We start from the raw sequence: 72,089 nt of genomic DNA on the forward strand, positions 1-72,089 counted from the left end.
GGGAGCCTGGAGTGTCCCTTTATTAATATAAACCCACCCAGTATAACTAACTGTAACCTAACCTACACAGTGCACCTAACGTGTGTGTGGGAGCCTGGAGTGTCCCTTTAATAATATAAACCCACCCAGTATAACTAACTGTAACCTAACCTACACAGTGCACCTAACGTGTGTGTGGGAGCCTGGAGTGTCCCTTTAATAATATAAACCCACCCAGTATAACTAACTGTAACCTAACCTACACAGTGCATCTAACGTGTGTGGGAGCCTGGAGTGTCCCTTTAATAATATAAACCCACCCAGTATAACTGTAACCTAACCTACACAGTGCATCTAACGTGTGTGGGGGAGCCTGGAGTGTCCCTTTAATAATATAAACCCACCCAGTATAACTGTAACCTAACCTACACAGTGCATCTAACGTGTGTGGGGGAGCCTGGAGTGTCCCTTTAATAATATAAACCCACCCAGTATAACTAACTGTAACCTAACCTACACAGTGCACCTAACGTGTGTGTGGGAGCCTGGAGTGTCCCTTTAATAATATAAACCCACCCAGTATAACTAACTGTAACCTAACCTACACAGTGCACCTAACGTGTGTGTGGGAGCCTGGAGTGTCCCTTTAATAATATAAACCCACCCAGTATAACTAACTGTAACCTAACCTACACAGTGCATCTAACGTGTGTGGGAGCCTGGAGTGTCCCTTTAATAATATAAACCCACCCAGTATAACTGTAACCTAACCTACACAGTGCATCTAACGTGTGTGGGGGAGCCTGGAGTGTCCCTTTAATAATATAAACCCACCCAGTATAACTGTAACCTAACCTACACAGTGCATCTAACGTGTGTGGGGGAGCCTGGAGTGTCCCTTTAATAATATAAACCCACCCAGTATAACTAACTGTAACCTAACCTACACAGTGCACCTAACGTGTGTGGGAGCCTGGAGTGTCCCTTTAATAATATAAACCCACCCAGTATAACTAACTGTAACCTAACCTACACAGTGCACCTAACGTGTGTGGGAGCCTGGAGTGTCCCTTTAATAATATAAACCCACCCAGTATAACTGTAACCTAACCTACACAGTGCATCTAACGTGTGTGGGGGAGCCTGGAGTGTCCCTTTAATAATATAAACCCACCCAGTATAACTGTAACCTAACCTACACAGTGCATCTAACGTGTGTGGGGGAGCCTGGAGTGTCCCTTTAATAATATAAACCCACCCAGTATAACTAACTGTAACCTAACCTACACAGTGCACCTAACGTGTGTGGGGGAGCCTGGAGTGTCCCTTTAATAATATAAACCCACCCAGTATAACTAACTGTAACCTAACCTACACATTGCACCTAATGTGTGTGGGAGCCTGGAGTGTCCCTTTAATAATATAAACCCACCCAGTATAACTAACTGTAACCTAACCTACATAGTGCACCTAACGTGTGTGGGAGCCTGGAGTGTCCCTTTAATAATATAAACCCACCCAGTATAACTAACTGTAACCTAACCTACACAATGCATCTAATGTGTGTGGGAGCCTGGAGTGTCCCTTTAATAATATAAACCCAGCCAGTATAACTAACTGTAACCTAACCTACACAGTGCATCTAACGTGTGTGGGAGCCTGGAGTGTCCCTTTAATAATATAAACCCACCCAGTATAACTGTAACCTAACCTACACAGTGCACCCAACGTGTGTGGGAGCATGGAGTGTCCCTTTAATAATATAAACCCACCCAGTATAACTAACTGTAACCTAACCTACACAGTGCATCTAACGTGTGTGGGAGCCTGGAGTGTCCCTTTAATAATATAAACCCACCCAGTATAACTAACTGTAACCTAACCTACACAGTGCACCTAACGTGTGTGTGGGAGCCTGGAGTGTCCCTTTAATAATATAAACCCACCCGGGTATAACTAACTGTAACCTAACCTACACAGTGCACCTAACGTGTGTGTGGGAGCCTGGAGTGTCCCTTTAATAATATAAACCCACCCAGTATAACTAACTGTAACCTAACCTACACAGTGCACCTAACGTGTGTGTGGGAGCCTGGAGTGTCCCTTTAATAATATAAACCCACCCAGTATAACTAACTGTAACCTAACCTACACAGTGCACCTAACGTGTGTGTGGGAGCCTGGAGTGTCCCTTTAATAATATAAACCCACCCAGTATAACTAACTGTAACCTAACCTACACAGTGCATCTAACGTGTGTGGGAGCCTGGAGTGTCCCTTTAATAATATAAACCCACCCAGTATAACTGTAACCTAACCTACACAGTGCATCTAACGTGTGTGGGGGAGCCTGGAGTGTCCCTTTAATAATATAAACCCACCCAGTATAACTGTAACCTAACCTACACAGTGCATCTAACGTGTGTGGGGGAGCCTGGAGTGTCCCTTTAATAATATAAACCCACCCAGTATAACTAACTGTAACCTAACCTACACAGTGCACCTAACGTGTGTGGGAGCCTGGAGTGTCCCTTTAATAATATAAACCCACCCAGTATAACTGTAACCTAACCTACACAGTGCATCTAACGTGTGTGGGGGAGCCTGGAGTGTCCCTTTAATAATATAAACCCACCCAGTATAACTGTAACCTAACCTACACAGTGCATCTAACGTGTGTGGGGGAGCCTGGAGTGTCCCTTTAATAATATAAACCCACCCAGTATAACTAACTGTAACCTAACCTACACAGTGCACCCAACGTGTGTGGGGGAGCCTGGAGTGTCCCTTTAATAATATAAACCCACCCAGTATAACTAACTGTAACCTAACCTACACATTGCACCTAATGTGTGTGGGAGCCTGGAGTGTCCCTTTAATAATATAAACCCACCCAGTATAACTAACTGTAACCTAACCTACATAGTGCACCTAACGTGTGTGGGAGCCTGGAGTGTCCCTTTAATAATATAAACCCACCCAGTATAACTAACTGTAACCTAACCTACACAATGCATCTAATGTGTGTGGGAGCCTGGAGTGTCCCTTTAATAATATAAACCCAGCCAGTATAACTAACTGTAACCTAACCTACACAGTGCATCTAACGTGTGTGGGAGCCTGGAGTGTCCCTTTAATAATATAAACCCACCCAGTATAACTGTAACCTAACCTACACAGTGCACCCAACGTGTGTGGGAGCATGGAGTGTCCCTTTAATAATATAAACCCACCCAGTATAACTAACTGTAACCTAACCTACACAGTGCATCTAACGTGTGTGGGAGCCTGGAGTGTCCCTTTATTAATATAAACCCACCCAGTATAACTAACTGTAACCTAACCTACACAGTGCATCTAACGTGTGTGGGAGCCTGGAGTGTCCCTTTAATAATATAAACCCACCCAGTATAACTAACTGTAACCTAACCTACACAGTGCACCTAACGTGTGTGGGAGCCTGGAGTGTCCCTTTAATAATATAAACCCACCCAGTATAACTAACTGTAACCTAACCTACACAGTGCATCTAACGTGTGTGGGAGCCTGGAGTGTCCCTTTATTAATATAAACCCACCCAGTATTACTAACTGTAACCTAACCTACACAGTGCACCTAACGTGTGTGGGAGCCTGGAGTGTCCCTTTAATAATATAAACCCACCCAGTATAACTAACTGTAACTTAACCTACACAGTGCATCTAACGTGTGTGGGAGCCGGGAGTGTCCCTTTAATAATATAAACCCACCCAGTATAACTAACTGTAACCTAACCTACACAGTGCACCTAACGTGTGTGGGAGCCTGGAGTGTCCCTTTAACAATATAAACCCACCCAGTATAACTAACTGTAACCTAACCTAACCTATACAGTGCATCTAATGTGTGTGGGAGCCTGGAGTGTCCCTTTAATAATATAAACCCACCCAGTATAACTAACTGTAACCTAACCTACACAGTGCATTTAACGTGTGTGGGAGCCTGGAGTGTCCATTTAATAATATAAACCCACCCAGTATAACTGTAACCTAACCTACACAGTGCACCTAACGTGTGTGGGAGCCTGGAGTGTCCCTTTAATAATATAAACCCACCCAGTATAACTAACTGTAACCTAACCTACACAGTGCATCTAACGTGTGTGGGAGCCTGGAGGGTTCCTTTAATAATATAAACCCACCCAGTATAACTGTAACCTAACCTACACAGTGCATCTAACGTGTGTGGGAGCCTGGAGTGTCCCTTTAATAATATAAACCCACCCGGGTATAACTAACTGTAACCTAACCTACACAGTGCACCTAACGTGTGTGGGCGCCTGGAGGGTCCCTTTAATAATGTAAACCCACCCAGTATAACTGTAAACCCACCCAGTATAACTGTAACCTAACCTACACATTTATCGTGTGTGGGAGCCTGGAGTGTCCCTTTAACAATATAAACCCACCCAGTATAACTGTAACCTAACCTACACAGTGCATCTAACGTGTGTGGGAGCCTGGAGTGTCCCTTTGATAACATAAACCCACCCAGTATAACTGTAACCTAACCTACACAGTGCATCCAACGTGTGTGGGAGCCTGGAGTATCCCTTTAATAATATAAACCCACCCAGTATAACTAACTGTAACCTAACCTACACAGTGCATCTAACTTGTGTGGGAGCCTGGATTGTCCCTTTAATAATATAAACCCACCCAGTATAACTGTAACCTAACCTACACAGTGCACCTAACGTGTGTGGGAGCCTGGAGTGTCCCTTTAATAATATAAACCCACCCAGTATAACTAACTGTAACCTAACCTACACAGTGCATCTAACTTGTGTGGGAGCCTGGATTGTCCCTTTAATAATATAAACCCACCCAGTATAACTGTAACCTAACCTACACAGTGCATCTAACGTGTGTGGGAACCTGGAGTGTCCCTTTAATAATATAAACCCACCCAGTATAACTGTAACCTAACCTACACAGTGCACCTAACGTGTGTGGGAGCCTGGAGTGTCCCTTTAATAATATAAACCCACCCAGTATAACTAACTGTAACCTAACCTACACAGTGCATCTAACGTGTGTGGGAGCCTGGAGTGTCCCTTTAACAATATAAACCCACCCAGTATAACTAACTGTAACCTAACCTACACAGTGCACCTAACGTGTGTGGGAGCCTGGAGTGTCCCTTTAATAATATAAACCCACCCAGTATAACTAACTGTAACCTAACCTACACAGTGCATCTAACGTGTGTGGGAGCCTGGAGTGTGCCTTTAACAATATAAACCCACCCAGTATAACTAACTGTAACCTAACCTACACAGTGCATCTAACATGTGTGGGAGCCTGGAGTGTCCCTTTAATAATATAAACCCACCCAGTATAACTAACTGTAACCTAACCTACACAGTGCACCTAACGTGTGTGGGAGCCTGGGAGCCTGGGAGCCTGGAGTGTCCCTTTAATAATATAAACCCACCCAGTATAACTCTAACCTAACCTACACAGTGCATCTAATGTGTGTGGGAGCCTGGAGTGTCCCTTTATTAATATAAACCCACCCAGTATAACTAACTGTAACCTAACCTACACAGTGCATCTAACGTGTGTGGGAGCCTGGAGTGTCCCTTTAATAATACAAACCCACCCAGTATAACTAACTGTAACCTAACCTACACAGTGCACCTAACATGTGTGGGAGCCTGGAGTGTCCCTTGAATTATGCCATTAAAATTCCCCTTTGAAACTTACTTACAAACTTTGCTTCACATACAAACAATTAAATAATCATACTAGGTGCCACGTAGTTTAGTATTAAATCACAGAGACATGTATATCAGTAAATGTTTAATGACCTGGAGTGGTTAATCGTGGAGGAAATCTCCTCTCCCCAGAGTCCTTTTTAGCAGGTGCAGTAAGAACCTTGAATGGCATCGTTCCAGTTCCCAGACAGGCCATTTTTAAGATCCTTCAGTTGGTAGACAATCCCAGCAGAGAAGGAACGGGTATTACCCCTTTTGCCCCCTCTACTCCACACTTTCAGGGTACAGCGGTTTCCAACAACCACCGATGAAGCCTTTTTCCGCCAGCCAGTTGGCATGTAAGGGAAGTCATCACCATTCTTGACGTCGAGAAAATTACCACCGCACGACTGATCAAAGTACATGTTGCTGTGTTCAAACATGCGGGCACAGAGTTTCTCCCCGCTGTCATTCACCAGGTCAGCTGCTGAGGGGCACTGAGCCATTACGCCCCAAAACAGGAGAGGCAGGAGGAGGAGAGAGTTGAGGGTCATCATGGCTGCCAAGCAAACAGCTTATGTTACATACACGTAACAGAACCCTGTATGTTATATATGCAACAGCTTCATGTTCAAAATGTTTGGCGACCTTGAGAGATTATTCACAGGTCCAGGTTAGAGATCAGGTCCGTTTACAGGGCACAGATTATTCCTGAGAGAATGAACAAATGGCATGTATAAGGCAAAGCAGGTGAGAGGATTCTTACAAAGTAACTTATAAGAGGAGGGAGTAACCTATCCTCACTTTGGTTAATAATTCTGGATGTGATTGTTCTGCATTTGATGAAAGAATGTTTTCGTCTAAGCACCATAACCACTACAAGCTTATCATAGTGACCTACACACCGAGAGCAATCTGTGGGCAGCATGTAGCTCTGTGTAAGATCAGAAAGTAAGATCAGTGACAGTAACAAGGGAACATTGTTGTGTTTGTAAATACCTTCAGAATTCTAGTTTATTGAGCACGTGTAACTGTATCAATGTATTAGACAGATTTAATGTCAGCAAATGTATTACCGGAGCAAGGTGCCAAACTCTGGCTCCTGCTGCATACTTACCGCTTAAGAATTTGTTTCACTCAAATGCTGTTTCTTGTGACGTAAGATTTCCGTGCTGGTCATCATCAGATCCTTCTGGCAGATGTCGCAGTGGAAGTTTCGGTGTAGAGCAGTCACAGCCGCCATTTCGTTGTTCTGCTCCTCATTTTCTGTGGGTGAAAAAAAGCAAATGTTTCATGGATATCGTGATCTCTGAACTCCCTACTTCCTAAGCCATCATATTAGCTAGCACTGAGTTCTGGATTTAGGAATGTCAAACGTTAAATGATCCTCTGCAAAGTAAGGGTATACACACGTTTTTACAATGATTTTCTATTTTGCAAGTTTGTATACAGAATTCATTAGAATTATTGGAACTTTACATGACACGTACAGAGAGCTGTAATACTGACTTTCCAGAGGTTCACTAGGGTGGACACATTTAGAAACGTTGATGTTTGTGTCTGTTAACGTACAGAGTTTGTTTTTCTCTAAGATTTCTACTACCAGACATGGTGCGCATGCACAGGGCACACCATAACTCAATATGAACGAGCAGCAGAAGGAAGCCAGACGCAGATTACTGAGAATGTCATCTTAATGGCTAGTGTGAGAAAATAAAAAAATCAATCAGGTGCGACACACATACCCGCTACGCTCTCCTCTTCAATGCAGGAGTTTTGGTGACTCATTCGCTCTACGGGCGTGAACGGCATGTAGAGGCCGCAGTTGGGACACGTCCAGAACGAACGCAGACAGTCGCTGTAAAAGTCAGTGTCGTTCTGTATAAAAAAAAGAAAAAGTTCTAGAATGACATATAGAGAAAGAAGGCCATCAAATCACACTGTACTGTTGGTGTGAAATTACCCATCAGCCCATGCTGCATGTGCCGGTAGGTGTGAAATTACCCATCAGGCCACCGGCAGGTGATATTACCCATCAGCCCACGCTGCATGTGCCGGTAGGTGTGAAATTACCCATCAGGCCACCGGCAGGTGATATTACCCAACAGGCCACGCTGCATGTACCGGTAGGTGTGATATTACCCATCAGCCCACGCTGCATGTACCGGTAGGTGTGATATTACCCATCAGCCCACGCTGCATGTACCGGTAGATGTGATATTACCCATCAGCCCACGCTGCATGTACCGGTAGATGTGATATTACCCATCAGCCCACGCTGCATGTACCAGTAGGTGTGATATTACCCATCAGCCCACGCTGCATGTACCGGTAGGTGTGATATTACCCATCAGCCCACGCTGCATGTACCGGTAGGTGTGATATTACCCATCAGCCCACGCTGCATGTACCAGTAGGTGTGATATTACCCATCAGCCCACGCTGCATGTACCGGTAGGTGTGATATTACCCATCAGCCCACGCTGCATGTACCGGTAGGTGTGATATTACCCATCAGCCCACGCTGCATGTACCGGTAGGTGTGATATTACCCATCAGCCCACGCTGCATGTACCGGTAGGTGTGATATTACCCATCAGCCCACGCTGCATGTACCGGTAGGTGTGATATTACCCATCAGGCCACGCTGCATGTACTGGTAGGTGAGATATTACCCAACAGCGCACACTGCATGTACCGGTAGGTGTGATATTACACATCAGCCCACGCTGCATGTACCGGTAGATGTGATATTACCCATCAGCCCACGCTGCATGTACCGGTAGATGTGATATTACCCATCAGCCCACGCTGCATGTACCAGTAGGTGTGATATTACCCATCAGCCCACGCTGCATGTACCGGTAGGTGTGATATTACCCATCAGCCCACGCTGCATGTACCGGTAGGTGTGATATTACCCATCAGCCCACGCTGCATGTACCAGTAGGTGTGATATTACCCATCAGCCCACGCTGCATGTACCGGTAGGTGTGATATTACCCATCAGCCCACGCTGCATGTACCGGTAGGTGTGATATTACCCATCAGCCCACGCTGCATGTACCGGTAGGTGTGATATTACCCATCAGCCCACGCTGCATGTACCGGTAGGTGTGATATTACCCATCAGCCCACGCTGCATGTACCGGTAGGTGTGATATTACCCATCAGGCCACGCTGCATGTACTGGTAGGTGAGATATTACCCAACAGCGCACACTGCATGTACCGGTAGGTGTGATATTACCCATCAGGCCACGCTGCATGTACCGGTAGGTGTGATATTACCCATCAGCCCACACTGCATGTACCGGTAGGTGTGATATTACCCATCAGCCCACACTGCATGTACCGGTAGGTGTGATATTACCCATCAGGCCACGCTGCATGTACCGGTAGGTGTGATATTACCCATCAGGCCACGCTGCATGTACCGGTAGGTGTGATATTACCCATCAGCCCACACTGCATGTACCGGTAGGTGTGATATTACCCATCAGCCCACGCTGCATGTACCGGTAGGTGTGATATTACCCATCAGCCCACGCTGCATGTACCGGTAGGTGTGATTTTACCCATCAGGCCACGCTGCATGTACCGGTAGGTGTGATATTACCCATCAGCCCACGCTGCATGTACCGGTAGGTGTGATATTACCCATCAGGCCACGCTGCATGTACCGGTAGATGTGATATTACCCATCAGCCCACGCTGCATGTACCGGTAGGTGTGATATTACACATCAGCCCACGCTGCATGTACCGGTAGGTGTGATATTACCCATCAGGCCACGCTGCATGTACCGGTAGGTGTGATATTACCCATCAGGCCACGCTGCATGTACCGGTAGGTGTGATCAGGGCCGGATTAACATAGGGGCTGATGGAGCTGCAGCTCCAGGTCCAGGCCCAGGCCCATGGAATATGCCCATTTCAAAAAAAAAAAAAATTTTTTTTTTTTTTTTTTTTTTTACACACTACTCTTAGGTTTTCCACCTGACTGGTATTTTATTTGAGGCTGCCTGGCCATGACGGTATTGCAGTAATACCGGCAATACAAATGCAAATATTTTTCGCAGTATAAATGAAGATTACTCTGCAATATCAGCACCGGCCAGTAGGGGTCACTGTGTATGGAGAGAGGCAGGGATTGGAAGTTACAGCATCTCCCTGCCTCTCTCTACTCACTGATCCACTGATGAGCAGCTACACAGCACAGAGAGTCCAGAACGCAGAGACAGACTACAGCTCAGGTATGTGAAGGAAGGGGGGAGAGGCAGCAGGGAGACATGGGGACACTGAGAAAAAGGCAGGCTGGTGTAGTGGTAAGGAAGAGGTTTAGCAGCATGTAAACCAGTGTTCGAAACCCAGCAGAGTCAGTTCCTCACATTACTCCCACCTCTACAGGCGCAGCCTCTGGATGCCCTATTTCCTGGTTTAGCAGGGTACTGTGCATGGAAAGACTGAAGAAGATCAGGAGCATGAATATTGTCCACTGGTTCCCATGATCTATCCTCTTCACCATAGCCTTTCCAAAGAACCAAATATTGAAGCTTGTTGCGGAATATCCTGGAGTCAAGAATTTTTTAGGGAGAGGTATTAGCAGTAGAAAGAGGGAAGTGCTCATGCCATTGTACAGAACACTGGTGAGACCTCACTTGGAGTACTGTACACAGTACTGGAGACCGTATCTTCAGAAGGATATTGATACCTTAGAGAGAGTTCAGAGAAGGGCTACTAAACTGGTTCATGGATTGCAGGATGAAACTTACCAGGAAAGGTTAAAGGATCTTAACATGTATAGCTTGGAGGAAAGACGAGACAGGGGGGATATGATAGAAACATTTAAATACATAAAGGGAATCAACACAGTAAAGGAGGAGACTATATTTAAAAGAAGAAAAACTACCACAACAAGAGGACATAGTCTTAAATTAGAGGGACAAAGGTTTAAAAATAATATCAGGAAGTATTACTTTACTGAGAGGGTAGTGGATGCATGGAATAGCCTTCCAGCTAAAGTGGTAGAGGTTAACACAGTAAAGGAGTTTAAGCATGCGTGGGATAGGCATAAGGCTATCCTAACTATAAGATAAGGCCAGGGACTAATGAAAGTATTTAGAAAACTGGGCAGACTAGATGGGCCGAATGGTTCTTATCTGCCGTCACATTCTATGTTTCTATGTTTCTATGAGACACTAGGGGACACTGGGAGATGTGTGGACACTGAGACACTTGGGGACAATGGGAAACATGGGGACACTGAGAGACATGGATACGCTGAGACACTTGGGGAGGCTGTGAGACATAGGGAGACACATTGGGACATGGAGACACTAGGGACACAGTGTCTTGATGTCTCCCAGAGTCTCCATGTCTCCCAGCCAGTGTCCCTAGTGTCCCCTAGTCTCCCAGTGTTTGTATCCCCATGTCTCTCAGTGTCCCCATATCTCCCAGTGTCCCCATATCTTCCAGTGTCCACATGTCTCCCAGCCAGTGTCCCTAGTGTCCCCATGTCTCTGTGTCCCTAGTGTCCCCATGTCTCCCAGTGTCCCCAAATGTCTGTGTCCCCATGTCTATGTCCATATTTCCCCCGATGTTTCCCAGTGTCTGTGTCCCCACATCTCCCAGTGTCCCCTAGTCTCCCAGTGTCTGTGTTCCCATGTCTTTCGGTGTCCCTAGTGTCTTAGTTTCCCCAAATGTCTGTGTCCCCATGTCTCCCAGTGTCTGTGTCCCCATGTCTCAGTATCCCTAGTGTCTGTGACCCCATTTCTCCCAGTGTTCCTAAATGTCTGTGTCCCCATGTCTCCCAGTGTCTCCATGTCTGTATCCACAAGTGCCCCATGTCTCCCAGTGTCCCTAAGTGTCTCAGGGCCCCCATGTCTCCCAGTGTCCCCAAGTGTCTCAGTGTCCCTTGGTCTCTCAGTGTCCCCATGTCTCTGAGTGTCCCCTAGTATCCTAGTGACACTGGACACACTGAGACATGGGGACACTGGGAGAAATAGGGACACAGAGAATGGGAGACTAGGGGGCTGGGCGACATGACGACACTGACACTGTGATACATAGGGACACTGATGCCAGGCTGGCCTTCCAATTCTATGGACAGACATGCCCCCTTTTTGGGCATTTTCGCCCCTTTTGGCAGTTCTGGTCACGTGATTTGCGTCAGTGGCCCACCCTTTTACCCCTCCCATTGACTTCCTGCTTCACTGGACACTGCTGTTAGGCAGTATGAATTTACTTGAAAGATGAAAGCATAAATTAGATAGAGATTAGCATAGAGTATGTGTTTTCTTATAGCTGCATCCTTTGAGTTTCCCTCCAACACCAACTCCATCAGATACATGACGCTTGAGAGGTATGACTGTTTTAGTGTTTTTGGTCGATAAGATTCTGTAATTAGGCCCCATCATAATTGTCAGCACCAGGCCCACTGGGATCTTAATCTGGCCATGGGTGTGATATTACCTATCAGCCCTTGCTGCATGCACTGGTAGGTGTGATATTACCCATCAGCCCACACTGCATGCACTGGTAGGTGTGAAATTACCCATCAGCCTGTGCAGTGTGCAATAATAACTGCCCTATTAACAATCAGTGATGCTACCTGAGATGTCACAGGAACCCTGGTTTCCCGTGCACTTACCAATAAACAGTTATAGGTCAGGAAGCTGGTGGCTCGATAGCCTCCTTTCACAGGGTCTAACTTCATATCCACATTACCAAACACCCCAGGCAAGGCGGGAGTGGAAACTACAGTCTGGGGTCCAACGTACAGGTTCTGTGTCTCCAATGCGGCCAGTCTTCTCATACTGTAAGCTACCTGCAGGGGGATTAAATCATCACATCACGTCAACGCACCTACCACATACCACATACCGAGACTAATATTTTCCATTTGGCAATTTACAGCATCAAAGGTTGCAGCTAATGCCCCATGGACGATATAGCCAGTCCAATAAATTTAATGTGGGCCTCCTTCAAGTCCTTGTCATGCCGTACAAGAAACAAAACAACCTCAAGGAGGTTAAAATGTTACAATCTGTTTGTGACATTAAGAATTAAAACATTTATGGACAGATCTGGAACTTTCTGTGTATGATGATTTTTTGTATCCAGATAGCAGTAATGCGGAATTACATAATTACAGTGATTTTTAGCCACATGATAACTTTCACCCTCAAACAAACCCTGATTGAGACGGAGACAGCAGGATGTTACAGATAGAAAATTGTGTGAGATCATTCCAGTGTCCAACACACCTCTGATCTCATGTAATCCACTAAATCGTAGCCCAAGCGATCAATCTCTTTCTTCTTCCTCCGATCATCTCCTCTCTGCAAATCCTCTACACTGGATGTCTTTTCTAGTCTCGATTTCAGCAGCTTCTCCCAGGCCAACCTGAGACGCACAGCTTCGGAGATTAGACGCAATGCCGCCTCAGGATCCATCATGTCTATCTCCATCCAACTATCGCACACAATGCGGCAGCAGTCAGCGCTCGTATCCAAAGATCGAGACAAGAGCAAGAAACCCTGGGACAAAGTAAAAAGTCGTTACCACCAAGATTTGAGTCTGCCGCAATTCAACAAAAGGTATACAGTTTACATTCTGTGAAGTTAAAGAAATGGGTGGATTTGGGATAATTCACTAGATCAGGTACTGTGTAAAAATAACACAAACAGGAAATCTCAGGGTAAAATAGACAGACTGGGGGGAGGGGGAGGGGGTTGATCCTGACCCCATTTTCTACATTTAATGGTTTAAAGAGAACTGGCTTGTGCGTAAAATGTTTAACTTCCTCGAAATCAGAGGTCTTCAATATAAAAACAAATAATAAGAAAGATAGAAAGTATTGGTCCTATTTAGCCGTGACCTGCAGAGAGTCCCAATAAGGAAGAATTTCCCAAGTAAGTGGTTTAATCTCATAAGAGCAGACATTAGGCTGCTAGAGTAGGACCTGCCAAGAATGGGTTACATTGACGTTGTGGCAGGCTTATGCAATGTTTGATCACTTACTGTAACTAAACCCCCCTTTTTCTAAAAAAAACAATTGCATTCTGTGAGCCTTGATGTTGGTGTTTGGCGAGTTTGCTGGATCTTGTATGTTTTAATATAATAATATATATCTAGATGAAGAGTATGCATATGACTACCATAAAGAGCATTTTGTGCAGTTGATGGGTGATGAACAATCACTTATTTCTAATTAGTGGCACACAGATACAAAACCTACATATCTAGCAATTTAAAGAAGTACTGACCTGCAGAGCTGGCAATCGCATGCAGTTTACTAGGTAAGGCTTATTAGTCTCCAGAAGGGACACAAACCCCACAATCTGATGCTTGGTGCTCTGTCCTTTCCTCCTGGAGTCTAAAGGATCTGAAATTGCAAACAGTACTAACCAATGTTAACAAGCGGTTACCAGAAAACTCAGAATACATATACAACGTTCATTTTCTCATCTCCGTATGTCCCCACCCCATGTCTGATCACATCTTCCATGGTCTCACCACGTCTCCCATGGTCTCACCACGTGTTCTCGTACTGTTCCAAACACTGTTTTTATTTTTTTCCCATCACTAATGTCATCATAACCATTAAATGACCTATTCCATTTATCCACCAGAACTATTGATCGAAGGTCACACTTTTTGCCTCTCAATAAACAATGTAAAGAAATGCCGAGATAAAATAAAAGTAAGTGGAGAAGCCAAACTCACTCAGTTTTTTGCCTTCTTTGTCTACAGAATTCTCTTCTGTAAAATACAAAAAAGAAAAATGTTTAAAGGAGCGTTCCAATCAGCAAGTCATGCCATGTTCTGGGCAGAATGGGTTATATTACCTGCTACGGCCATTTCTTCTTGGACGCTGTCAACATGAAGAATTTCAGGATTACTGGAGAAGACACTGGTGGGGTGGACAACTATTCCTTGTTTACTCTTTGTGTGGAAAACCTAATGGAAAAGTAAGGGATAGAATCATGAAGAGAACTGTAAACTAATTCTGTGATTTTTAAAAATAATGGAAGGAGATAAGAAAAAGTAATTTTACATTTTTATACAAATCCTGAAAATGTGCATAGTGTCCTAATGACAGCGACATGTTTAATGGGTTAAAGGGACAGTCCCATGTAGGAGCAAAGTGACCTAATGACAGTGACATGTTTAATGGGTTAAAGGGACAGTCCCATGTAGGAGCAAAGTGACCTAATGACAGCGACATGTTTAATGGGTTAAAGGGACAGTCCCATGTAGGAGCAAAGTGACCTAATGACAGTGACATGTTTAATGGGTTAAAGGGACAGTCCCATGTAGGAACAAAGTGACCTAATGACAGTGACATGTTTAATGGGTTAAAGGGACAGTCCCATGTAGGAACAAAGTGACCTAATGACAGGGACATGTTTAATGGGTTAAAGGGACAGTCCCATGTAGGAGCAAAGTGACCTAATGGCAGTGACATGTTTAATGGGTTAAAGGGACAGTCCCATGTAGGAGCAAAGTGACCTAATGACAGCGACATGTTTAATGGGTTAAAGGGAACAAAGTGACCTAATGATAGTGACGTTATTTTTTCAGAGCTCTCTGCAGGTATTGTAAGGTATGAATTCTAACCTGGTCGGAGTCTTTGCGGCAGCTGTTGAAACTGTCGGGCACTGCCAGTTGGGGGTACAGTCCATGACACACGATAAGCTTGAGCAGGGACAGCTGGGAACCTGAAAGCTCCTGGCCGGTACTAGACGCACAAAGTTCCTCCACATTGTGCCGCAGCTTAAACTTTACATCCTGCAAGGAAGCATTAGATATATAACGGAAGTTAGGCCCGCAGAGTAACCCCATGGTCTAATAAACATCAGCGTGCCGTCCTGGGAGTGGGGGTTCTAGCCTTCGGCTGACATATCACGACGTGCCTGAGAGATCGTGAATGGCATCACATGATTCAAGACAATTACCTGAATGTCCACGCTTTCTGTGCCATCAGCATGGGACCGCTCCTCTCCATCACTGGAAGATCCCCCATCCTGGTCCTGCAGTTTGAGCACTTTGCGTTTTTGTTTCTCCGAGCGATCGTGTTGCCTTTTCAGTTGGTGCAGCTCCTTGCGTTCTCTGTGCTGTCGCTGTCGGCTATGGCGATCCCTGGTGGGAACGCCGCTTTCTTCCAGCATCCAGTGGTCTTTCAGCAGCGCCTACAAAGATCCAATGAGGCACAAAAGACACGTCATACTGGACAATGCCACCTCATGGCAAACACAAAGCTGGGCAGGTACAGCTGGGTGTTTTAACAGAATCCTTCTACAGTTTCTATGCAATTGGCAGTGAAAATATTAGCGATACCAGCCCTTTCATAATCCTGATCAAATTTAAAGATGCTTTGTTTAAAGTAAATCAGAAGTGGTAAATTTCTTAAATTATTAGAGATCACAGATTTGTGGTTCTTAATGCACATGAGACTTCTTCCCACCTTTAAACAGTGTTACACTCAGTAAAACAATTAAATTAGAATCACAACCCTAAACAGGAAGAGTTTAATAATCTAATTGGGGTTTTGCTGAAACACTAGCCAAAAGTATTTACAGTTCAACATACGCAATATCAATTTCCACCATGTTCGTATGGCAAGGACAGGCTGGGAGTGTTAGCTAACACTTCGTACTACCACCAAAACAACTGCAAAGGGCTGTAATGGGGGTGGTACTTTTTAATCTATTTTAACAGAAATAGAGGTTTGTGCTTTATATGGAGTGAAAGTAAAATCAATTACCATTAAACACTTTGGTAGAAAACACTTTAAAGGAACACTGTGGGGTCAGGAAAACAAACATGTATTCCTGACCCTATAGTGTTAAAAACACCACCATCTAGCCCCTTTGTCCCCCTAAATATAGTAAAAACATACCTTTATTCCAGTCTGTTGATGCTGGCCTGCCTGCTTGGGTGGCATCATCAGAAGTGGTGGCCTGATCCAGTCACAATGCTTTCACATAGGATTGGCTGAGACATTCAAGGAGGCAGATCAGGGGCAGAGCCAGCATGATTCAAACACAGCCCTGGCCAATCAGCATCTCCTCATAGAGATGAATTGAATCAATGAATCTCTATGAGGAAAGTTCAGTGTCTGCATGCAGAGGGAGGAGACACTGAATGTTTGGATGCATTTTAGGCAGCCATGACCCAGGAAGGATCTCTAACAGCCATCTGAGGAGTGGCCAGTGAAGTTATCACTAGGCTGTAATGTAAACACTGCATTCTCTCTGAAAAAACAGTGTTTACAGCAAAAAGCCTGAAGGGAATGATTCTACTCACCAGAACAAATTTAACCCCTTAAGGACCAAACTTCTGGAATAAAAGGGAATCATGACATGTCACACATATCATGTGTCCTTAAGGGGTTAATAAGCTGTAGTTGCTCTGGTGACTATAGCATCTCTTTAATATATGACAAAACCAGGGGAATTTTTACATGACAAATGCACTTAAAACCTAGAAAAAATGGTGAAATATGATATACAGAAAGATGTTCATTCTGTGGATCCTTATGGAATTATTTTGGGGACCATAGAAACTGCAAAACACTGCTCAAATACCAACCTTAAACTGACGCCGCAGGTTGGCCATCTCGTACAAACGTTGCTCTTCCAGTCCCCGCCGACGACACCATTTCCTGGAGTTACTGCTTCGACTGGATTTTACCTAAATACACATAACACATAAACATGTTGGTCTATCCTGGAAGCAAAGTGGACTAATGACAGTGACATGTTTAATGGTCAGTCCCTCCCAGGGTCACAGTGTACTAATGACAGTGACATGTTTAATGGTCGGTCCCTCCCAGGGTCACAGTGTACTAATGACAGTGACATGTTTAATGGTCAGTTCCTCCCAGGGTCACAGTGTACTAATGACAGTGACATGTTTAATGGTCAGTTCCTCCCAGGGTCACAGTGTACTAATGACAGTGACATGTTTAATGGTCAGTCCCTCCCAGGGTCACAGTGTACTAATGACAGTGACATGTTTAATGGTTGGTCCCTCCCAGGGTCACAGTGTACTAATGACAGTGACATGTTTAATGGTCAGTCCCTCCCTGGGTCACAGTGTACTAATGACAGTGACATGTTTAATGGTCAGTCCCTCCCAGGGTCACAGCGTACTAATGACAGTGACATGTTTAATGGTCAGTCCCTCCCAGGGTCACAGTGTACTAATGACAGTGACATGTTTAATGGTCAGTCCCTCCCAGGGTCACAGTGTACTAATGACAGTGATATGTTTAATGGTCAGTCCCTCCCAGGGTCCCAGTGTACTAAGGACAGTGACATGTTTAATGGTCGGTCACTCCCAGGGTCACAGTGTACTAATGACAGTGACATGTTTAATGGTCAGTCCCTCCCAGGGTCACATTGTACTAATGACAGTGACATGTTTAATGGGCAGTCCCTCCCAGGGTCACAGTGTACTAATGACAGTGACATGTTTAATGGTCGGTCCCTCCCAGGGTCACAGTATACTAATGACAGTGACATGTTTAATGGTCAGTCCCTCCCAGGGTCACAGTGTACTAATGACAGTGACATGTTTAATGGTCAGTCCCTCCCAGGGTCACAGTGTACTAATGACTGTTACATGTTTAATGGCCGGTCCCTCCCAGGGTCACAGTGTACTAATGACAGTGACATGTTTAATGGTCACTCCCTCCCAGGGTCACAGCGTACTAATGACAGTGACATGTTTAATGGTCAGTCCCTCCCAGGGTCACAGTATACTAATGACAGTGACATGTTTAAGGGTCAGTCCCTCCCAGGGTCACAGTGTACTAATGACAGTGACATGTTTAATGGTTAGTCCCTCCCAGGGTCACAGTGTGCTAATTAATAAGTCTGCTCTAGGATCGAGGTTTAAAGGTATCAGGTTCCAAGCTCAGTCAAAACAATAAACCTTAGATTCTAACCTGAATCCACTCATTGAAGACATTAAGCAGAGTGAAGGGGTCTCCTTGGTCACTCTCCAGGGGTTTTCGGGCAGTGGCGCACTCTGGATTGTTTGTGGCGGAGCGGAGGAAGGGAGACTGCACACTAAGAGCTGAGGCAATAGTCAGCACTGGCTCCAAAAGGCTGAAAAGTGTCCCCAATATAAGCATCTTTCCTACAACACAGAAATTAGAATAATGGGTCACTTATTACTGAATAAGACATCAAAATCACAAATATCTTATGCTAATATTTTTCATATGATACTGAATATTCTTTTAATTTTATGTTAAAGGTCTAGCAAATTAAGTCAATTTCTGCCCTGGCACAGACAGGGCACACAATGCAAATGAAGAGGAGAAATAGAAACATTGTTTCATTTCTCCTACTCTGTGTATGCTCTCTCTACACAATGATTGACAAGGAGCCAAGATGGAGGCTTCCAGATGGAGGATAAAGGGGTATGGATTTCCTTTTACAACTCACAATATGTTAAATAAATATAGTGAAAAACCAAGAGAATATTAAAAATCCACTATCAAATGGGAAGTAATTATTTAATCAATGCACACCTGAGAAAGGATTTGGTGTTTTGGTTCTAACTCACTTGTTATAAATATAACAATAAATAAATAAATAGTCTAACGAAGTATGTCTGTCATATCAAAACACTTCGTTATATTGGTCAAGCAAAATAAGGACCTAAAATAATCTAGTCTATCTCTGGCTGAAATGGTTCCACACACAGACCACAGCAGAACCCATTCAAGAAGAGATGTGAGGAATGAGTTAAAATGAAAATGATGCCAGGTATGTATTGCTCCTAAACATGTTCCTTGCAGGTATTTTATTTTAGGGCAATTGAGATGCTCACCGATCACAACATCAACAGGGAGTTTGGCCAGCAGCTTCCCGATGGGCGTCAGCTCCTCGTTGGCATCTAGAGCTCCTTGATCTCGCAAATACAAAATGGCGGTTTCTATGCTTGACATGGGGGGTTGTTCAATAAATGGAAAGGAGCGGGGATCCCCAAGGTCCATACTCTTCATCTGATAAAACAATGGATCACCTTTTATTGATACTGGTATGAATGGAACCGGCTAGCCAAAATGGCAGCTCTCGAGTGTCAAAGCTTTAAATGAGGGTTGAGAGCTACCATTCATTAAAGAGACAAAGCCACAGCTGGACAGTCGTTTACGAAAAACAACATTATATTCATTTCAGAAGGTAATAAAAGATAAACTATAGGTTGACTCAATTAGAAGGGTAAGCGGCCTGTACACTAATCGATAATACAAACATTAACGGTTACCCATCCCTAATGCAGCGTAATACCTGGAGAACCAAAGCATCCAAGGCCACTCTCTGAATTTCTGGAACAGGATACGGGGCAAAAGCATCATAATCGGACTCGGCGTAGAGCCTGTAACACACGCCAGGGCCTGTCCGGCCAGCACGGCCCTTCCTTTGTTCTGCACTCGCCCGGCTGATCCAGAATTCTTGCAGACGCTGCATTTTCGCTTTCGGATCAAAACTCATTTCCTTAACTTTGCCTATAATCAGACTTTGGAGGTTATTACATTTTGGAGGGCGGAATTAAACACACAGAACGGTGAGCACGTTCAATGTGATCCCAGAGAAACGCAGAGCGAAAACATTTAAAGAGACATGATAGGCACCCAGACCATTTCGTCTCCGTGAAGCGTTCTGGGTGCAGTGCCACTGTGGTTTTAACCCACAGTTTACCTCTAATACAACCTCTTTTACCTCTAGTGTCTTTTTTTAATTATTTTATATATGGGGCCCTAAATAGGGAGGAGAACACTAAAGCCTTAGGAACACTTGTTTAAATTCCCAGGACAAACCATATTCCTGCATCACATTCCAAGTTTCACAAAGACTCTAGAAACCGTGGTTTCCAATCACAGGATTGGCAGTTTTATTAATGACACATCTCAGGAAAAGTGATTACTTTTCAGTCACAAGCACCTTCATCAGACTAATTGCCACTCAGAAAGCAGCAATATAAATACCTCTTAAATCTTGGGAAAATCAAAAGGGTGTATTCACTAAACAGTGAAAGGTTGAACTGAAAAACCAACTACAAAATTTAGGCTAAAATAATTAAGCTGAATCTGTGGCTGAGCTAGAAATATTTAGCAAATCAGCATAGTTTGTCTAATTTTGCATTTCAGTGTTGAGATCGCTATAATTCAGCATTTAGAGGAGGAGTTGGGCCACTCCTGGTATGCGCAGAATACTGTGCAAAAAAATACCCAAAATAAAAAAATAATCTTAAAGGATTATCCAAACATAGGCTTCGATTTAATATTTTTGATAACGATGTCAAAAGAGTTAATATTTTAGATAATCTTTTAAACAGATGTAACATTTTGATATATTGTTATATTGTGTAACATACAACAGGGCTTGACAAATTTGCTTTGAATCTAGGATACAGCTAAAAAAAAGTTAGAAGCCTAATTTTTTGAAACTTACATAGCTTTATATTCAACGACAAAAATACAATTCTTAAAGGGACACGATAGTCACCAGGAGCACTACAGCTTAATGTAGTGGTTCTGGTGTCTATAGCCTGTCCCTGCAGGCTTTTCAATGTAAACACTGCCTTTTTAGAGAACAGGCACTGTTTACATTGATATCTAGTAACATTTTCGCTGTTCTTAATATTCCTTTTTTTCCAGATTATTATGTTAGATTGTGCTAAATATAAAAATTTAGTTCACATTTCAGAAAATATAGGCGGAACATTTTGCAGTACTCACCTGAGTCAAGTACAAATCTCACCCCATCTATCGTGACAGAGGTTTCAGCGATATTGGTGGAAATTATACATTTTCTGACACCAGGTGGCGCTAAGTCAAACACCTACAACGACATACAGAACATATATATTTTATTACTTTATTAAAACATTTTATATCAATGGTTCTTAATATTTATTTTTTCTGAGAGTTATTCGCTTGGCTTTATATCGGTGGCTCATTGTTTAATAGTTAGTTAGTTAGTTATAGTTAGTAGTTATTAGTCCCGCGATCTGTAATATAACATAACAACATACATTCTAAAAAACACCTTTATTAAAATTAAACTCTACTTCCCATGCATTGGAGAAGGCAGCACCCGTACAGTATGTAATAAATAGTGCAGCCCGTACAGTATGTAATAAATAGTGCCGCCCGCACAGTATGTAATAAATAGTGCAGCCCGTACAGTATGTAATAAACAGTGCAGTCCGTATAGTATGCAATAGTGCAGCCCGTACAGTATGCAATAAATAGTGCAGTCCGTATAGTATGCAATAAATAGTGCAGCCCGTAAGGTATGCAATAAATAGTGCAGCCCGTAAGGTATGCAATAAATAGTGCCGCCCGTACAGTATGCAATAAATAGTGCATCCCATACAGTATGCAATAAACAGTGCAGTCCGCACAGTATGCAATAAATAGTGCAGCCCGTACAGTATGCAATAAATAGTGCAGCCCGTACAGTATGCAATAGTGCCGCCCGTACAGTATGCAATAAATAGTGCCGCCCGTACTGTATGCAATAAATAGTGCCGCCCGTACTGTATGCAATAAATAGTGCCGCCCGTACAGTATGCAATAAATAGTGCCGCCCGTACAGTATGCAATAAATAGTGCCGCCCGTACAGTATGCAATAAATAGTGCAGTCCGTACAGTATGCAATAAATAGTGCCACCCATACAGTATGCAATAAACAGTGCAGTCCGTACAGTATGCAATAAATAGTGCAGCCCATACAGTATGCAATAAACAGTGCAGTCCGTACAGTATGCAATAAACAGTGCAGTCCGTACAGTATGCAATAAATAGTGCAGCCCATACAGTATGCAATAAATAGTGCAGCCCATACAGTATGCAATAAATAGTGCAGTCCGTACAGTATGCAATAAATAGTGCCACCCATACAGTATGCAATAAATAGTGCCACCCATACAGTATGCAATAAATAGTGCCGCCCACACAGTATGCAATAAATAGTGCCGCCCGCACAGTATGCAATAAATAGTGCCGCCCGCACAGTATGCAATAAATAGTGCAGCCCACACAGTATGCAATAAATAGTGCAGCCCATACAGTATGCAATAAATAGTGCCGCCCGTACAGTATGCAATAAATAGTGCAGCCCGTACAGTATGCAATAAATAGTGCAGCCCATACAGTATGCAATAAATAGTGCAGCCCATACAGTATGCAATAAATAGCGCAGTCCGTACAGTATGCAATAAATAGTGCCGCCCATACAGTATGCAATAAATAGTGCCGCCCGCACAGTATGCAATAAATAGTGCCGCCCGTACAGTATGCAATAGTGCCGCCCGCACAGTATGCAAAAAATAGTGCAGCCCATACAGTATGCAATAAATAGTGCAGCACGTACAGTATTTAATAGTGCAGTCCGTAGAGTATGCAATAAATAGTGCAGCACGTACAGTATTTAATAGTGCCGCCCATACAGTATGCAATAAATAGTGCCGCCCGTACAGTATGCAATAAATAGTGCCACCCATACAGTATGCAATAAATAGTGCCACCCGCACAGTATGCAATAAATAGTGCAGCCCATACAGTATGCAATAAATAGTGCAGTCGGTACAGTATGCAATAAATAGTGCAGCCCATACAGTATGCAATAAATAGTGCCGCCCATACAGTATGCAATAAATAGTGCCGCCCATACAGTATGCAATAAATAGTGCCGCCCATACAGTATGCAATAAATAGTGCCGCCCGCACAGTATGCAATAAATAGTGCAGCCCATACAGTATGCAATAAATAGTGCAGCACGTACAGTATGCAATAAATAGTGCCGCCCATACAGTATGCAATAAATAGTGCAGCCCATACAGTATGCAATAAATAGTGCAGCACTACAGTATGCAATAAATAGTGCAGCACGTACAGTATGCAATAAATAGTGCAGTACGTACAGTATGCAATAAATAGTGCCGCCCATACAGTATGCAATAAATAGTGCCACCCATACAGTATGCAATAAATAGTGCCACCCATACAGTATGCAATAAATAGTGCCACCCGCACAGTATGCAATAAATAGTGCAGTCGGTACAGTATGCAATAAATAGTGCAGCCCATACAGTATGCAATAAATAGTGCCGCCCGTACAGTATGCAATAAATAGTGCCGCCCGTACAGTATGCAATAAATAGTGCCACCCATACAGTATGCAATAAATAGTGCCACCCGCACAGTATGCAATAAATAGTGCAGTCGGTACAGTATGCAATAAATAGTGCAGCCCATACAGTATGCAATAAATAGTGCCGCCCATACAGTATGCAATAAATAGTGCCGCCCATACAGTATGCAATAAATAGTGCAGTCCGTACAGTATGCAATAAATAGTGCCGCCCGTACAGTATGCAATAGTGCCGCCCGTACAGTATGCAATAAATAGTGCAGCCTGTACAGTATGCAATAAATAGTAACGCCCGTACAGTATACAATAAATAGTGCAGCCCGTACAGTATGCAATAAATAGTAACGCCCGTACAGTATGCAATAAATAGTGCCGCCCATACAGTATGCAATAAATAGTGCAGTCCGTACAGTATGCAATAAATAGTGCCGCCCATACAGTATGCAATAAATAGTGCCGCCCGCACAGTATGCAATAAATAGTGCAGCCCATACAGTATGCAATAAATAGTGCCGCCCGTACAGTATGTAATAGTGCAGTCCGTAGAGTATGCAATAAATAGTGCAGTCCGTACAGTATGCAATAAATAGTGCCGCCCATACAGTATGCAATAAATAGTGCCGCCCGTACAGTATGCAATAAATAGTGCCGCCCGTACAGTATGCAATAAATAGTGGAGCCCATACAGTATGCAATAAATAGTGCAGCCCGTACAGTATGCAATAAATAGTGCAGCCCGTACAGTATGCAATAAATAGTAACGCCCGTACAGTATGCAATAAATAGTGCCGCCCATACAGTATGCAATAAATAGTGCCGCCCATACAGTATGCAATAAATAGTGCCGCCCGTACAGTATGCAATAAATAGTGCAGCCCATACAGTATGCAATAAATAGTGCAGCCCATACAGTATGCAATAAATAGTGCAGCCCGTACAGTATGTAATAAATAGTGCAGCCCATACAGTATGCAATAAATAGTGCAGCCCATACAGTATGCAATAAATAGTGCAGCACGTACAGTATGTAATAGTGCAGTCCGTAGAGTATGCAATAAATAGTGCAGCCCATACAGTATGCAATAAATAGTGCAGCCCATACAGTATGCAATAAATAGTGCAGCCCATACAGTATGCAATAAATAGTGCCACCCATACAGTATGCAATAAATAGTGCCGCCCGTACAGTATGCAATAGTGCAGCCCATACAGTATGCAATAAATAGTGCAGCCCATACAGTATGCAATAAATAGTGCAGCCCATACAGTATGCAATAAATAGTGCCGCCCATATAGTATGCAATAAATAGTGCAGCCCATACAGTATGCAATAAATAGTGCAGCCCATACAGTATGCAATAAATAGTGCAGCCCGTACAGTATGCAATAAATAGTGCCGCCCGTACAGTATGCAATAAATAGTGCCGCCCGTACAGTATGCAATAAATAGTGCAGCCCATACAGTATGCAATAAATAGTGCAGCCCATACAGTATGCAATAAATAGTGCCGCCCGTACAGTATGCAATAAATAGTGCAGCCCATACAGTATGCAATAAATAGTGCCGCCCGTACAGTATGTAATAGTGCAGTCCGTAGAGTATGCAATAAATAGTGCAGTCCGTACAGTATGCAATAAATAGTGCCGCCCATACAGTATGCAATAAATAGTGCCGCCCGTACAGTATGCAATAAATAGTGCCGCCCGTACAGTATGCAATAAATAGTGGAGCCCATATAGTATGCAATAAATAGTGCAGCCCATACAGTATGCAATAAATAGTGCAGCCCGTACAGTATGCAATAAATAGTGCAGCCCGTACAGTATGCAATAAATAGTAACGCCCGTACAGTATGCAATAAATAGTGCCGCCCATACAGTATGTAATAAATAGTGCAGCCCATACAGTATGCAATAAATAGTGCAGCCCATACAGTATGCAATAAATAGTGCAGCACGTACAGTATGTAATAGTGCAGTCCGTAGAGTATGCAATAAATAGTGCAGCCCATACAGTATGCAATAAATAGTGCAGCCCATACAGTATGCAATAAATAGTGCCACCCATACAGTATGCAATAAATAGTGCCGCCCATACAGTATGCAATAGTGCAGCCCATACAGTATGCAATAAATAGTGCAGCCCATACAGTATGCAATAGTGCAGCCCATACAGTATGCAATAATTAGTGCCGCCCATATAGTATGCAATAAATAGTGCAGCCCATACAGTATGCAATAAATAGTGCAGCCCGTACAGTATGCAATAAATAGTGCCGCCCGTACAGTATGCAATAAATAGTGCCGCCCGTACAGTATGCAATAAATAGTGCCGCCCGTACAGTATGCAATAAATAGTGCAGCCCATACAGTATGCAATAAATAGTGCAGCCCATACAGTATGCAATAAATAGTGCCGCCCGTACAGTATGCAATAAATAGTGCAGCCCATACAGTATGCAAAAAATAGCGCAGTCCATACAGTATGCAATAAATAGTGCAGCACGTACAGTATGTAATAGTGCAGTCCGTAGAGTATGCAATAAATAGTGCAGTCCGTACAGTATGCAATAAATAGTGCCGCCCATACAGTATGCAATAAATAGTGCCGCCCATACAGTATGCAATTAATAGTGCCGCCCATACAGTATGCAATTAATAGTGCCGCCCATACAGTATGCAATTAATAGTGCCGCCCATACAGTATGCAATAAATAGTGCAGCCCATATAGTATGCAATAAATAGTGCAGCCCATACAGTATGCAATAAATAGTGCAGCCCATACAGTATGCAATAAATTGTGCAGCCCATACAGTATGCAATAAATTGTGCAGCCCATACAGTATGCAATAAATAGTGCCGCCCGCACAGTATGCAATAAATAGTGCAGCACGTACAGTATGTAATAGTGCAGTCCGTAGAGTATGCAATAAATAGTGCAGTCCGTAGAGTATGCAATAAATAGTGCCACCCATACAGTATGCAATAAATAGTGCAGCCCATACAGTATGCAATAAATAGTGCCACCCATACAGTATGCAATAAATAGTGCCACCCATACAGTATGCAATAAATAGTGCCACCCATACAGTATGCAATAAATAGTGCCGCCCGTACAGTATGCAATAAATAGTGCAGCCCATACAGTATGCAATAAATAGTGCAGCCCATACAGTATGCAATAAATAGTGCAGCCCATACAGTATGCAATAGTGCAGCCCATACAGTATGCAATAAATAGTGCAGCCCATACAGTATGCAATAAATAGTGCAGTCCGTACAGTATGCAATAAATAGTGCCGCCCGCACAGTATGCAATAAATAGTGCCGCCCGTACAGTATGCAATAAATAGTGCAGCCCGTACAGTATGCAATAAATAGTAACGCCTGTACAGTATGCAATAAATAGTGCCGCCCATACAGTATGCAATAAATAGTGCAGTCCGTACAGTATGCAATAAATAGTGCCGCCCATACAGTATGCAATAAATAGTGCAGTCCGTACAGTATGCAATAAATAGTGCAGTCCGTACAGTATGCAATAAATAGTGCCGCCCATACAGTATGCAATAAATAGTGCCGCCCATACAGTATGCAATAAATAGTGCAGTCCGTACAGTATGCAATAAATAGTGCCGCCCATACAGTATGCAATAAATAGTGCAGCCCGTACAGTATGCAATAAATAGTGCCGCCCGTACAGTATGTAATAGTGCAGTCCGTAGAGTATGCAATAAATAGTGCAGTCCGTACAGTATGCAATAAATAGTGCCGCCCATACAGTATGCAATAAATAGTGCCGCCCGTACAGTATGCAATAAATAGTGCCGCCCGTACAGTATGCAATAAATAGTGCCGCCCGTACAGTATGCAATAAATAGTGCAGCCCATACAGTATGCAATAAATAGTGCAGCCCGTACAGTATGCAATAAATAGTGCAGCCCGTACAGTATGCAATAAATAGTGCAGCCCATACAGTATGCAATAAATAGTGCAGCCCGTACAGTATGCAATAAATAGTGCCGCCCATACAGTATGCAATAAATAGTGCCGCCCGTACAGTATGCAATAAATAGTGCAGCCCGTACAGTATGTAATAAATAGTGCAGCCCATACAGTATGCAATAAATAGTGCCGCCCGCACAGTATGCAATAAATAGTGCAGCCCATACAGTATGCAATAAATAGTGCAGTCCGTAGAGTATGCAATAAATAGTGCAGCCCATACAGTATGCAATAAATAGTGCAGCCCATACAGTATGCAATAAATAGTGCAGCCCATACAGTATGCAATAAATAGTGCCACCCATACAGTATGCAATAAATAGTGCCGCCCGTACAGTATGCAATAGTGCAGCCCATACAGTATGCAATAAATAGTGCAGCCCATATAGTATGCAATAAATAGTGCAGCCCATACAGTATGCAATAAATAGTGCAGCCCATACAGTATGCAATAAATAGTGCAGCCCATACAGTATGCAATAAATAGTGCCGCCCATATAGTATGCAATAAATAGTGCAGCCCATACAGTATGCAATAAATAGTGCAGCCCGTACAGTATGCAATAGTGCAGCCCATACAGTATGCAATAAATAGTGCAGCCCATATAGTATGCAATAAATAGTGCAGCCCATACAGTATGCAATAAATAGTGCAGCCCATACAGTATGCAATAAATAGTGCCGCCCGTACAGTATGCAATAAATAGTGCCGCCCGTACAGTATGCAATAAATAGTGCCGCCCGTACAGTATGCAATAAATAGTGCAGCCCATACAGTATGCAATAAATAGTGCAGCCCATACAGTATGCAATAAATAGTGCAGCCCATACAGTATGCAATAAATAGTGCAGCACGTACAGTATGTAATAGTGCAGTCCGTAGAGTATGCAATAAATAGTGCAGCCCATACAGTATGCAATAAATAGTGCCACCCATACAGTATGCAATAAATAGTGCAGCCCATACAGTATGCAATAGTGCCACCCATACAGTATGCAATAAATAGTGCAGCCCATACAGTATGCAATAGTGCCACCCATACAGTATGCAATAAATAGTGCCACCCATACAGTATGCAATAAATAGTGCCGCCCGTACAGTATGCAATAAATAGTGCAGCCCATACAGTATGCAATAAATAGTGCAGCCCATACAGTATGCAATAAATAGTGCCGCCCGTACAGTATGCAATAAATAGTGCAGCCCATACAGTATGCAATAAATAGTGCAGCCCGTACAGTATGCAATAAATAGTGCAGCCCGTACAGTATGCAATAAATAGTGCCGCCCGTACAGTATGCAATAAATAGTGCCGCCCGTACAGTATGCAATAAATAGTGCCGCCCGTACAGTATGCAATAAATAGTGCAGCCCGTACAGTATGCAATAAATAGTGCAGCCCATACAGTATGCAATAAATAGTGCAGCCCATACAGTATGCAATAAATAGTGCCGCCCATACAGTATGCAATAAACAGTGCAGCCCGTACAGTATGCAATAAATAGTGCAGCCCATACAGTATGCAATAAATAGTGCCGCCCGTACAGTATGCAATAAATAGTGCAGCCCGTACAGTATGCAATAAATAGTGCAGCCCATACAGTATGCAATAAATAGTGCCGCCCATACAGTATGCAATAAATAGTGCCGCCCATACAGTATGCAATAAATAGTGCAGCCCATACAGTATGCAATAAATAGTGCCGCCCGTACAGTATGCAATAAATAGTGCAGCCCATACAGTATGCAATAAATAGTGCCGCCCGCACAGTATGCAATAAATAGTGCAGCCCATACAGTATGCAATAAATAGTGCAGCCCATACAGTATGCAATAAATAGTGCCGCCCGTACAGTATGCAATAAATAGTGCAGCCCATACAGTATGCAATAAATAGTGCCGCCCGCACAGTATGCAATAAATAGTGCAGCCCATACAGTATGCAATAAATAGTGCAGCCCGCACAGTATGCAATAAATAGTGCAGCCCATACAGTATGCAATAAATAGTGCAGCCCGTACAGTATGCAATAAATAGTGCAGTCCGTACAGTATGCAATAAATAGTGCAGCCCGTACAGTATGCAATAAATAGTGCAGCCCATACAGTATGCAATAAATAGTGCAGCCCGTACAGTATGCAATAAATAGTGCAGCCCGTACAGTATGCAATAAATAGTGCAGCCCATACAGTATGCAATAAATAGTGCAGCCCATACAGTATGCAATAAATAGTGCCGCCCATACAGTATGCAATAAATAGTGCAGCCCATACAGTATGCAATAAATAGTGCAGCCCATACAGTATGCAATAAATAGTGCAGCCCATACAGTATGCAATAAATAGTGCAGCCTTTGCTGTAAATAAGATTAACGTTTATTGCCATTGAAACCTGCATATGGAAAGCACTAACATGTTTAACGTATGACGGACACCAGTAACATTGCAGGGACCATATTGCATTTCACAGGGACAGTGACCTGAAAGGCGCTGGACTGGGAGAGCTCAGACAGAGTGCCATATTCTCAGCCAGGCTACAAGGCTCTTCACAGCAACACAAGACAGACACTTAATAATGAGACCCAGCGCTGACATTATTGAGATCCCTCCATGTGAAATCCTGGGGAGGAGAAATACAGTACTTGCAAAAAGTCCTATAACGCTGCCTAAACTTTCTATTTCATCAGGGTCTCACTCTGGGACATTAAAAATAAACATTTGTGGAACCCTTTGAGAGAGAAAAACCAAACACAGGGTAGGCCTGGAGAGGTGTGACAGTCACACACAGTAACTCGGACATCTTAATGCAGACGTCTTAATTAAAGGCAAATGATAGGAGCCAAGAAGTGACAGAGTATAGACAAACATAGAACGAAAATGACAATTTAACAGCAGACACCTTGTCTTGTTCAACGAGGGAAAGAGTGCTGTGAAGTGGGAGAACAATCCAGCGCTGAGTGTGAGTAGCGTAGACCTGCACAGCTTCTAACACGCTGCTAATCTCAGTCACCCCACTCAGAAAGATCAAAAGGTCTCCTCGCTCGTCAACTGGATACTTGTGATCGATGGCCTGCAACACTCGCAAAAACGGCCTTGGATCCAGCTTCTCGGTTTTCGATGCTGCCTCTTCCTGAGGGACTGGCTGGTAGATCACCTGGAACAGAGATACACATTAAGCAAGAAATACAGCAGCTTCCTTTAGAATGACGCATTCAATTCAGTAGTTACCTGTATAGGAAAAAGTCTCCCTGGAACTTGCAGGACGGGAGCCTGGTCAAAGTAACCAGAGAAGAGCTTAATGTTGATGGTAGCTGACATTAGGATGACCTTCAGATCAGGTCGCAGTGGCAGAATCCGGCGCAAGACGCCCAACAGAAAGTCACTGTGAAGATGTCGCTCGTGAACTTCATCTACAATAAGGACCTGGTAAGCCGGCACCTCTGAGTCCTTCTGAATCTGGCGAAGGAGGAGGCCCTCAGTCAAGAAAACAATCTTCGTAGCAGGAGACCGGCTACTTTCAAAACGGATTTGGTAGCCAACCTACAAAGTAAAGCACATACTTATCATCACAAAATATTTTAGTAAGGACACTTAATGTTCCATTACATCACTTTATTCCTACATGGCAATGTCCCTATAACCTATTAAACATGTCTCATTATAGGTCACATTTAGTGATGTCCCGAACGGTTCCTGGCGAACATCGCATGTTCGCGGTCGCCATGGACGGCGAACATTTGCGATGTTCGGTCCGCCCCCTATTCGTCATCATTGAGTAAACTTTGACCCTGTACCTCACAGTCAGCAGACACATTCCAGACAATCAGCAGCAGACCCCCCCCCCTCCCAGACCCTCCCACCTCCTAGACAGCATACAATTTAGATTAATTCTGAAGCTGCATTCTTTTTTTTTTTATTATTATACATTATCCTCCATAGCCAGTAACCTGTTTATTATACATTTTCCCCCAAAGCCAGTAACCTGTGTTTATTATACATTATCCTCCCATAGCCAGTAACCTGTATTTATTATACATTATCCCTCCCATAGCCAGTAACCTGTGTTTATTATACATTATCCTCCCATAGCCAGTAACCTGTGTTTATTATACATTATCCTCCCCATAGCCAGTAACCTGTGTTTATTATACATTATCCTCCCCATAGCCAGTAACCTGTGTTTATTATACATTATCCCCCATAGCCAGTAACCTGTGTTTATTATACATTATCCTCCCATAGCCAGTAACCTGTGTTTATTATACATTATCCCCCCCATAGCCAGTAACCTGTGTTTATTATACATTATCCTCCATAGCCAGTAACCTGTGTTTATTATACATTATCCTCCATAGCCAGTAACCTGTGTTTATTATACATTATCCTCCCATAGCCAGTAACCTGTGTTTATTATACATTATCCTCCCATAGCCAGTAACCTGTGTTTATTATACATTATCCTCCCCATAGCCAGTAACCTGTGTTTATTATACATTATCCTCCATAGCCAGTAACCTGTGTTTATTATACATTATCCTCCATAGCCAGTAACCTGTGTTTATTATACATTATCCTCCATAGCCAGTAACCTGTGTTTATTATACATTATCCTCCCATAGCCAGTAACCTGTGTTTATTATACATTATCCTCCCATAGCCAGTAACCTGTGTTTATTATACATTATCCTCCCCATAGCCAGTAACCTGTGTTTATTATACATTATCCTCCCCATAGCCAGTAACCTGTGTTTATTATACATTATCACTCCATAGCCAGTAACCTGTGTTTATTATACATTATCCTCCCCATAGCCAGTAACCTGTGTTTATTATACATTATCACTCCATAGCCAGTAACCTGTGTTTATTATACATTATCCTCCCCATAGCCAGTAACCTGTGTTTATTATACATTATCCTCCCATAGCCAGTAACCTGTGCTTATTATACATTATCCTCCCATAGCCAGTAACCTGTGTTTATTATACATTATCCTCCCCATAGCCAGTAACCTGTGTTTATTATACATTATCCCTCCCATAGCCAGTAACCTGTGTTTATTATACATTATCCCTCCCATAGCCAGTAACCTGTGTTTATTATACATTATCCCCCCATGGCCAGTAACCTGTGTTTATTATACATTATCCCTCCCATAACCAGTAACCTGTGTTTATTATACATTATCCCTCCCATAACCAGTAACCTGTGTTTATTATACATTATCCCCCCATAGCCAGTAACCTGTGTTTATTATACATTATCCTCCCATACCCAGTAACCTGTGTTTATTATACATTATCCCCCCATAGCCAGTAACCTGTGTTTATTATACATTATCCCTCCCATAGCCAGTAACCTGTGTTTATTATACATTATCCCTCCCATAGCCAGTAACCTGTGTTTATTATACATTATCCCTCCCATAGCCAGTAACCTGTGTTTATTATACATTATCCCCCCACAACCAGTAACCTGTGTTTATTATACATTATCCCCCCATGGCCAGTAACCTGTGTTTATTATACATTATCCCCCCATAGCCAGTAACCTGTGTTTATTATACATTATCCCCCCCCCCCATAGCCAGTAACCTGTGTTTATTATACATTATCCTCCCATAGCCAGTAACCTGTGTTTATTATACATTATCCCCCCATAGCCAGTAACCTGTGTTTATTATACATTATCCTCCCATAGCCAGTAACCTGTGCTTATTATACATTATCCCCCCCATAGCCAGTAACCTGTTTTTATTATACATTATCCCCCCCATAGCCAGTAACCTGTGTTTATTATACATTATCCCCCCATAGCCAGTAACCTGTGTTTATTATACATTATCCCCCCCCCCCATAACCAGTAACCTGTGTTTATTATACATTATCCTCCCATAGCCAGTAACCTGTGTTCATTATACATTATCCTCCCATAGCCAGCAACCTGTGTTTATTATACATTAGCCTCCCATAGCCAGTAACCTGTGTTTATTATACATTATCCTCCCCATAGCCAGTAACCTGTTTTTATTATACATTATCCCCCATAGCCAGTAACCTGTGTTTATTATACATTATCCCCCCCATAGCCAGTAACCTGTGTTTATTATACATTATCCCCCCCCCCCCACAACCAGTAACCTGTGTTTATTATACATTATCCTCCCATAGCCAGTAACCTGTGTTTATTATACATTATCCTCCCATAGCCAGTAACCTGTGTTCATTATACATTAGCCTCCCATAGCCAGCAACCTGTGTTTATTATACATTAGCCTCCCATAGCCAGTAACCTGTGTTTATTATACATTATCCTCCCCATAGCCAGTAACCTGTGTTTATTATACATTATCCCCCATAGCCAGTAACCTGTGTTTATTATACATTATCCCCCATAGCCAGTAACCTGTGTTTATTATACATTATCCCCCCATAGCCAGTAACCTGTGTTTATTATACATTATCCCTCCCATAGCCAGTAACCTGTGTTTATTATACATTATCCTCCCATAGCCAGTAACCTGTGTTTATTATACATTATCCTCCCATAGCCAGTAACCTGTGCTTATTATACATTATCCCCCCCCATAGCCAGTAACCTGTGTTTATTATACATTATCCTCCCATAGCCAGTAACCTGTGTTTATTATACATTATCCTCCCCCCCCCCCCCCCCCCCATAGCCAGTAACCTGTGTTTATTATACATTATCCCCCCATAGCCGGTAACCTGTGTTTATTTTACATTATCCCCCCCATAGCCAGTAACCTGTGCTTATTATACATTATCCTCCCATAGCCAGTAACCTGTGTTTATTATACATTATCCTCCCATAGCCAGTAACCTGTTTATTATACATTATCCCCCCCATAGCCAGTAACCTGTGTTTATTATACATTATCCCCCCCATAGCCAGTAACCTGTGTTTATTATACATTATCCTCCCCCCCCCATAGCCAGTAACCTGTGTTTATTATACATTATCCTCCCATAGCCAGTAACCTATGTTTATTATACATTATCCCCCCCATAGCCAGTAACCTATGTTTATTATACATTATCCCCCCCATAGCCAGTAACCTGTGCTTATTATACATTATCCTCCCATAGCCAGTAACCTGTGTTTATTATACATTATCCTCCCATAGCCAGTAACCTGTATTTATTATACATTATCCTCCCATAGCCAGTAACCTGTATTTATTATACATTATCCTCCCATAGCCAGTAACCTGTGTTTATTATACATTATCCCCCCCATAGCCAGTAACCTGTGTTTATTATACATTATCCCCCCCATAGCCAGTAACCTGTGTTTATTATACATTATCCCCCCATAGCCAGTAACCTGTGCTTATTATACATTATCCCCCCCATAGCCAGTAACCTGTGTTTATTATACATTATCCTCCCATAGCCAGTAACCTGTGTTTATTATACATTATCCTCCCATAGCCAGTAACCTGTGTTTATTATACATTATCCTCCAATAGCCAGTAACCTGTGTTTATTATACATTATCCCCCATAGCCAGTAACCTGTGTTTATTATACATTATCCTCCCATAGCCAGTAACCTGTGTTTATTATACATTATCCTCCCATAGCCAATAACCTGTATTTATTATACATTATCCCTCCCATAGCCAGTAACCTGTGCTTATTATACATTATCCCTCCCATAGCCAGTAACCTGTGTTTTTTATACATTATCCCTCCCATAGCCAGTAACCTGTGTTTATTATACATTATCCCTCCCATAGCCAGTAACCTGTGCTTATTATACATTATCCCTCCCATAGCCAGTAACCTGTGTTTATTATACATTATCCCTCCCATAGCCAGTAACCTGTGTTTATTATACATTATCCTCCCATAGCCAGTAACCTGTGTTTATTATACATTATCCCCCATAGCCAGTAACCTGTGTTTATTATACATTATCCCCCATAGCCAGTAACCTGTGTTTATTATACATTATCCCCCATAGCCAGTAACCTGTGTTTATTATACATTATCCCCCATAGTCATTTATCGTTGGACCTAGGCAGCATGATGTCTTAGGCCGGCCCAGAGAGTGAGTGAGTGAATAATATAATATATATGTTCAGAAACATATTAGTAATATATGTAAATCGGGTTCATGCAAAGAGCGTGAAAAGGTATTAAAGAAAAACACACTTATTGCATCAGATTTACAAAGCCAAACTTTTAAAAGCTTTCCTCATTTCTTTCTCGGGATGAGGAATATATCGGTTGTAGACTGAGGATTTCCATCTGCCCAATCTTTTAATAATATGCACTGGAGTGTCAGTGTTGAAGGAGACCGAAGCTGCCCCTATTCTAAACGAAAGACCCGAGACATGGATACAACCCAATCTTAGGAGTAGTGTTCTGATGTACAAGATGAATTTAGCCGTAGTCAGAGGGATTCAGTGAGAGTAGTGGTGAAATGCGTGTGGCATGACTGAGTGTGGGTAAGTAAGAGTCAAGTATTTTAACTGGGCACTAGTTCTAGGTGGGATAAAGTGGTATAGCGGATGGATGAGTAGGTTGGTTCGTTTTAGAGGTTTGTAGAGAAAGTATATAGTGATCATGATTTTTAGCGATATCCACTATTTTTAAGGTGGTCCCAGTGCCACCACTCATATCTGGTGTCACAATAGCTTGCATTTAACAAAAATTTTTTGACTGTAATATAATAGCAGTCAGTTTCCTTCACACGTGTGCGTTTCAGGGCCTGTCAGGGCACAGTGTCACACCAGTGCAACTCATATCTGGTGTAACAGTAGTGTACATTTAAAAAAAGAAATACAGGGGGCTTGTTGTCACCTTTCGGGGACCCTTGGTGTTGTACGTGGCTGGGTGGAGGAAGAGACCTTCAATGACATCAGTGAGGACAAGGAACGGGACATGGCTAGCTTGGTATCCAACCTTGTGCAAATGGGGAGTTTGCGGTTGTGCAAATGGACGGTTTGCGGTTGTTTGCGGTGCGTTAAACGGGGAGTTTGGTCTGTCACTGTGAAGCGGGCGTAACCCTAACACTACCTGATTGATACAACATCATACCTGATGTTTTAAAGCACGTTATTCCAAACAATTTAGGATTAAAACCAGACTCTGCATCAACTATGTAATTTTCCATGGGAGTTTTGCCATGGATCCCCCTCCGGCATGCCACAGTCCAGGTGTTAGTCCCCTTGAAACAACTTTTCCATCACTATTGTGGCCAGAAAGAGTCCCTGTGGGTTTTAAAATTCGCCTGCCTATTGAAGTCTATGGCGGTTCGCCAGTTCGCGAAAATTTGCGGAAGTTCGCGTTCGCCATTCGCGAACTGAAAATTTCATGTTCGCGACATCACTAGTCACATTATTTAAGATTATAACGTCCATTTAAAACAATTCACTCACCTTTGAACCATATTGATTGAGGCTTTCAAAACCAACTCTCTTAGCTAACGAAATACAAGCTATCCTACGGGGTTGAGTGCAAGCTATGTGCCCAAATCCAGCTGCTAACAGGTACTGTGGTACCTGAGTGGACTTTCCACATCCGGTGTCTCCTGCCACCACCACCACTTGGTGATCCCTCACCATATGAATAATCTTCTCCCTGTACTGGAAGATTGGCAAGTTTGACCTTTCTTTCCGAAGCTTGGCCAGCTTCCCAAAGCTCTGTTTCTGAGTAAAGTCCAGATAATGAAGGATTGATTTCTTAAACTCGGCCAGTTTCTCTGTAGGCAGATCTGCACAATCTCTTGACCTATGTCCTTTCTCTCTATGGTGTCCATGAACCGCTCTCTCCACATCCCTGCTGAGGACGATGGACACATTAATACGATACCTTGGGTCATATTCTTTGGGAAGGTCAATAACCTTCGACTTCTTTTCATCCTCGAATTCTCGGTCTTTATTTATTTTGCTTTTTTTCAATTGATTCTGGAACCTTTGGAATCGGTCAAAAAATAACCAGAATTCTTTGCTTTCTTGTGAGCCGGCCTTGATGTATCCACACTCACCAAAAAATAGGTCTTCAAGGTGTCTACGGGTATGAGGGCAGCTCCAATCCCACTCACGACTACCTCTTTCTCGTTCCATTTTATGTCTCAGCTTCTCAGGAAAAAAAGTCTAACCCATTCTATAAAAATATAAACAGGAAAAAAACATGAAAAATAAAATGGCAACAGCACTCCCCATCAAATAACGCAATATTCATACACAGGTACAACAATCCCCACCTAACACCCAGACACCAAACACATTCCTCCAGCTTCCTCCTAATACACAGACATCAAACACATTCCTCCAGCTTCCTCCTAATACACAGACATCATGACATCTACCTCTCACGTCCTCCTAATACACAGACATCAGGACACCTACCTCTCACCTCCTCCTAATACACAGACATCAGGACACCTACCTCTCACCTCCTCCTAATACACAGACATCAGGACACCTACCTCTCACCTCCTCCTAATACACAGACATCAGGACATCTACCTCCCGCCTCCTCCTAATACACAGACATCAGGACACGTAACTCTCACCTCCTCCTAATACACAGACATCAGGACACCTACCTCTCACTTCCTCCTAATACACAGACATCAGGACACCTACCTCTCACCTCCTCCTAATACACAGCCATCAGGACACCTACCTCTCACCTCCTCCTAATACACAGACATCAGGACACCTACCTCTCACCTCCTCCTAATACACAGACATCAGGACACCTACCTCTCACCTCCTCCTAATACACAGACATCAGGACATCTACCTCCCGCCTCCTCCTAATACACAGACATCAGGACACGTAACTCTCACCTCCTCCTAATACACAGACATCAGGACACCTACCTCTCACTTCCTCCTAATACACAGACATCAGGACACCTACCTCTCACCTCCTCCTAATACACAGCCATCAGGACACCTACCTCTCACCTCCTCCTAATACACAGCCATCAGGACACCTACCTCTCACCTCCTCCTAATACACAGACATCAGGACACCTACCTCTCACCTCCTCCTAATACACAGACAGCAGGACACCTACCTCTCACGTCCTCCTAATACACAGACATCAGGACACCTACCTCTCACGTCCTCCTAATACACAGACATCAGAACACCTACCTCCCACCTCCTCCTAATACACAAACATCAGGACACCTACCTCTCACCTCCTCCTAATACACAGACATCAGGACACCTACCTCTCACCCCCTCCTAATACACAGACATCAGGACACCTACCTCTCACCTCCTCCTAATACACAAACATCAGGACACCTACCTCTCACCCCCTCCTAATACACAAACATCAGGACACCTACCTCACACCCCCTCCTAATACACAGACATCAGGACACCTACCTCCCGCCTCCTCCTAATACACAGACATCAGAACACCTACCTCCCGCCTCCTCCTAATACACAAACATCAGGACACCTACCTCTCACCTCCTCCTAATACACAGACATCAGGACACCTACCTCTCACCCCCTCCTAATACACAGACATCAGGACACCTACCTCTCACCCCCTCCTAATACACAGACATCAGGACACCTACCTCTCACCCCCTCCTAATACACAGACATTAGGACACCTACCTCTCACCCCCTCCTAATACACAGACATCAGGACACCTACCTCTCCCCTCCTAATACACAGACATCAGGACACCTACCTCTCACCCCCTCCTAATCCACAGACATCAGGACACCTACCTCTCACCTCCTAATACACAGACATCAGGACACCTACCTCTTGCCTCCTCCTAATACACAGACATCAGGACACCTACCTCACCTCCTCCTAATACACAGACATCAGGACACCTACCTCACCTCCTCCTAATACACAGACATCAGGACACCTACCTCTCACCTCTCACCTCCTCCTAATACACAGACATCAGGACACCTACCTCACCTCCTCCTAATACACAGACATCAGGACACCTACCTCCTGCCTCCTCCTAATGCACAGACTATATCCCATGTAGATCTCATATTACACACAGAGGTAGACAATTATAAGATATATATCAGAATTCACTAACCTCACTCTGTCACCATATGGATAATGTGATCTAATTGTTATCTGCTCCTAATACACATGGTACATTGTTCAGGAAACACTTCCTGGTTTGCGTTCCACGTGTTCTCCAAATCGAGGCTTGGAATGCAGGCAGTCACTTCCTGTATGCAGCCCATGTGTTACATTGTGTTACATTGTGTTACATTGTGTTACATTGTGTTACATTGTGTTACATTGTGTCCATGTGATTGTGCTGTACCTGTTGCTCCTCCTTGGTTCTAGTGAGAGCTGCAGAAGCACACATTATATTCTGTTTGTTTTATCCTGTGTATAAACTAACAGAATGTGATCAGGTCATTTAGAGTGCATGCTGGAACCACATTGTCAATAAATTGGAAAGAAGGACAATTGACTATTTTGGGCCAAACTGGTACAGTCTTTAGCTCGGGTATTTTTGCCTAAAATTTGCTTTGCAGTTTTTTAATGTATTTATTTTTTAAATCAGACATTGGTTTCTATTCCTTATGGTATTAGAGGTAATCATCCGTTTGGAATCCGCTCCAATTCCCAATTTAATGATCGATTCTATAGAATTGCCATAATAATAATAATCAGATTGGTCACAGCAAGGACGCCAGATTGACCGTGTTTTATAGCCGCATTCTGCGTCCACATCGATGGGCGGTAAAAGTCCAAATATGCTGTAGTTGTAGGCAGAATTTCAGAGAAACTCCCAAACTCGTTTCCATTATTCCTCTCACAAAGCAAGATACCAGCTTAGCATCGCTTTAATCACAGCAACTACAGTACATGTAGCGCAAAATATGGCTAATAATATAATAATATCATCATTCTCTTCACAGCACTGAAATAGTCACATCCTCACCTTAAATTATGTCTTCCACAGTATTGATGAAAAACATCATATCTCCCAAGTGTCCCTATTTTCTATCCTAATGTCCCTCTTGGTGTGTCTGACTGTATCACAGAACTCCACAGCAATAATACTCCCAGTAATGTGTCTGAGTGTATAACAGAGCTCCACAGCAATACTACTCCCAGTAATGTGTCTCAGTGTATAACAGCTCCACAGCAATAATACTCCCAGTAATGTGTCTGAGTGTATAACAGAACCCCACAGCAATAATACTCCCAGTAATGTGTCTCAGTGTATAACAGCTCCACAGCAATAATACTCCCAGTAATGTGTCTGAGTGTATAACAGAGCCCCACAGCAATAATACTCACAGTAATGTGTCTGAGTGTATAACAGAGCTCCACAGCAATAATACTCCCAGTAATGTGTCTGAGTGTATAACAGAGCCCCACAGCAATAATACTCTCAGTAATGTGTCTGAGTGTATAACAGAGCTCCACAGCAATAATACTCACAGTAATGTGTCTGAGTGTATAACAGAGCTCCGCAGCAATAATACTCCCAGTAATGTGTCTGTGTATAACAGAGCTCCACATCAATAATACTCCCAGTAATGTGTCTGAGTGTATAACAGAGCTTCACAGCAATAATACTCCCAGTAATGTGTCTGAGTGTATAACAGAGCTCCACAGCCATAATATTCCCAGTAATGTGTCTGAGTGTATAACAGAGCTCCATAGGCCCCCCTCATGCTGCAGCCGCCCGAGCGCTCTGCAGAGAGCCTCAGGCGGCTGCAGCTTTGCCCGGGCTGGTGCGTCCATGAGGGCGCACTGCCCGGGCGCAGCCAGAGGAGAGGGTCTGACAGGAGGGAAGCGCTCATCGCTCCCTCCTGTCACTCCCTCACTGAAGCGTGGCCGAGCCCTGTATGGTCCGCGGGTACAGGGAGCTTTTGTCTCCTGTACCCGGCCGGACTAACAGGAAGTGCACTTCCTGTTAGTCCAGCCGGGTACAGGAAACAAAAGCTCCCTGTACCCGCGGACCATATAGGGCTCGGCCACGCTACAACAGAGGTAGGGGAGTGTGGGGGAGAAAGAAGCAGGGAGGGAGGGGGAAGAAAGAAACAGGGAGGGAGGGAGGGGGAAGAAAGAAACTGACAGGGGGGTTGAAAGAAACTAACAGGGAGGTGTGAGAAAGAAACTAACAGGGAGGTGGGGGGAAAGTAACTAACAGGGAGGTGGGGGGAAAGAAACTAACAGGGAGGTGGGAGAAAGAAACTAACAGGGAGGTGGGGGGTAAGAAACTAATAGGGAGGTGGGGGAAAGAAACTAACAGGGAGAGGGGGAAGAAACTAACAGGGAGGGGGGAAAGAAACTAACAGGGAGGGGGGGAAGAAACTAACAGGAAGGGGGGGATAAACTAACAGGGAGGGGGGGAAGAAACTAACGGGGGGAAGAAACTAACGGGGGTGAAGAAACTAACAGGGGGGAAGAAACTAACAGGGAGGGGGGAAAGAAACTAACAGGGAGGTGGGGGAAAGAAACTAACAGGGAGGTGGGGGAAAGAAACTAACAGGGAGGGGGGAAAGAAACTAACAGGAAGGGGGGATAAACTAACAGGGAGGGGGGGAAGAAACTAACGGGGGGAAGAAACTAACGGGGGTGAAGAAACTAACAGGGGGGAAGAAACTAACAGGGAGGGGGGAAAGAAACTAACAGGGAGGTGGGGGAAAGAAACTAACAGGGAGGTGGGGGAAAGAAACTAACAGGGAGGGGGGAAAGAAACTAACAGGGAGGGGGGGGAAGAAACTAACAGGAAGGGGGGAGAAACTAACAGGGAGGGGGGGAAGAAACTAACGGGGGAAGAAACTAACGGGGGTGAAGAAACTAACAGGGGGAAGAAACTAACAGGGAGGGGGGAAAGAAACTAACAGGGAGGTGGGGGAAAGAAACTAACAGGGAGGTGGGGGAAAGAAACTAACAGGGAGGTGGGGGGAAGAAACTAACGGGGGGGACTAACAGGGAGGGGGGGAGAAAGAAATTGACAGGGAGGGGTGAAGACATTGACAGGGAGGGGAATTGACGGGGAGAGAGAAATTGACAGGGAGGGAGGGGGGAGTGACAGGGGAGGGAGGGGGAATGAGAGTAACAAGGGAGGTGGGGAGAAGAGAGTGACAAGGGAGGCGGGAGAGATTGACATCCATCACACACACACACACAATCACACACAATGCACCCCTTACACACAAAGACAATGAACCCCTTGCACACAGAAAAACACACAATGCATTACACACACAATGCATTGCACACACACACGCAATGCAACCCTTACACACAATGCATCCCTTACACACACAGAAACACACAACGCATTCCTTACACACACTCAATGCACCCCTTACACACACTCAAAGCACCCCTTACAGACTCACACACTTCATCCTTTACATACACAGAAACACACCTTGCAGCCCTTACACAAACAAAAACAAATTCACACAATGCATTCCTTACACACAAATCAGGACATCCCCTACACACTCCACCCCCTGTGAACAAACTCATTGGTGGAACATAAAGGTGGACCCTGGGACCCAGACCTTGAGCTGTGTAAAGGGCCCCCCAAAAAATGGAGCTGCTTCCCGTTCTCCCAGAACATTGATTTTTGTGACTACAGTTACAAACAGCCTCCAGAGAGCCTGTTCTACACCAGACCAGTGGAGCCAGACTGCAGCTAGAGCCCATCATCATCCTCATCTGCTTGTAATTAGGTAATCTAGTATATTATTCGTGGCACTAACTCTAATTTACCTCACATTAAAGAAACACTATAGTCCCCAGAACCACTGCAGCTTAATAAAGTGGTTCTGGTGTCTATAGCCTGTCCCTGCAGGCCTTTTAATGTAAACACGGCGGCACTGCAGCACTAGCGTTAGTTAACATGGCAGGTCATATGGGTGGGGCATTGTGAGGTCACGGGGGGGGGGCGGCAAACTTTACTTTTGCCTGGGGCGGCAAAAATCCTTGCACCGGCCCTGCCCCAGCCCATGGTCTGGTAAGATTGGCCTTTTCGTTCCTTGCCTGCGATGTTTGTGGCTGGTTCTACTGCGTGTTGTAACAAGACCCACAGCAAGCAATGCAGACATCTATTCTGAGAGGTATATTCACTAATCAGCAAATTATAATGAACAGAGAGATGAATGGAAAACTGTCACACAAAAATGTATCACACTCTGCTGTATTCAGAGTTTGGCCAATTTCGCCTAAATCTTGCAATTCTGTTTAGAAGTCTGATTGTCTGAGGTTGTCCACCAACGCTCCTGGTTACTGGCCAGAGCTGGTCAAACTCAGGAGAAGGACCTTAGCAATATATTCCTATGTTAGATTTGTATTTGTTTTCACTGTGATGAAACGTGCGTGTCAGAGGAAATAGAGTGATGCTGAGTACCCGCACAGAGCCTCTGAATGTCTGTAAAAGGTAATATTTTGCAACATCCTAATTTTGGGCTTCCAACACAACAGTGGGGCATCCAGCATCATTTGTAGCATTTCGTAACTTTCAGGAGTTTCTCATTTGCTGTCACGCAACCAATGTCCAGGAAACTATTTCAGAAGACTGGACACGTTCTTTCAGAGAGGCAGTTTGGTAACCCTGGGTGATGTATGGGTAACACTGATTGGTTTTATTCGGCCCAGAGCCGGGCTGTCCATCTCATATAGCTTGGTTGCTTCATCTAAGTGTTGCTTCTAAGTGTGTGTGGTTGGAGATATTCTGGAGAGTTTTACAGAAGCTTCAACTGTCTAAGAGTTTTCTTTTTTACTGTTACAGGTAAGATTCATCTGTAGGAAAAGGTTACTGATTGCACAAGGTTTGATTTCCTGTTGGTAATTATAAGGCATTTCATTTGATTAGCTAGGTGCTTGCTATTGATTGCTAGTTGTGACGAAGTGCCCTTCGCCACTTGGGCCTGGAGAGGACTGCTTGCCAGCCTCTTGCCATGTGATTATGGTCCCTGGGAGATTGGGCCCTTTAAAAAAACGTATTCGGCCCTAACAGAGTGCATGTCACTCATTCTGGCCCTTTAAACACAGTGGGGCCATTCGGTACTTGCCCTGTGTGAGCGGTGATACCCCCAGATAGCTATGCCATGGAGCCTATTCATATAATGAAAGACTATGGGAAAGACTTTAGCTCCATGGCAATTGAACTGTGTGAATAGGATCTGCGCGCTATTCGGTAGTTTTGTGCGTTCAGATCCCAGCTATCTGGGGATATGTTACATGTCTGTGTGTTATGTATAAAAAGTAACTTTATGTATTTTAAAGTGTTTTACTGTCTTTGTGTAACCATGTGCTCAATGGAGTCTGCCTCTATCCCTGGATAATTGGATTACTTCCCCCCATTGTCTCCAGGATAGAGGCCTCTGTAAAACCTGTGTGAGCCAGATTTTGCCATGCTGCCAGCCAGGGCCCAAAAGATACTTTTACTAACTTTTGAACCCCTGGTCTGATTCATGCCAATTTTTAATATGTTGTTCCCCTGAATGGATTGATTGTGGATATGTATTTTTATGTGAATGTGATGTATGGTTTTAAAGTTACAGAGTATGTGTGGAAACTGTATTTTTACTGTATGTAATAATTATGTTAACTGTTTATCTGAGGGGAGGGGATGTGTGGGTTGTACTGTTACTTGATTGGTTATTTTATGCCTCCCCCTGGGTGTGTCCTGTATGTGCACAACCGTAATAAAAACCAGGCTGGGTGTGCCAGCACCTCAGACCACTGCTTGACCCTCAACACGGAGCCTTGTCTCGTTCTTGGGGGGTTCACTGTATGCTGTTGGAGATTGATTGCTAGGAGTGTGAGCTGATGTATGCTTTTCCTGTTCGTCTGCTAGCAGCTATTCGTGAGGTTCCAGTTTGAAGTGCTATTTTGTATCCAGTTCGGGAGTTTGGTGTTCTGCAGTAGCTGTGCCTGTCTCTCAGAAAGGGGCATATCGCCTAAACGGATTTTAACCCCTTGTCAGCTGAAACGGTCCGTTACACTAGTTAATTAGCTATTGTTTGCAAATAAGCAGAGGCCTACCCAGGTGTTAAACATTCCTAGTGGGTGGTGATTTTAGGAGTATATAAGGGTTGTTGTCATTAGCTTGGCTAATATAGCTTGGTTGCTTCATCTAAGTGTTGCTTCTAAGTGTGTGTGGTTGGAGATATTCTGGAGAGTGTTGCTTCTAAGTGTGTGTGATTGGAGATAATCTGGAGAGTGTTGCTTCTAAGTGTGTGTGGTTGGAGATATTCTGGAGAGTGTTGCTTCTAAGTGTGTGTGGTTGGAGATATTCTGGAGATAAACTGGAGGTAATCTGAGGTATTCAGGAGGATAAATAAAAAGTTAAGATTCATTTGATTTTAATTATTTACCTCATTGGAATGGCAGACTTAGTTCAGTGTAATAGTTGCTATGCATTTGTTTCACGTTCCACTTTTTGGAGGTTTAGTTGTTGTCTAATCTGTAGACAGTTCTCTATCTTGAGGCAGGAGATTGTATTTTTGAAGTCTGAGATTTGTAAATTATCTGGTGAACAAACTCAGGCTGGAACTGCTGCAAAGCCACTGCCACAGAGACATACTAGGAATGGCAGATGGATTACTGTAGGATCTGGTAGACTTGGAGTTGTGGATAAAAGGCATATTGCACAGTCTGTTGCTCTACATAATTCATTTTCTGCACTTTCAGAGTGTAATGGTGTCATGGAGACAGGCACTGAGGCTAGTGTTGTTGTGCAGAGAGGCACTGAGGCTAGTGGTGTTGTGCAGAGAGGCACTGATGCTAGTGGTGTTGTGCAGAGAGGCACTGAGGCTAGTGGTGTTGTGCAGAGAGGCACTGAGGCTAGTGGTGTTGTGGAGAGAGGCACTGAGGCTACTGGTGTTGTGGAGAGAGGCACTGAGGCTAGTGGTGTTGTGCAGAGAGGCACTAAGGCTAGTGGTGTTGTGCAGAGAGGTACTGAGGCTAGTGGTGTTGTGCAGAGAGGCACTGAGGCTAGTGGTGTTGTGCAGAGAGGCACTGAGGCTAGTGGTGTTGTGCAGAGAGGCACTGAGGCTAGTGGTGTTGTGCAGAGAGGCTTGAAGACTATGGTGAGGCCTAATAGAAAGCAGTTGTTGTTGGGGGATTCCATCATAAGAGGTGTGGAGATGGACAATGGTGGTCTTGTGAGTTGTCTTCCCGGAGCTACTGCTCACAGAGACAGGAGACGTATCTGTAATATTGTTAAGCAAGCAAAGCAGGAAGGGGAATTGGATGTACTTGTCCATTTAGGGACAAATGACTTGGCTTGCAATGAGGTTTCAGAGATTAAGGAAGTTTTTAGTGTTTTTGCCAATGATATACGGCAGGTTGCTTCCACACTGTCATTCTCTGAAGTTCTGCCTGTGCATAACACTCAGAATGACAGGCGGATGCGTATTAGGGACTTTAACTTGTGGCTTGGTGAATGGTGTCGGGAGCAAGGATTTGGCTTTATTGCTCATGGTAGCTCTGTTTGGAATGGAAATAAACTGTACAAAAAAGATGGTTTGCATCTTTCTCAAGAGGGAACAAATGTTCTCAGTGAGCAGTTCAGAGGTTTTGCTAGGATGTATTTAAACTAGGAGGGGGGGGCAAAAGGGTGATAAAACATCAATCCAATTGTCCCCCAAAACAAGGACAGAAGGTGCCTGATATGGAATAATGAGCACCTTTCCCCTTATCCTGTGTCACACCACACAATTGATTAAGTAATGTCAGGATGCTCTATTATAACAGCTGGCCTTTGATCATGATTTCTTGTTTCCCCCCCCTGCACTGGATATCCTGTTAACACCTTGTCTTTGTGACTATTGGGAAGTGTTTGTGTAATCAAGTAACGCCTTTTGACCAGCTAATGCCAAATGTGCTTTAAGTTCTTTGAATATGCAATTGACAGGACATGACTGTATTATGTAAAGACAACCCCTTTTGGATGTGTGGATAATGCTGTTATAAGATCTGTGTTTTTCCCCATTAAAATTAGGAGCAGTATTTTGTCATACACTTGTGTGATGGAGTACTGCCCTCCAAGCTTGTATTTCTGCTGTGTCCATTCCTTGTCTTCATACCTGAGAGAAAACATTGCTGTCTGCTGAATTTAAACCACAACAGTGCCTGTAGCAAGTGTGTTAAAAAATGATAAGCTTAGAGTCATGTCTACAAATGCTCGCAGTTTAGGGAATAAGATCCATGAACTTGTGGCAATAATGGCAACTGATAGTGTAGATTTAGTCGCTGTTACTGAGACATGGTATAATGAGAAAAATGACTGGGACATAGCAATACCAGAGTACTCCTTATATAGAAAAGACAGGGAAGGCAGGAAAGGGGGAGGGTGGCCCTGTATGTGAAGGATAGCATAAAATCTAGCCTAATAAAGGTTAGTGAGGCGAACATAGAGTCTGTTTGGGTTACGTTAGAATTTGGTAATCACACAGTAACTCGTGTAGGCGTGATTTATAGGCCCCTAGGACAAATTGAAGAGTTAGATAATCTACTAGTTGAATAAATAGCTAAAATGACAATGAAGGGGGAAGTTATCATCATGGGTGACTTTAATCTTCCTGATGTGAATTGGAAAACAAAAATAGCTACTTGTGCCAGGAGCACACATATTCTAAACTCCCTACTGGGATTGTCTCTAAAACAAGTCGTTGAGGAGCCAACTCGTAAAGAGGCCATACTAGATTTAGTGTTAACAAATGGAAATTTGGTATCAAATATTACTGTAGGTGAAAGTTTAGGATCCAGTGATCATCAGTCAGTGTGGTTTAATATAAGAACAGTGACTGAGTCTCACCACACAAAAACAAAAGTTTTAGACTTTAGAAAAACAGAATTTTCTAAAATTAGAATATGTGTAAAGGAGTCATTATCAGACTGGAACAACTTAAATGGAGTCCAAAAGAAATGGGATTATTTAAAAGTTTCACTACTGAAGGCAACAGAAAATGGCATTAGGCTTGTCAGTAAAAGCAAAAAATTAAAAAAACCACTGTGGTACTCCGCAGATGTGGCCAAAATAGTAAAAAACAAAAAGTTAGCATTTAGTAATTATAAAAAAAACCCAGAGTGAGGAAGACAGAATGACCTATAAGATTAGGCAGAAAGAGGCTAAGTAAGTTATAAGAGCTTCCAAATCCCACACAGAAGAGAAAATAGCACAGTCAGTAAAAAAGGGGGACAAAACTTTTTTTAGATACATAAATGAGAAAAGAAAAGTAAAACAAGGATTAGATTAAAAACAAAAGAAGGAAGGTATGTAGATGAGGATAAAGGTCTAGCCGACTGCCTCAATAAATATTTTTGTTTGGTATTTACAGATGAACATGAAGGAAAGGGACCTCAGTTAAGAAAAAGGATAAATGAGTAATTTATTACACGTGAGTTTACAGAGGAAGAGGTTCTATTTCAACTGTCAAAAGTAAAGACAAATAAGTCAATGGGACCTGATGGAATACACCCAAAGCTATTAAAAGAGCTTAGTGGTGTACTAGCAAAACCATTAACAGATTTATTTAACCAATCATTGTTAACAGGAGTAGTCCCAGAAGATTGGAAGTTAGCGAATGTTGTGCCCATTCACAAGAAAGGTAATAGGGAGGAGTCGGGCAACTATAGGCCAGTAAGCCTTACTTCAGTAGTGGGGAAAGTGATGGAAACCATGTTAAAGGATAGGATTGTTGAACATCTAAAAACACATGGATTTCAAGATCAGAGACAACATGGGTTTAATTCAGGGATATCATGCCAAACTAATCTTATTGATTTTTTTGATTGGGTAACTAAAATTATAGATCAGGGTGGTGCAGTAGACATTGCTTACCTAGATTTCAGTAAGGCTTTTGACACTGTTGCACATAGAAGGCTTATCAATAAACTGCAATCTTTAAGTTTGGATTCCAATATTTTTGAATGGGTAAGGCAGTGGCTGAGTGACAGGCAACAGAGGGTTGTAGTCAATGGAGTATATTCGAAGCTTGGGCTTGTCACCAGTGGGGTACTTCAGGGATCTGTACTTGGACCCATTCTCTTTAATATTTTTATTAGTGATATTGCAGAAGGTCTTGATGGTAAGGTGTGTCTTTTTGCGGATGATACTAAGATATGTAACAGGGTTGATGTTCCAGGAGGGATAAGCCAAATGGCAAATGATTTAGGTAAACTAGAAAAATGGTCAGAGTTGTGGCAACTGACATTTAATGTGGATAAGTGCAAGATAATGCATCTTGGACGTAAAAACCCAAGGGCAGAGTACAGAATATTTGATATTTTGAGTCCTAACCTCAACATCTGAGGAAAGGGATTTAGGGGTGATTATTTCGGATGACTTAAAGGTAGGCAGACAATGTAATAGAGCAGCAGGAAATGCTAGCAGAATGCTTGGTTGTATAGGGAGAGGTATTAGCAGTAGAAAGAGGGACGTGCTCATGCCATTGTACAGAACACTGGTGAGATCTCACCTGGAGTATTGTACGCAGTACTGGAGACTGTATCTTCAGAAGGATATTGATACCTTAGAGAGAGTTCAGAGAAGGGCATGAACTGGTTCATGGATTGCAGGATAAAACTTACCAGGAAAGGTTAAAGGATCTTAACATGTATAGCTTGGTGGAAAGACGAGACAGGGGGGATATGATAGAAACATTTAAATACATAAAGGGAATCAACACAGTAAAGGAGGAGAATATATTTAAAATAAGAAAAACTACCACAACAAGAGGACATAGTCTTAAATAAGAGGGACAAAGGTTTAAAAATAATTTCAGGAAGTATTACTTTACTGAGAGGGTAGTGGATGCATGGAATAGCCTTCCAGCTGAAGTGGTAGAGGTTAACACAGTAAAGGAGTTTAAGCATGCGTGGGATAGGCATAAGGCTATCCTAACTATAAGATAAGGCCAGGGACTAATGAAAGTATTTAGAAAACTGGGCAGACTAGATGGGCCGACTGGTTCTTATCTGCCGTCACTTTCTATGTTTCTATGTTTCTTTGTTTCTATGTTTCTATGTTTCTATGTTTCTTTGTTTCTATGTTTCTTTGTTTCTATGTTTCTATGTTTCTATGTTTCTATGTTTCTATGTTTCTATGTTTCTTTGTTTCTATGTTTCTATGTTTCTATGTTTCTATGTTTCAATGTTTCTTTGTTTCTATGTGTCTATGTGTCTATGTTTCTTTGTTTCTATGTTTCTATGTTTCTATGTTTCTATGTTTCTATGTTTCTATGTTTCTATGTTTCTATGTCTCTATGTTTCTTTGTTTCTATGTTTCTATGTTTCTATGTTTCTATGTTTCTATGTTTCTATGTTTCTATGTTACTATGTTTCTATGTTTCTATGTTTCAATGTTTCTTTGTTTCTATGTTTCTATGTTTCTATGTTTCTATGTTTCTATGTTTCTATGTTTCTATGTCTCTATGTCTCTTTGTTTCTATGTTTCTATGTTTCTATGTTTCTTTGTTTCTATGTTTCTATGTTTCTATGTTTCTATGTCTCTATGTTTCTTTGTTTCTATGTTTCTATGTTTCTATGTTTCTATGTTTCTATGTTACTATGTTACTATGTTTCTTTGTTTCTATGTTTCTATGTTTCTATGTTTCTATGTTTCTATGTTTCTATGTCTCTATGTTTCTTTGTTTCTATGTTTCTATGTTTCTATGTTTCTATGTTACTATGTTTCTTTGTTTCTATGTTTCTATGTTTCTTTGTTTCTTTGTTTCTATGTTTCTATGTTTCTATGTTTCTATGTTTCTATGTTTCTTTGTTTCTATGTTTCTATGTTTCTATGTTTCTATGTTTCAATGTTTCTTTGTTTCTATGTGTCTATGTGTCTATGTTTCTATGTTTCTATGTTACTATGTTTCTATGTTTCTATGTTTCAATGTTTCTATGTTTCTATGTTTCTATGTTTCTATGTTACTATGTTTCTATGTTTCTATGTTTCAATGTTTCTTTGTTTCTATGTTTCTATGTTTCTATGTTTCTATGTTTCTATGTTTCTATGTTTCTATGTCTCTATGTCTCTTTGTTTCTATGTTTCTATGTTTCTATGTTTCTTTGTTTCTATGTTTCTATGTTTCTATGTTTCTATGTCTCTATGTTTCTTTGTTTCTATGTTTCTATGTTTCTATGTTTCTATGTTTCTATGTTACTATGTTTCTTTGTTTCTATGTTTCTATGTTTCTATGTTTCTATGTTTCTATGTTTCTATGTTTCTATGTCTCTATGTTTCTTTGTTTCTATGTTTCTATGTTTCTATGTTTCTATGTTTCTATGTTACTATTTTTCTTTGTTTCTATGTTTCTATGTTTCTTTGTTTCTTTGTTTCTATGTTTCTATGTTTCTATGTTTCTATGTTTCTATGTTTCTTTGTTTCTATGTTTCTATGTTTCTATGTTTCTATGTTTCTATGTTTCTTTGTTTCTATGTTTCTATGTTTCTATGTTTCTTTGTTTCTATGTTTCTATGTTTCTTTGTTTCTATGTTTCTTTGTTTCTATGTTTCTATGTTTCTATGTTTCTTTGTTTCTATGTTTCTTTGTTTCTATGTTTCTATGTTTCTTTGTTTCTATGTTTCTATGTTTCTTTGTTTCTTTGTTTCTATGTTTCTATGTGTCTTTGTTTCTTTGTTTCTATGTTTCTATGTTTCTTTGTTTCTATGTTTCTATGTTTCTATGTTTCTATGTTTCTATGTTTCTTTGTTTCTTTGTTTCTATGTTTCTATGTTTCTATGTTTCTATGTTTCTTTGTTTCTATGTTTCTATGTTTCTATGTTTCTATATTTCTTTGTTTCTATGTTTCTTTGTTTCTTTGTTTCTTTGTTTCTATGTTTCTTTGTTTCTATGTTTCTTTGTTTCTATGTTTCTATGTTTCTTTGTTTCTTTGTTTCTATGTTTCTTTGTTTCTATGTTTCTATGTTTCTTTGTTTCTATGTTTCTATGTGTCTTTGTTTCTTTGTTTCTATGTTTCTATGTTTCTTTGTTTCTATGTTTCTATGTTTCTATGTTTCTTTGTTTCTATGTTTCTATGTTTCTTTGTTTCTATGTTTCTATGTTTCTATGTTTCTATGTTACTATGTTTCTTTGTTTCTATGTTTCTATGTTTCTTTGTTTCTTTGTTTCTATGTTTCTATGTTTCTATGTTTCTATGTTTCTTTGTTTCTATGTTTCTATGTTTCTATGTTTCTATGTTTCAATGTTTCTTTGTTTCTATGTGTCTATGTGTCTATGTTTCTATGTTTCTATGTTACTATGTTTCTATGTTTCTATGTTTCAATGTTTCTATGTTTCTATGTTTCTATGTTTCTATGTTACTATGTTTCTATGTTTCTATGTTTCTTTGTTTCTATGTTTCTTTGTTTCTATGTTTCTATGTTTCTATGTTTCTTTGTTTCTATGTTTCTTTGTTTCTATGTTTCTATGTTTCTTTGTTTCTATGTTTCTATGTTTCTTTGTTTCTTTGTTTCTATGTTTCTATGTGTCTTTGTTTCTTTGTTTCTATGTTTCTATGTTTCTTTGTTTCTATGTTTCTATGTTTCTATGTTTCTATGTTTCTATGTTTCTTTGTTTCTTTGTTTCTATGTTTCTATGTTTCTATGTTTCTATGTTTCTTTGTTTCTATGTTTCTATGTTTCTATGTTTCTATGTTTCTATGTTTCTTTGTTTCTATGTTTCTTTGTTTCTTTGTTTCTTTGTTTCTATGTTTCTTTGTTTCTATGTTTCTTTGTTTCTATGTTTCTATGTTTCTTTGTTTCTTTGTTTCTATGTTTCTTTGTTTCTATGTTTCTATGTTTCTTTGTTTCTATGTTTCTATGTGTCTTTGTTTCTATGTTTCTATGTTTCTTTGTTTCTATGTTTCTATGTTTCTATGTTTCTTTGTTTCTATGTTTCTATGTTTCTTTGTTTCTATGTTTCTTTGTTTCTATGTTTCTATGTTTCTATGTTTCTATGTTTCTTTGTTTCTATGTTTCTTTGTTTCTTTGTTTCTATGTTTCTATGTTTCTATGTTTCTATGTTTCTATGTTTCTTTGTTTCTATGTTTCTTTGTTTCTATGTTTCTTTGTTTCTATGTTTCTTTGTTTCTATGTTTCTATGTTTCTTTGTTTCTTTGTTTCTATGTGTCTATGTGTCTTTGTTTCTTTGTTTCTATGTTTCTATGTTTCTTTGTTTCTATGTTTCTATGTTTCTATGTTTCTTTGTTTCTATGTTTCTATGTTTCTATGTTTCTATGTTTCTTTGTTTCTATGTTTCTATGTTTCTTTGTTTCTTTGTTTCTATGTTTCTTTGTTTCTATGTTTCTTTGTTTCTATGTTTCTATGTTTCTTTGTTTCTTTGTTTCTATGTTTCTATGTGTCTTTGTTTCTTTGTTTCTATGTTTCTATGTTTCTTTGTTTCTATGTTTCTATGTTTCTATGTTTCTTTGTTTCTATGTTTCTATGTTTCTATGTTTCTATGTTTCTATGTTTCTTTGTTTCTATGTTTCTTTGTTTCTTTGTATCTTTGTTTCTATGTTTCTATGTTTCTTTGTTTCTTTGTTTCTTTGTTTCTTTGTTTCTATGTTTCTATGTTTCTTTGTTTCTATGTTTCTATGTTTCTATGTTTCTATGTTTCTATGTTTCTATGTTTCTATGTTTCTATGTTTCTTTGTTTCTTTGTTTCTATGTTTCTATGTTTCTTTGTTTCTATGTTTCTATGTTTCTTTGTTTCTATGTTTCTATGTTTCTATGTTTCTATGTTTCTATGTTTCTTTGTTTCTATGTTTCTTTGTTTCTTTGTTTCTTTGTTTCTATGTTTCTATGTTTCTATGTTTCTTTGTTTCTTTGTTTCTATGTTTCTATGTTTCTATGTTTCTTTGTTTCTATGTTTCTTTGTTTCTATGTTTCTTTGTTTCTTTGTTTCTTTGTTTCTATGTTTCTATGTGTCTTTGTTTCTATGTTTCTTTGTTTCTATGTTTCTATGTTTCTTTGTTTCTTTGTTTCTATGTTTCTTTGTTTCTATGTTTCTTTGTTTCTATGTTTCTATGTTTCTATGTTTCTATGTTTCTATGTTTCTTTGTTTCTTTGTTTCTTTGTTTCTATGTTTCATGGTGGTGACAAGATTGATTTTAAAGTGCCATTCCAGGCAGCAAAACCGCTTTGTGTCAATGAAGTGGTTACGGTGCTCATAGTCCCCCCGGCTCCTTCTCACCTTTCAATGTTAAATTAGAAAGATACTGATATTTCTGACATATTACTCGCTGTGGGAGGCTGATGCTCTCCCGTATTTGTGATCAGACGGAGCAGCGTAATCTATAACCGGTGCCTGGGGGACACTTCATTGCTCAGCAATGCGGGCACCATAACTACTTAATCAATATAAAGTGGTGTTGGTGCTTGTAATGTTCCTTTTAAATGTCTGGCAATTATTCACTAATGATCACATTGCAGCGAACTGAATCTGAGTTCTGCTCAACTGTGAGGCAGGAAACCTTTAACACAGGCTGTGGGAGACATACCATCTCTCTCTCTCCCCCCTCCCCTCCCTGTATCCCATACCCTCTCTCTCACCCCCCGTATCCCATACCCTCTCTCTCTCCCCCCTCCCCTCCCTGTATCACATACCCTCTCTCTCTCCCCCCTCCCCTCCCTGTATCCCATACCCTCTCTCTCACCCCCCGTATCCCATACCCTCTCTCTCTCCCCCCTCCCCTCCCTGTATCACATACCCTCTCTCTCTCCCCCCTCCCCTCCCTGTGTCCCATGCCCTCTCTCTCCCCATTCCCCTCCCTGTGTCCCATACCCTCTCTCTCCCCATTCCCCTCCCTGTGTCCCATACCCTCTCGCTCCCCATTCCCCTCCCGGTGTCCCATACCCTCTCTCTCCCCATTCCCCTCCCTGTGTCCCATACCCTCTCTCTCCCCCCTCCCCTCCCTGTATCCCATACCCTCTCTCTCTCCCCCCTCCCCTCCCTGTATCACATACCCTCTCTCTCCCCCCTCCCCTCCCTGTATCACATACTCTCTCTCCCCCCCCTCCCCTCCCTGTATCACATACTCTCTCTCTCCCCCCTCCACTCCCCTCCCTGTATCCCATACCCTCTCTCTCCCCTCCCCTCCCTGTATCCCATACCCTCTCACTCTCCCCTCCCCTCCCTGTGCCCCATACCCTCTTTCCCCCCTCCCCTCCCTGTATCCCATATTCTCCATCTCTCTCTCTCCCCTCCCCTCCCCTCCCTGTATCCCATACCCTCTCTCTCTCCCCTCCCCTCCCTGTGTCCCATACCCTCTCTCTCTCCCCTCCCTGTATCCCATATCCTCCATCTCTCTCTCCCCAGTCCCCACCCTGTATCCCATACCCTCTCTCCCCCCATTCCCCTCCCTGTGTCCCATACCCTCTCTCTCCCCATTCCCCATCCCTGTGTCCCATACCCTCTCTCTCCCCAGTCCCCACCCTGTATCCCATACCCTCTCTCTCCCTATTCCCCTCCCTGTGTCCCGTGCCTTCTCTCTCTCTCACACACCCCCGTATCCCATACCCTCTCTCTCTCCCCTCCCCTCCCTGTGTCCCATACCCTCTTTCCCCCCTCCCCTCCCTGTATCCCATATCCTCCATCTCTCTCTCCCGAGTCCCCACCCTGTATCCCATACAATCTCTCTCTCCATTCCCCTCCCTGTGTCCCATACCCTCTCTCTCCCCCCATTCCCCTCCCTGTGTCCCATACCCTCTCTCTCCCCATTCCCCTCCCTGTGTCCCATACCCTCTCTCTCCCCAGTCCCCACCCTGTATCCCATACCCTCTCTCTCCCTATTCCCCTCCCTGTGTCCCGTGCCTTCTCTCTCTCTCACACACCCCCGTATCCCATACCCTCTCTCTCCCCTCCCCTCCCTGTGTCCCATACCCTCTTTCCCCCCTCCCCTCCCTGTATCCCATATCCTCCATCTCTCTCTCCCCAGTCCCCACCCTGTATCCCATACCCTCTCTCTCTCCATTCCCATCCCTGTGTCCCATACCCTCTCTCTCCCCCATTCCCCTCCCTGTGTCCCATACCCTCTCTCTCCCCACTCCCCTCCCTGTGTCCCATACCCTCTCTCTCCCCATTCCCCTCCCTGTGTCCCATACCCTCTCTCTCCCCACTCCCCTCCCTGTGTCCCATACCCTCTCTCTCTCTATTCCCCTCCCTGTGTCCCATACCCTCTCTCTCCCCCCATTCCCCTCCCTGTGTCCCATACCCTCTCTCTCCCCATTCCCCTCCCTGTGTCCCATACCCTCTCTCTCCCCATTCCCCTCCCTGTGTCCCATACCCTCTCTCTCCCCATTCCCCTCCCTGTGTCCCATACCCTCTCTCTCTCCATTCCCCTCCCTGTGTCCCATACCCTCTCTCTCCCCATTCCCCTCCCTGTGTCCCATACCCTCTCTCTCCCCATTCCCCTCCCCGTGTCCCATACCCTCTCTCTCCCCATTCCCCTCCCTGTGTCCCATACCCTCTCTCTCTCCCCCTCCCCTCCCTGTATCACATACCCTCTCTCTCCCCATTCCCCTCCCTGTGTCCCATACCCTCTCTCTCCCCATTCCCCTCCCTGTGTCCCATACCCTCTCTCTCCCCATTCCCCTCCCTGTGTCCCATACCCTCTCTCTCCCCATTCCCCTCCCTGTGTCCCATACCCTCTCTCTCCCCATTCCCCTCCCTGTGTCCCATACCCTCTCTCTCCCCATTCCCCTCCCTGTATCCCATGCCCTCTCTCTCTCCCCTCCCCTCCCTGTGTCCCATACCCTCTCTCTCTCCATTCCCCTCCCTGTATCCCATACCCTCTCTCTCTCTCCCCATTCCCCTCCCTGTGTCCCATACCCTCTCTCTCTCCATTCCCCTCCCTGTGTCCCATACCCTCTCTCTCCCCATTCCCCTCCCTGAGTCCCATACCCTCTCTCTCCCCATTCCCCTCCCCCCGTGTCCCATACCCTCTCTCTCCCCATTCCCCTCCCTGTGTCCCATACCCTCTCTCTCTCCATTCCCCTCCCTGTGTCCCATACCCTCTCTCTCTCCCCCTCCCCTCCCTGTATCCCATACCCTCTCTCTCCCCATTCCCCTCCCTGTGTCCCATACCCTCTCTCTCCCCATTCCCCTCCCTGTGTCCCATACCCTCTCTCTCCCCATTCCCCTCCCTGTGTCCCATACCCTCTCTCTCCCCGTTCCCCTCCCTGTGTCCCATACCCTCTCTCTCCCCATTCCCCTCCCTGTGTCCCATACCCTCTCTCTCCCCATTCCCCTCCCTGTGTCCCATACCCTCTCTCTCCCCATTCCCCTCCCTGTGTCCCATACCCTCTCTCTCCCCATTCCCCTCCCTGTGTCCCATACCCTCTCTCTCCCCATTCCCCTCCCTGTATCCCATGCCCTCTCTCTCTCCCCTCCCCTCCCTGTGTCCCATACCCTCTCTCTCTCCTTTCCCCTCCCTGTATCCCATACCCTCTCTCTCTCTCCCCATTCCCCTCCCTGTGTCCCATACCCTCTCTCTCTCCATTCCCCTCCCTGTGTCCCATACCCTCTCTCTCCCCATTCCCCTCCCTGAGTCCCATACCCTCTCTCTCCCCATTCCCCTCCCCCCGTGTCCCATACCCTCTCTCTCCCCATTCCCCTCCCTGTGTCCCATACCCTCTCTCTCTCCATTCCCCTCCCTGTGTCCCATACCCTCTCTCTCTCCCCCTCCCCTCCCTGTATCCCATACCCTCTCTCTCCCCATTCCCCTCCCTGTGTCCCATACCCTCTCTCTCCCCATTCCCCTCCCTGTGTCCCATACCCTCTCTCTCCCCATTCCCCTCCCTGTGTCCCATACCCTCTCTCTCCCCGTTCCCCTCCCTGTGTCCCATACCCTCTCTCTCCCCATTCCCCTCCCTGTGTCCCATACCCTCTCTCTCCCCATTCCCCTCCCTGTGTCCCATACCCTCTCTCTCCCCATTCCCCTCCCTGTGTCCCATACCCTCTCTCTCCCCATTCTCCTCCCTGTGTCCCATACCCTCTCTCTCCCCCCTACCTCCTGTACCTTACTGGCTGCGGTTCCCGGTCTGACAGGTGCTCTAACAGTGAGCACAACCTGCCAGACCGCTCGGCCACGCTACACACAGGCAGGAGGGGAGCAGCACAGCCAGCATCGGCAACCGCGGACCCGGCCCAGTGCGGCTGGGCATGAGGGTTCAGATAGTCCGCCCCAATATATTGTATATTGTATGAACTGCGCCACCCTACTTCTCAATAAATGGAGAGCTGCTCATTATTGAAATAAAGAAATCTCTGTCCGTTTAAGGCGATCATCGAACTCAACTCACAAAATGTTACGAGAAAGTAAATTTTTGGATGTGAAAATTACATGATTTCTTGCGCTGTCAGGATTGGAATAAAATACACATTTTCTCAATTATCTGTACACAGTATGTGTGGCCTGCAGAGCTTGCACTCTAATAAATGAGATTTAATTTATCATTTGAAATGATATTGATTCCTGTGATTTATTCTGTGAAAATCAGGCTGTTTCTGTCTCTGTAACAGAACAAGAAGTGAAAACAGCATCCAGACATTTCCTCCATACAACCTAATAACCTATATCTCACGCTGTGTTCAATACATAGAGAAATATACAGCAACATGTAATACAGAGTCTGATCTCCCCACACTGTACAATACAGGGTCTGATCTCCCCATACTGTACAATACAGGGTCTGATCTCCCCACACTGTACAATACAGGGTCTGATCTCCCCCACACTGTACAATACAGAGTCTGATCTCCCCCATACTGTACAATACAGGGTCTGATCTCCCTCATACTGTACAATACAGAGTCTGATCCCCCCCATACTGTACAATACATGGTCTGATCTCCCTCATACTGTACAATACAGAGTCTGATCTCCCCACACTGTACAATACAGAGTTTGACCTCCCCCCATACTGTACAATACAGGGTCTGATCTCCCCCACACTGTACAATACAGGGTCTGATCCCCCCATACTGTACAATACAGAGTCTGATCCCCCCCATACTGTACAATACAGAGTTTGACCTCCCCCATACTGTACAATACAGGGTCTGATCTCCCTCATACTGTACAATACAGAGTCTGATCCCCCCCATACTGTACAATACAGGGTCTGATCTCCCTCATACTGTACAATACAGAGTCTGATCTCCCCACACTGTACAATACAGAGTTTGACCTCCCCCATACTGTACAATACAGGGTCTGATCTCCCTCATACTGTACAATACAGAGTCTGATCCCCCCCATACTGTACAATACAGGGTCTGATCTCCCTCATACTGTACAATACAGAGTTGGTCTCCCCACACTGTACAATACAGAGTTTGACCTCCCCCCCATACTGTACAATACAGGGTCTGATCTCCCTCATACTGTACAATACAGAGTCTGATCTCCCCACACTGTACAATACAGAGTTTGACCTCCCCCCATACTGTACAATACAGAGTCTGATTCCCCCCCCCCCCCCCATACTGTACAATACAGGGTCTGATCCCCCCATACTGTACAATACAGAGTCTGATCCCCCCCATACTGTACAATACAGAGTCTGATCTCCCCACACTGTACAATACAGAGTTTGACCTCCCCCCATACTGTACAATACAGGGTCTGATCTCCTTCATACTGTACAATACAGAGTCTGATCCCCCCATACTGTACAATACAGGGTCTGATCCCCCCCATACTGTACAATACAGAGTCTGATCCCCCCCCCATACTGTACAATACAGAGTTTGACCTCCCCCATGCTGTACAATACAGGGTCTGATCTCCCTCATACTGTAAAATACAGAGTCTGATCCCCCCCATACTTTACAATACAGGGTCTGATCTCCCTCATACTGTACAATACAGAGTTTGACCTCCCCCCATACTGTACAATACAGGGTCTGATCTCCCTCATACTGTACAATACAGAGTCTGATCCCCCCATACTGTACAATACAGGGTCTGATCTCCCTCATACTGTACAATACAGAGTTGGTCTCCCCACACTGTACAATACAGAGTTTGACCTCCCCCCCATACTGTACAATACAGGGTCTGATCTCCCTCATACTGTACAATACAGAGTCTGATCCCCCCACACTGTACAATACAGAGTTTGTCCTCCCCCCATACTGTACAATACAGAGTCTGACCTCCCCCCAAACTGCACAATACAGAGTCTGATCTCCCCCATACTGTACAATACAGGGTCTGTTCTCCCCCATACTGTACAATACAGAGTTTGACCTCCCCCATACTGTACAATACAGAGTCTGATCTCCCCCATACTGTACAATACAGAGTTTGACCTCCCCCATACTGTACAATACAGAGTCTGATCTCCCCCATACTGTACAATACATAGTCTGACCTCCCCCATACTGTACAATACAGGGTCTGTTCTCCCCCATACTGTACAATACAGAGTTTGACCTCCCCCATACTGTACAATACAGAGTCTGATCTCCCCCATACTGTACAATACAGAGTCTGACCTCCCCCCATACTGTACAATACAGAGTCTGATCTCCCTCATGCTGTACAGTACAGAGTCTGATAACCCCCACACTGTACAATACAGAGTCTGATCCCCACACTGTACAATACATAGTCTGATCTCCCCCATACTGTACAATACAGAGTCTGATCTCCCCCACACTGTACAATACAGAGTCTGATCTCCCCATATTGTACAATACAGGGTCTGATCTCCCCCACACTGTACAATACAGGGTCTGATCTCCCCCACACTGTACAATACAGGGTCTGATCTTCCACCATACTGCAAAATACAGGGTCTGATCTCCCCCACACTGTGCAATACAGGGTCAGATCTCCCCCATACTGTACAATACAGAGTCTGATCTCCCCCACACTGTGCAATACAGAGTCTGATCTCCCCCATACTGTGCAATACAGGGTCTGATCTCCCCCACACTTTACAATACAGAGTCTGATCTCCCCCCACACTGTACAATACAGAGTCTGATCTCCCCATACTGTACAATACAGAGTCTGATCTCCCCCACACTGTACAATACAGGGTCTGATCTCCCCCATACTGTACAATACAGAGTCTGATCTCCCCCACACTGTGCAATACAGAGTCTGATCTCCCCCATACTGTGCAATACAGGGTCTGATCTCCCCCACACTTTACAATACAGAGTCTGATCTCCCCCCACACTGTACAATACAGAGTCTGATCTCCCCATACTGTACAATACAGAGTCTGATCCCCCTCACACTGTACAATACAGGGTCTGATCTCCCCATATTGTACAATACAGAGTCTGATCTCCCCCACACTGTACAATACAGAGTCTGATCCCCCACACTGTACAATACAGGGTCTGATCTCCCCCACACTGTGCAATACAGGGTCTGATCTCCCCCATACTGTACAATACAGAGTCTGATCTCCCCCACACTGTGCAATACAGAGTCTAATCTCCCCCATACTGTGCAATACAGGGTCTGATCTCCCCCACACTTTACAATACAGAGTCTGATCTCCCCCCACACTGTACAATACAGAGTCTGATCTCCCCCCACACTGTACAATACAGAGTCTGATCTCCCCATACTGTACAATACAGAGTCTGATCTCCCCCACACTGTACAATACAGGGTCTGATCTCCCCATACTGTACAATACATGAGCAATTGCCCTGTCCACTTGACACTTGGACATAAAAGTAGTTGTGAAGGATTTTCCTGCATGGGAATGCTAGTAATGCATTAAATGCATAAACCTTGTATTTTAAGCCAGTTCGCAGTGTAACGGAGCTCTGTACTCTGATTATCTTTATTAATATCCCTCCTTTTCGGGCAGGACAACTTAATTGATTATAGCAGTTCACCTAAACATCAGCAGAGACTTGATGAAGGGTGAAAACAAACACACTTTATTTGGTTCAAATGTACATATTTATACACAGACGCTGGCAGGAGGTAACTAACTGAAACTATGGGGGTCCCACCCATACCCCTCTGTGTCTGGGAGATAATTAGATCCAGGACCGCTAATTTAATCAACTTCCAGACTACATGGCGTCTTTACAAAATATCCCCAAAAACTACTTAGAAACATCACAAAACCCCACTTTGTACAATACTTAAATCTCTCACTATAAATAAATTATATAGGAGTTTCACTATTCTTGGTGTCTGTAGTAAACTTTGTATTTTTGGAATCGAAGGTCCGACTTGTTTCTTCGGCCAAGACATTCCTTAGAACTGTTTTGATGGACTTCCTGAATTTGCTCTTGAAGTCTTGTCCCATCAGAACATAAATGATTGGGTTTACACAACTGTTAATAAAAGCTATGGCAATTAAAAGAGGGTCCACGACTAGAACAGACGCATATAAAGCTGATTTAATGTTATGTGCCGCTAAAATAAGCCCTGCCACGTGATATGGAAACCAGCAGATAAAAAATGCAGTTATCACCACGAGGACCACTTTCAAGGTCTTACTCGACTCGGTAAATCGTCCTCTGACCTTTGACACTAGCACACTATAAGTGATTGTAATGACAAAAAATGGAATTACAAATCCCACGAGAAAACGGAAAATGGCTATGAAGTTTTCAACCTTCTGTTGGTGTTCACCAAGATATGTGTAATCCATAATACATTTTGTTATACTGTTTCGCAGAATTGTTTGCCTGAATATAAAGGATGGACTGGTCAGAACAAAGGCAAATATCCAAACCACCCCACATGCCACATAGGCTTTGTGCACGGTCCTTTTGTTTTGACACCATACTGGCCTGACGACCAAGGCACAGCGGTCTATACTAATTAAGGTGAGGAGGAGAACGCTGGCATACATATTCACCAACAGAACGGAAGGAAGAGTCTTACAAGCGAAGAGGCCGAGCAGCCATTTTTTCTGTAGAATTAGTTCCATAATCGAAAATGGGACAACGAAGCAGCATAAGAGGTCCGCCACGGCCAGATTCAGAAACCACACTGTGTTCACTGTTCTCTTCATTTCGAAGGCTGTCATCCACACTACCAAGCCATTACCAGGCACGCCAATGACAAACACTAGACTGAAGATGCCCAAGGCTGCCCATTCATACGGCGTTGTCAGAGTTTCTTGTAATGGAGTCCTTGTAGGCAGTAAGGAATTAATATCAAATGTGTAATTGTCAGTGTCATAATCACCAGTAAAACCGTAATAGTCTGTCATTGCAGATCAGGAGATTCAATCTTTTGGAACCTTTAAAAACAAAAATAATAATGATATTGTAGAGTTAGTGCTGGTATGGGCACCATAAACACGGTCAGAGTTATTTACAAAACACAGAAATGCAAACTTGACACTGAAATCACCAAACTCGCTAAAGATGAGTTGGAGAATTTTTACAAATCCGGTATTTTAGGCTACATTTTGCCACTTAGTTTGTAATTCACTAAAACCCTTGATAACTAGGAAACATTTGAATACGTTGTCCTAGCAGAAAAAAGATCACATGATTAACTATTAAACAATTACCAAACTATTGTAGCGGGGTATGTGGTGTCTGATAAAACGAAAAGGAAGGAGCTTACTCAGATTCATATCAAAATGTTTTCTGATTGTATTGTATAGCTACTGTCTAACATCCAAACAGTTATCAAACGTCTTTTTTTTATCAACTGATTTTTGGTTTTGTCTGCAAGCCTGCTGCCTGCTATCAGCCAACTTCTCATCCAAATTAATAGAGAAGCATTGTGGACAAGCACCTTCCTCCTACAATCGATGCTTTCTATGAGACGCATTAGACAAGGTTACATGAAAGAACTGAGTCTAACTTGGGTCTCAAGCAGCCTCTAATGACTGCCAGGAAGGCACTAAAGCTGTGCTTACCCCGCAATTTAAACATTGCTGTACCTAGTGTTTAACATTGCATGCCTAGACTGTCAGGGCACTGCACCCAGACCACATTATTCAGATGAAATGATCTGGGTGTCTATAGTGATTCCATACACAGGTAGGTAGACAGGTAACAACAGTTTCATTCATTGGAAAAAAAGCCGTATTCATTTTATAAAACAGTCTTCCCATTGTAAATCAAAAGAGAGAGAAAAAAACAATTCTTCCTCAATGTATTTAGCATAATCTTTGATGTTGTAACACTGTATGCTTGTAATCAATAGCAAAGGAGTCAGCTTCTTTTTTGGGAACTGAAAGGGGAATTTAACATTTTAAGCCAAAATAAGGTTAAAAAAGGATAAAAAAAAAACCTACTCCAACCCCCCCTAGACATTGGAAACCCTTGACAGACAACCAACGAGACTCCACACTTCCCGCAAACATAATATGTGCAACAATTTAACCAACTTTTTATTCTGTATTCATACACTGTGAAAATGTACAATAAAGACAATGCGTCATGTGACGGCTTTTGCACAAGCCTTGTTTTTGTTTATAATGATGCCTTCTGTCATCACAAAATAAAGAATTTTTAAAAAAAAAGGAGAAAAAAAAAACACAGTTATAGCATTTTTTGTAAATTGAGCTATTGAGAAAAATGTGTCTTCAAATAAACTTTATTTCTTTAATCATAGTTCATAGCAGCCCAGAGAACACGATTACTGTGATCTGTATTTAAGTTTTTTTATATGTTTTATCAAATTGTTGTATGTTCAAGTACAGAGAGGGCATAAGAAGGTGCTAAACATTTAAAAAATAAAATGCATGTCAGGATAATTGTAATTTAATCCATGCTATATATAATTCTTTTATTGCAGTCATTATGGTTGTAGGAGTACCCTGGCAGCGTTCCCCAGAAATGCGTAAAACCAAATGTAGGATATAAGAAAGCTCCCTAAATTCCTGTATCTATTTCGCACGATAGCTCTGCCTGTCCTGGTTCCATGTTTGAAGGAAATTCAGAGGTTTCTCAACTCCTTCATAAATGTATTTAAAAGATCTAGTGTAGCGGGGACAGAGTTATATAGACATAAATTGAGAGTAGGTTTGGGTGTCCGGGAACTAATGACATGCTATCAGTGATATCTCAAACCACACTACTCTGCTCAGCCCAAAGAACCGAGCTGGATAGATGTAGAATATGCAGTAATGTCCGAAGTCCCCCCAAAGAATAGCACATTGTGGGCCCCTGAAACGTTGTCATTGTAAGTTGTACTATATATTTTATCTTTATGGTTCTTAATTAAATATTGTGAAACCGGTTTAATAAGTCTTTTCACTCAAAATATATACCTTGTGTCAATATACTAATATTCTATTGTATACGTTTTCTGTATCGAATCCTTATTGAAGGTAAATAAAAAATAAAGACACAAAAAATGAGTGAGTCCGTTTTACCATAGTTTGAACTCTTACTTTGGACCGCACCAGACGCAGAGGTATCTTCTCCTGTTGGCTTACAACATCCAGCTCCTGCAGCGGAGCCAGGCGTCAATCCCGCAAGCCTTTCCCTGGCTGAGAGCATGAGATAATCACTCTCAGCCAATGAATGGCACTCTGCTCATATAAATGTCCTAAAAACTGACTCTTGTTGTAGGCTTGCCCGGACCTCTTGTTGTAGGCTTGCCAATGACAGCAAAGGAGTTAAACTCAGAATGTGCAGCATTTCATACCGAAACACAGAACAAACAGGCTCCAGGCACCATGACCACTTGAAAACACTGACGTGGTTAAAGTGCTTGAAGTAACGCTTTAAAATATTAAACAAGTTTGACGATTACCTAGTGACATAAATGATGAATCTTAATGATTGAACGAGACAGGTTATTAATGAGTAAATATATCAAATGTGCAGATTTGGAAAGATTGGGAATCCAGCTGCTGTGATACTCACGGTGATCAGATTCTGCTCCCACGACAGAGAGATGCTGTATGATCTGTTCCAGATTGGGATCTGCTCAGCAACGAGGACAGTTCTTCTTTTATTGCCGCTCTGTATGATCGTCACTGACTTACATCACATTCTGAATTAAGAAATAGTAAGATGGTCATCATGGCAGGAAATCTCTTAAAGGGGTCCTGTCCCTTTCTTACTTACAGTAACTTTTAACTGCAGCTATTTACAAACATCAGTGCAGCTACATGGCCACCCATGTCTACACTTCCATTCATTGATATTTCAATGGAGCACAATTTCATTCATGTTTTCTACTGCCAAGGACTAAATAGCTGAGAGAGGTGGGTTGGCTGAGAGGTGGGATTGGCTGAGAGGTGGGATGGCTGGGATTGGCTGAGAGGTGGGATGGTTAGGATTGGCTGAGAGGTGGGATGGTTAGGATTGGCTGAGAGGTGGGATGGTTAGGATTGACTGAGACGTGGGATGGTTTTGATTGGCTGAGAGGTGGGATGGTTAGGATTGTCTGAGAAGTGGGATTGGCTGGGATTGGCTGAGAGGTGTGATGGCTGGGATTGACTGAGAGGTGGGATGGTTAGGATTGGCTGAGAGGTGGGATGGTTAGGATTGACTGAGACGTGGGATGGTTTTGATTGGCTGAGAGGTGGGATGGTTAGGATTGTCTGAGAAGTGGGATTGGCTGGGATTGGCTGAGAGGTGTGATGGCTGGGATTGACTGAGAGGTGGGATGGTTAGGATTGGCTGAGAGGTGGGATGGTTAGGATTGACTGAGACGTGGGATGGTTTTGATTGGCTGAGAGGTGGGATGGTTAGGATTGTCTGAGAAGTGGGATTGGCTGGGATTGGCTCAGAGGTGTGATGGCTGGGATTGACTGAGAGGTGGGATGGTTAGGATTGGCTGAGAGGTGGGATGGTTAGGATTGACTGAGACGTGGGATGGTTTTGATTGGCTGAGAGGTGGGATGGTTAGGATTGTCTGAGAAGTGGGATTGGCTGGGATTGGCTGAGAGGTGTGATGGCTGGGATTGACTGAGAGGTGGGATGGTTAGGATTGGCTGAGAGGTGGGATGGTTAGGATTGACTGAGACGTGGGATGGTTTTGATTGGCTGAGAGGTGGGATGGTTAGGATTGTCTGAGAAGTGGGATTGGCTGGGATTGGCTCAGAGGTGTGATGGCTGGGATTGACTGAGAGGTGGGATGGTTAGGATTGGCTGAGAGGTGGGATGGTTAGGATTGGCTGAGACATGGGATGGTTTTGATTGGCTGAGAGGTGGGATGGTTAGGATTGTCTGAGAAGTGGGATTGGCTGGGATTGGCTGAGAGGTGGGATGGCTGGGATTGACTGAGAGGTGGGATGTTTAGGATTGGCTGAGAGGTGGGATGGTTAGGATTGGCTGAGAGGTGGGATGGTTAGGATTGACTGAGACGTGGGATGGTTTTGATTGGCTGAGAGGTGGGATGGTTAGGATTGTCTGAGAAGTGGGATTGGCTGGGATTGGCTGAGAGGTGTGATGGCTGGGATTGACTGAGAGGTGGGATGGTTAGGATTGGCTGAGAGGTGGGATGGTTAGGATTGACTGAGACGTGGGATGGTTTTGATTGGCTGAGAGGTGGGATGGTTAGGATTGTCTGAGAAGTGGGATTGGCTGGGATTGGCTGAGAGGTGGGATGGCTGGGATTGACTGAGAGGTGGGATGGTTAGGATTGGCTGAGAGGTGGGATGGTTAGGATTGGCTGAGAGGTGGGATTGACTGAGACGTGGGATGGTTTTGATTGGCTGAGAGGTGGGATGGTTAGGATTGTCTGAGAAGTGGGATTGGCTGGGATTGGCTGAGAGGTGTGATGGCTGGGATTGACTGAGAGGTGGGATGGTTAGTATTGGCTGAGAAGTGGGATTGACTGAGACGTGGGATGGTTTTGATTGGCTGAGAGGTGGGATGGCTAAGATTGACTGAGAGGTTGGATTGGCTGAGAGGTGGGATGGCTGGGATTGACTGAGAGGTGGGATTGGCTGAGAGGTGGGATTGCTGGGATTGACTGAGAGGTGGGATTGGCTGAGAGGTGGGATTGCTGGGATTGACTGAGAGGTGGGATTGGCTGAGAGGTGAGATGGCTGGGATTGACTGAGAGGTGGGATTGGCTGAGAGGTGGGATGGCTGGGATTGACTGAGAGGTGGGATTGGCTGAGAGGTGAGATGGCTGGGATTGACTGAGAGGTGGGATTGGCTGAGAGGTGGGATGGCTGGGACTGGCTGAGAGGTGGGATGGCTGGGATTGGCCAACAAACTAGAAATCCACTGTTGGAAAATGTTTTTACTTTAGATATAAACACCTTGTTGCAGTCATTCATACAGCCATGGAGCTTTCTTCCACTTCCATTTGCTCCACAGAGGCGCGTTGGGCCAGACCGCTCCTTTCCTCTCCCCCCTTCTCAATGAGCTTTACTACAATTGCATGGGCTCCAGCACTGAGGCTTTTCATGAGGATAAGGGGGGGGGGAGGGGGGGCTTTCACAAGCTGTTTTTTGTGTGATTATATAGCCCCAAAGAAGACACACATAGAAAAAATACATGCATGTTTTCTTTGGGACTATCTACTAAATATTTAAAAGGAGGGAAAGAAAGCTCTAAAAACCATTAGAATGTTATTTTAATCTTCATGTTTTACCAATTTACCTGATTCTGATTTGAAAGAATCCACATTATCCCTTTTTTATTTTCCAGTCTGTGTGTGTGTGTCTTGTCTGTTTTTCTTTGCTTTAAATTTTTCTTTATTTATTGTATGTCTCTCTGTTTTTTTTCTGGGAAAATGCATTAGTTTTCGATTCCTCGTGTTGTTTCCCCTGGGGATATATTTGTGTACAATTTGTTTAAATGTATTCCATTGGTTTCCTGAGTTTTTCCTCTCAAGCACAATAATCAACGTTAATGAACAGACAACCCACAATGTGTCCTTTCTTCATTGTTTAACAGTCTCTCTAGTCATTAGTAGTTTCCTGATTCAAGTTGGTGCATCTACTAACTGAGATATCATATAGCGATTCCCACACTTGTTTCCCTTCATCCACATGCCTGAAATGTAAATGAATGATTTTGTAGTTAAAATATCCAGTCTTAAAGGGACAATATAGTCACTTTGTTTAAACTGTCCTATTCACACCTCCCTGCAAGTAACGTGCACAGCCGTCCTAAACACTTCATGTAAAGCGACATGTTTACATTTCCTTTATTACAAATTGTGTTTAATTTAGAATTTCTTATCTCCTGCTCTGTTAATAGTTTGCTAGACAATGCATCATCCTGTGTGAGATTAAATTCATAGAGCAGGAGATAAAAACTTCTGAATTGAGGCTGTGCATTTTACTTCTAAATGGCAGAGAATTGAGCAGCATGATCTATACACCAATACGGCTTTACTAAGCTAAAGTTGTTTTGGTGATTAGAGTATCCCTTTAAAACCTAACCTAAGTGCCACAAAAAAGAATCTATGTATATTAAGATAGGATTAAACTTACCTCCCAACATTACAAATTGAAAAAGAGGGACGCATTCATTTTAGGGGTGTGGATGGAGGTGTGATCAGGGACGAGGCTGTTCTGCAATATTTTAGGTGACTTACTTATAACAATTTATAGAACTAAAATGTAATTTATAACAAGAACAATGTATCTTATTTACACAGACTGGTTTCTAAACACATTCAAGCAACCAATCACAGTGTTACAAGTCAAATACACAGCGTGGGAAAATTCCAAATAACTCTCATTTCAAGCCAACCAATCAGAGTACTGTGACAGGTAAATGTAGAGACTTACCTGTCAGTCTCTTCGTTTAACTGTCAAATCACTCTGATTGGATGGCTTAAACCAACCAATCAGAGCGCTCTGAGCCTAATTGCAGGGCAGGGCAAGGCTTTATAAGCCTTCCCCCACCCTGCATAGCTCAGTCTGCGCGGAGCCCTCCATGGGTGAAGATGGATTACTTTTTCAGCGTCTCGGTTTTTTTTTTCGTCTGATTTTTTTTGCGCTCTGATTTTTTCTTTTTGTTTTCAAAGTGTGACAGGTATTATGTTTTTTTATTTGGCCTTTTGGGGGGCTGAAAAAAGAAGATTTTAGAAAAAAGAAGACATCAAATGGTAAGTTGTATTTCTTTTTTTTAAAGGTACTTAGTTATTCTCCCCTCACAATTTTTTGGGTGAGGGTGGTAGGTTGATTATTTTTTTTTGGGAGGGGGGGGTACCATTTTTATTTAGGGTCAACCACCCGCTGCTTAGGGGTGGGGGCAGGGGGGAGGGCAATAGGTCCCCCCACCTTATTCTGATTTAGGGCGCCCACCCGCCGCTCAGGGGTGGGGGCCGGAGGGGTGGGGGAGACAATAGGTCCCCCCACCCTTTGAAGTAATTTAAGGCCCCCACCCGCCACTCAGGGGTAGGGGCCGGTGGGGAGGACAATAGACTCCCCCTTATTCTACTTTACGGCCCCAACCCGCGCTCGGGGATGGGGGCTGGGGGGTCAGGACAATAGGTCCCCCCCCTTTGAAGTAATTTAGGACCCCCACCCGCCGCTCAGGGGTGAGGGCCGGAGGGGGAGGACAATAGGTCCCCCCACCCTTTGAAGTAATTTAGGGCCCCCACCCGCCGCTCAGGAGTGGGGGCTGGGGGGAGGACAATAGGAGTCACCCCCATTATTCTACTTTAGGGCCCCAACACGCCTCTCAGGGATGGGGGTTGGGGGGGCAGGACAATAGGTCCCCCCTCTATTCTGATTTAGGGCCCCCACCTGCCACTCAGGGGTGGGGGTCGGGGGGAGGACAATGGGTCCCCCCCTTTGAAGTAGTTTAGGGCCCCCACCCGCCGCTCAGGGGTGGGGGCCGGCAGGAAGGACAATAGGTCCCCCCTACCTTATTCTACTTTAGGAAGAAGTAGAAGAGGACACGATAGGTTCCCCCCATTGTCATCCAGGGCCCCCACCCCCATCAGGGGTGGGGGCCGGAGGGGGCAATAGGTCCCCCCTTCAGTTTAAAGCCCCCACTCGCACGGCACGGGTGGGGGCTCGGGAGAGAGGTCACTTGGTTTTTTTTGGGGGGGGGGGGTTTAACAGTGAGCAGCCACAGGCTGCTCACTGCTTACTAGTCATGCCCCTATTCGCGTTATAGCGAGTAGAGGCAAAATGTACTAATACTAAGTAATTTTTAGGTCTTTCAGCCTTTTGGTAGATAGCTCCCTCATACCTTTCCCATTACTCATTCCCATCCATTGACTGGCTAAGTAACTTACATTTTATATAAACATGTTACTTGATTGTTGTAAGTGTTGCAAATGCTTACAGCTGAATCCTGGCTATGTTTGTATACTT

General features: G+C 43.3%; 3 protein-coding genes across 4 annotated transcripts; all 3 read right to left on the reverse strand.

Moving 5' to 3' along the window:
* Positions 1-5,846: 5,846 nt before the first annotated feature.
* LOC134572224 (syncollin-like) lies at positions 5,847-6,359 on the reverse strand. Its single transcript, XM_063431044.1, has one exon. It carries the CDS (start codon positions 6,271-6,273, stop codon positions 5,878-5,880), a length of 396 nt encoding a protein of 131 aa, XP_063287114.1. The 5' UTR covers positions 6,274-6,359; the 3' UTR covers positions 5,847-5,877.
* DHX34 (DExH-box helicase 34) lies at positions 6,350-40,062 on the reverse strand. Of its 2 annotated transcripts, none has more exons than XM_063431043.1 (19): positions 39,979-40,062; positions 37,315-38,041; positions 31,135-31,446; positions 30,806-31,060; positions 21,478-21,580; positions 20,027-20,244; positions 19,566-19,740; positions 18,673-18,866; positions 17,313-17,414; positions 15,677-15,910; positions 15,339-15,509; positions 14,567-14,678; positions 14,445-14,480; positions 13,985-14,094; positions 12,983-13,255; positions 12,367-12,543; positions 7,462-7,594; positions 6,834-6,982; positions 6,350-6,427 (listed from the first exon to the last, which is right to left on the reverse strand). In XM_063431043.1, the coding sequence occupies exons 2-18, from the start codon at positions 37,999-38,001 to the stop codon at positions 6,837-6,839; spliced, it is 3,438 nt and encodes a 1,145-aa protein (XP_063287113.1). In that variant the 5' UTR covers positions 38,002-38,041; positions 39,979-40,062; the 3' UTR covers positions 6,350-6,427; positions 6,834-6,836. The 2 variants fall into 2 exon arrangements, with proteins under 2 accessions (XP_063287113.1, XP_063287112.1); XM_063431042.1 differs by having other exon boundaries at positions 13,985-14,103.
* Positions 40,063-62,781: 22,719 nt separating this feature from the next.
* Positions 62,782-66,770, reverse strand: LOC134573427 (C3a anaphylatoxin chemotactic receptor-like). Its single transcript, XM_063433187.1, has 2 exons — positions 66,715-66,770; positions 62,782-64,124 (listed from the first exon to the last, which is right to left on the reverse strand). The coding sequence occupies exon 2, from the start codon at positions 64,092-64,094 to the stop codon at positions 63,036-63,038; it is 1,059 nt and encodes a 352-aa protein (XP_063289257.1). The 5' UTR covers positions 64,095-64,124; positions 66,715-66,770; the 3' UTR covers positions 62,782-63,035.
* Between the last annotated feature and the right edge of the window lie 5,319 nt (positions 66,771-72,089).

This window comes from Pelobates fuscus, chromosome 9, assembly GCF_036172605.1.
Source record: "Pelobates fuscus isolate aPelFus1 chromosome 9, aPelFus1.pri, whole genome shotgun sequence".
NCBI lineage: Eukaryota > Metazoa > Chordata > Amphibia > Anura > Pelobatidae > Pelobates > Pelobates fuscus.

Excerpts from the sequence above, each read along its gene's own strand:
- LOC134572224 (XM_063431044.1), bottom strand. The coding sequence starts at position 6,273 with ATGATGACCCTCAACTCTCTCCTCCTCCTGCCTCTCCTGTTTTGGGGC.
- DHX34 (XM_063431042.1), bottom strand. The coding sequence starts at position 38,001 with ATGGAACGAGAAAGAGGTAGTCGTGAGTGGGATTGGAGCTGCCCTCAT. Across the intron at positions 17,415-18,672 it reads TCTTCAATGAGTGGATTCAG|GTAAAATCCAGTCGAAGCAG; the intron begins GTTAGAATCTAA and ends ATGTGTATTTAG. Across the intron at positions 6,983-7,461 it reads TGAAGAGGAGAGCGTAGCGG|AAAATGAGGAGCAGAACAAC; the intron begins GTATGTGTGTCG and ends TTTCACCCACAG.
- LOC134573427 (XM_063433187.1), bottom strand. The coding sequence starts at position 64,094 with ATGACAGACTATTACGGTTTTACTGGTGATTATGACACTGACAATTAC.